Genomic DNA, 72,089 nt, shown 5'->3' on the forward strand with positions numbered 1-72,089 from the left:
CGTATGCTCTTACTTTGTTCATTAAACCACTGTGGGGAACTGTATCGAACGCCTTGCGCAAGTCAAGAAACAAGGCATCTACCTGGGAACCCGTGTCTATGGCCCTCTGAGTTTCGTGGACGAATAGTGCGAGCTGGGTTTCACACGATCGTCTTTTTCGAAACCCATGCTGATTTCTACAGAGTAGATTTCTAGTCTTCAGAAAAGTCATTATACTCGAACATAATACATGTTCCAAAATTTTATAACTGATCGACGTTAGAGATATGAGTGTATAGTTCTGCACATCTGTTCGACGTCCCTTCTTGAAAACGGGGATGTCCTGTGCACTTTTTCAATCGTTTGGAATGCTACGCTCTTCTAGAGACCTACGGTACTTCGCTGTAAGAAGGGGGGCAAGTTCCCTCGCGTACTCTGTGTAAAATCGAACTGGTATCCCATCAGGTACAGCGGCCTTCCCTCTTTCGAGCGATGGCGGTGTGTACAAAGGGCAGGGACGTAATCAACGCGAGCTTATGACTCGTGCTTACTGGGAATTCTTCGTTGATGGGGAACAATTGCAAGCGCCAATCCCTAGCACGAAGGAGGTTCAGCGGGTTACCCCGACCTTTCGGCATAGGAAGACACGCTGATTACGATGTGAGAAAGTTCTCTAAGATTGCGGAAAAAACAGATGTAAGCTAACAACCAGTATGTGTCTTGCCAGCCTGCTATGCCTTACGTCAGTTATATTTTTCGTTTAATAACAGTGATTTGTTCTTCTTCCATGGTATCAGGCCTCCATTGTCGTTCCGTGATGTCTTGTAGCAGCCGCAACGGTTTCAGTATGTGGTCAACCAATTACCGCTTACAAACTACATCCAGAATCGAATTTCCTTCTCAACATAAAATTAAGAAAAAATGGTTCAAATGGCTCTGAGCACTATGGGACTTAACTTCTGAGGTCATCAGTCCCCTAGAACTTAGAACTACTTAAACCTAACTAACCTAAGGACATCACACACAACATGCATGCTCGAGGCAGGATTCGAGCCTGCGACCGTAGAGTCGCGTGGTTCCACACTGTAGCGCCTAGAACCGCTCGGCCACCTGGGCCGGCTTAAATTTAAGGCATTGAAAGAAAACATGCAGAAAAATAGGAGGAATAGTAAGTTAGTTTTTAACAGCGGCAAAGAGCGGTATTTTTCTCTGGGACTAATTTTAGCTATTAAAGTGAAAGTTTTCTTGCCCTTCATTCTGAAACGAATACTTCGTGATTTGTTCTCACCTGTAATTTCCTTCCGAGGTGGTCTCATTATTCTCTTGAAAAACTTAGGCTCCCTAATATTTCTTTTATTTTTATTTAATTTGGTCATAGAAGAGAAGAAATTAACAAGCAACACAGTCCTTTACGTGGAGACAACGCTTGTACTCTCTGTAATTTGTAACCTACCGGTAGGATCTGTAGCGTTGTTTTAGTTACTTTTCATACCTCACTGGTCGTTTCTTTCCCTTTGCCGTGTTATTCCGCCTAGAAGAAGAGTCAGGGTATTACAACTTCTGATTTGAAATGTCATTTCATTGATGTTCAAGTTACTCGAACCTCATGTTTTTGTTTACATTCGGCAATGAAAAGTGCTAGAACACCCAGTTCTTAATCCGAATACTCAATAGGAGCACTAAGGACTACTTGCAATTTAAAATGAACCCTGTGACGTTATCGCGTCTCATAAAATACATTCTGACTGGCCCCTACAACTGGATATAAGGTGGACAGGCCAGTAGAAACTGGGGAGTGTATCATCAGTGAAGTACCGTACAATTACAAGTAGTTGAACGATGACCTCGGTCAGATTCACTAAAATACCAGCCTAGATTCGAATACTTTCTTCTACGCCTGGGGGACACAACAAATTCGTCCAAGTTCAGTCTACCTCGGCAGCTCCCAGAAGGCGAACCGCTGTGTCAGTGACCAGCAGATTGCCAGCTAGAGTAAGATAATGAGCGAGTTACGGCAAACATGGAAGCTATCGCAATACGTGGGAACGAAGAAGCACCCAGATCTGCGAGCGAAGCATAATGACATTATGGAGGCCTTTGTGCTAGGGATTGGGGCTTGCAATTGTTCCCCATGAAGGAGGAATTCCCAGTAAGCGCGAGTCATAAGCTCGTGTTGATTACGTCCCTGCCCTTTGTACACACCGCCATCGCTCAAAAGAGGGAAGGCCGCTGGACCTGATGGGATACCAGTTCGATTTTACACAGAGTACCTTCATACTAGTGACGAAGCAGAGTTTTGTAGGAAAGGTTAGGTATAACACCACTTTAAGTGTTCAAGTGTCAGTGGGAGAGCTGACTGCGAGGTAAAAGTGGAACACATCCTGTCATAGTCGCCGTCGTATGTCTCACTCTTACATGATGAGTGTTGATTGCTCACTGTCCAGTGCGTAGTCTCAGCCTTTGTGTCAGTTGCATCTATCCATTGGGAGGATAGGCTATGGAGGTGGACCATCACTATCTGCGATCGCCTGTGGACCCACGAGTCTGGCTGGAAGGACGCTGCTGCCGCCAGCTGCACTATCAACATCCGAGGCCACACGGATGGGGCGCGGAGGCCGCCATCAACCTACAGGCCTGCTAAAGACTTGACCTACATGACCTGGACGCTGTCTGCCACCGCCTTCTAGAGAGAGGACCACTGGATTTCCATTCCTGTGGCAGACACCGATGCTGTCGGCTCCTGTCTCTTGGACATGGGCTGAAAGCCGCTCCCTGCTAGCCAGCGAGTGCTTCAGGTGGACCTGGGTTGAGACTCCTGAGTGCAAATCTCCCAAGTCCACGAGAACACCTAGGAGATTGATGAGCAAAGCTGGAGGCTTCCGGGTTCCGCAGTTGACAACCGCCCGTGACTTAGCAACCGCTACCTGACGCTTCGCTGAGCTTGTCGCGAGTCAAGTGTATACCGGCTTTGTTCCGCTGAAGAGGCGCTGTTCCGCCGGCCCGGTTGTGGCACGGTGCTTCGGAAGACAATCCTGTATTATTGACTAATAAATATTTTATTATCAGTGATGTTCTCTTAGCGCTCTCGAGCATTAGTGATCCCGCACAACTACATCCCACCCGGCTTTCCTGATGACTGTTGGGGGGACTTGGCCACTATATTACATCTACGTTCATACTCCGTGTACGCTGCAATTTTTAAACAGGCCTTCGTAAGGCAATTGATGTCTATCTTCAAGTGTCTGCCATTCAAAGTTTTCAACATTTTCATAGCGCTCTGCTGCGTACATACACTACAGGCCATTACAATTGCTACACCACGAAGATGACGTGCTACAGACACGAAATTTAACCGACAGGAAGAAGATGCTGTGATATGCAAATGATTAACTTTTCAGGGCATTCACACAAGGTTGGCGCCGGTGGCGACACCTACAACGTGCTGACATGAGGAAAGTTTCCAACCGATTTCTCATACACAAACAGCAGTTGAGCGGCGTTGCCTGGTGAAACGTTGTTGTGATGCCTCGTGTAAGCAGGAGAAAAGCGTACCGTTACGTTTCCTACTGTAAAGGTCGGATTGTAGCCTATCGCGATTGCGGTTTATCATATCGCGACATTGCTCCTCGCGTTGGTCGAGATCAAATGACTGTTAGCAGAATACGGAATCGGTGGGTTCAGGAGGGTAATACGGAACGCCGTGCTGGATCCCAACGGCCTCGTATCACTAGCAGTCTAGATGACAGGCATCTTATCCGCCTGGCTGTAACGGATCATGCAGCCACGTTTCAATCCCTGAATCAACAGATGGGGACGTTTGCAAGACAACAACCATATGCACGAACAGTTCGACGACGTTTGCAGCAGCATGGACTATGAGCTCGGAGACCATGGCTGTGGTTACCCTTGACGCTGCATCACAGACAGGAGCGCCTGCGATGGTGTACTCAACGACGAACCTGAGTGCACGAATGGCAAAACGTCCTTTTCTCGGATGACTCCAGGTTCTGTTTACAGCATCATTATGGTCGCATCCGTGTTTCGCGACATCGCGGTGAAGGCACATTTGAAGCATGTATTCGTCATCGCCATACTGGTTTATCACCCTGCGTGATGGTATGGGGTGCCACTGTTTACACGTCTCGGTCACCTCTCGTTCGCATTGACGGCACTTTGAACTGTGGACGTTACATTTCAGATATGTTACGATCCCTGCGAAACCCTACATTTCAGCAGGATAATGCGCGACCGCATGTCCTGTACGGGCCTTTCTGGATACAGAAAATGTTCAACTGCTGTCATGGCCAGCACATTCTCCAGATCTATCACGAATTGAAAACGTCTGGTCAATTGCGGCCGAGCAACTGGCTCATTACAATACGCCAGTCACAACTCTTGATGAACTGTGGTATCGTGTTGAAGCTGCATGGGCAGCTGTACCTGTACACGACATCCAAGCTCTGTTTGACTCACTGTCCAAGTGTATCAAGGCCGTTATTACGACCAGAGGTGGTTGTTCTGGGTACTGATTTTTCAGGAGCTATACACCCAAACTGCGTGAAAATGTAATCAAATGTCAGTTCTAGTATAATATATTTGTCCAACGAATTCCCCTTTATCTGCATTTCTTCTTCGTGTAGGAAATCTAATGGCCAGTAGTGTACTTTAAGGGTATTCCACGTACATACATGAACCAATTATAGCAGGAAACCTAAACGTTGTACTCTAATAAAATTTAACGAGATCAGTGGTATGGTATTTTTTTCCGTAATTATTGTAACATGAAAAATATTTTGCTCATCACAGTTTCGTATTAAATGTTCTTCACCGAGTTTCATTGCTTCTATTGCATGGTTACCTTTGAATGACCTACTGTCCCTTCTTCCTGAAATATCACTTAATTATCGCTATTTTCTTCTTAACATTTATACTAATTTTAGTTCTGCTACGTACTTTTACGTTGACCTCTTCTCAACTTGTGAGCGTAAACTATAGTTTTTGGAACAATAAATAATTATTACACAAATTGTGGATTTATCGAATTCGGTTTACTCAGAGTATATGGCATTACTAAGTCTCCTCTCTGTGTAGCTTCTCCAACACTGGCGAGAAAAATGTTCATGATTGACTGAAAGCTTTAATTGTGTGCCGTTGTAAGGAAACTTCCTCTCAGTTCCGACAATTCGCCTAGGAGGACGTCACAAAGAGCTTACTCATTTATTAAGCTGCAGGTCGTTAGAAGTTCCGACAACCACACGCAAAAAGTCTTCGCGCTTACTTATCACTGTCAGGCGCAAAATTTGTCACCCACAGTGTGCCTCCTTGCATAATGAAATTAAAGTTCAACTTAGAATTCCTTGCAACTGTCGGTGGACAATGCGGAGAAGGAACACTTTATCATTCAGGAAAGGCACAAAATTCTTCTTGGGAAATTCGCAGTCGGTCTGAAGTATTTTCAAATGCTTGCTAATGATGCAGATGCAACATTAGTTGTGATTACAAGATTTTTCAACACCAAACTTTCAGATAGCGGCAGCGTTTCTGTGAACCGTTGAAAGAGAAGCAAAAAATCTTAAAAAAAGAGGAACTTCCATGTTAATTTATGCTAACGCTGCTGAACCAAGTGTCTCCAAGGGAGTAACAATTTTTAAGAAGGTGATAATCGATCGAGACTGACCTTGCATCAGAAACAGAAGCAGTAATAGCTTAGGTTCTTACCTCATGTTTTGTAAAAAACATTGCTCCCTCTGCACGGTTTGGAAAAGAAAACTATGTCTTCGATATGACAGTAGTCACGAATGGTCGCATGTAAAACTTTGTGCAGAAATGTTTAATTTGTCATGTTCTGCTAACTAATCTAACATCATTCACGAATTAATGAACAACAAATTGTCTTTTGAATATTTAGTAGTAATACTATGATTTTCAGAAACTGAAAATTCATACAGCTTCTTCAAGCATCTGATACGTTTTCAACGTATTTAACTGGAAAATAGCTCACCTCTTTTTCCGTTTAATCCATTTTCTACAGAATGACATATTTTATTCATGACGACAAAAACATGTTCTTGTACATGAACTGTATTCAAACAAAATATGCCTCTGTCTACGCACGCTGCTAGTTTTTGTTTAAAGGTTACTTCTTGCAAAGACAAAAACTTGCGCAGAGCGATATATTGTTCCCGTTGCCTTAACAAGCAGCAATGTACTTCAATCTACAGTAACAGATGAATATTTTAAGTAAAGATATTACAGAAAAAATAAGGTCCAAATGTTGCTTTGATAGGCTCAAGAGGAATATTTTTAATCGTGTAGACCTACTTGAAGCAATAATCCACTGTGGTGTCAGGTTCTAGAAGAGACCTACAGCGCTTCCTTGCCTGTCATAAAAGGCAACTAATAGGTCTCTTTTTTATTGGGTCAAGCTTTTTACCTTGGTCTTGTGGCTGTTTTTCGGACTTCCGAAGATTCTCGCTCTTTTCACTTTTTTAACGCTTTTGCCCCCTCGCCTTTCTTTTGCTTTTTAAATCTTGGTCACCTTTTTGAGTCTGACCTCCGATTTCTAAATTTTACCGAAGGGCGAGCCGTTTGAGGAAGGACGCCCTACCGTGGTGCGTTAACTCTCCATTGTACGCTGTTATATTTTGCACTTACCAACCAAGTGGAGCCGGCCGCTGTGGCCGACCGGCTCCAGACGCTTCAGTCAAGAACCGCGCGACCGCTACGGATGCAGGTTCGAATCCTGCCTCAGGCATGGATGGTGTGATGTCCGTAGGTTAGTTAGGTTTAAGTAGTTCTAAATTCTAGGGGACTGATGGCCATAGATGTTAAGTCCCATAGTGCTCAGAGCCATTTGAACCAATCAAGTGGATCTACCTCTGCACCCGAAATCCAATGCTGTAGCCAGTCTGTCGTGGTGGGATTGTCATGTACGCTCTCGGTGGTAGACCCCTGACAACGCAGGGATCACACTGCCGACGTCTAAGCTGTAACCTCCCCGTGTCAGCCAAGAAACAGGCGCCTGTACCGGGATTCTGGGTAAAGGCTACTGTACCAAGTGCCTTTTCCTTGGCGGGGTGGTGCCTACAGGGAAAACCTCTGATCAGAGTGAGTAGCGTCGGGGCCGATGATCTGCAATGAAACTGACCAAACCTCATGGTGGCTGTGCCGACAAGGCAATTTCATTAGTCAGGAATAGTGATTTTAATGCAAAAGTTCACAGTCTTACGGCATTTCCGTCATTGAAAATGCCTCAAGACGAGAGCCAGGTTCATATGACTCTGAGCACTATGGGAATTAACATCTGAGGTCATCAGTCCCCTAGAACGTAGAACTACTTAAACCTAACTAACCTAAGTACATCACACACATCCATGTCCGCTGCAGGATTCGAACCTGCGACCGTAGCAGTCGCGCGGTTCCTGAACGCAGCGCCTAGAACAGCTCGGCCACCGCAGCTGGCAGAGAGCCAAGAAAGGAGAAACGGAAGTGGACATTTCGCTGAGATCTTGGTTTGTTACCACACTGACAGCAGCTCTTTGGCTACAAAGATGCCAATGCTTTTCTCTGAAAGTAATGAAGATCCGTTTGCGGAGGATGAGGCAATAGAGAAGATGAGAAGTAGATCTTTTCTGATCAAAATATAGTACAGCCAACCAGGAGCTATACCAGTTACGATTTGTCCTCACAACAAGCTCAATAGAATTCAAGGTGTTATCTTCCATCAGCATCTAAAGCTACAAACTAATTAAGAGCTACGTGCTAGTGTGGCGCAATGTGGAGTCCATTGTGTTCACCGCATCCAGAATGGCCCAAGACTAATAGAATGGACACTGGAGCTTTAATCCTAGCCTCCCAAAGATAACATTTTAGCGGAGAAGTTTAAGATCATGGTATATAGATGTGTGTGAGGCCTTACATTCCTCCTCCAATGAGATGTTTTAAGTGTCAAAGGATCTGACACATGCCTTCCCGCTGTTCTAATGAGGCTATTTTTAAGAGTTGTGGACAGGTGTGCTATGAAGGCATCTCTTGTTATCAGCCCCATCAGTCTGCAACTGTTCAGAATCTTTCTCATTCACCACAATAATCAGTATTCAAGAAGAAGAAGACGAAGAAGAAGAAGAAAATTAAAGAATATAAGGCTCTAGGACCACATGTCTTACCAAGAAGCAAGGAAAAAGTTTGAAAGACCTCATATGACTAATATGGTGTCCAATTTGGCAACTGTTGTCACAGTCCACATCTCACATGATGACAAGGTCTCTCAGACCACCTCCCAGCTGTGGTCACATTCCAGAGCCTGCCCTATGTTTGGGGAAGGATACGGTGGCTCCCACACCCACTTTACCTATAGCACTGGTGGTTCCCACACCATCGGTGCAGCCAGAGATTCCTATCATCCTCTGGTGTCAGAGACGAGGACACCTATCAGTGTGCCCCGTCTCAAGACAGTGACCAGCAGTCACAGGCTGTGGGCTGAAGAAATCTACGATACTCTTCATTACTGGAAGGTAAAATGCAGAAATGATCCAGAAATCGAAATCTCAGAAGGCTAAGAAGGTTAAGCAGAATGATAAACTACTTTCGGGGGCTTCAGATGTTCCACTCCCTAGCCCTGCAGTGGTCAATCCTGTGTACACAGACGATGGATCACGCAATAAGTAGAAGACAACCTGATGGTGAAGGAATCACGTCTGTTTTTTCCGTTTGCGAATTTCTCAGACCTGACTCCAACGCTCATTCAATGGAACTGTAACGGCTACTATCGCCATTTGACTGAAATCTGTCATTTAATGGCTACCTACTCTGTAATTGGCACAGTGCTTCAGGAAATACAGTTCACGGCAACACTCCTCTCTGCTCTGAAAAACTACAAACTCTACTGTGCCAATCAGTTAATTTCGAGAGAGCGTCCAGTGGGGCCAGTACCCTCATACGCACCGATATTTTCAGTGAGCAGGTGTCCCTTACCAGTGCACTTGAGGCCGTGGCCATTAGTGCCTACATGTCAGTTCGGATAGTGTTTACTCACACCCAGATGAACATTTTCGCTATCACGGTCTGTTCGAGTTAGTGGCACAGCTTCCTTCCACCTTCGTCTTATTGGAGGACTTTGATGCCCATAATCGTCTGTGGAGCGACGACACTATGTCTCACAAAGACCGAGTACTACAAAACCTCCTTTCAGAATTGGATGTCTGCCTGCTCAACACTGGAGATGCAACCCATGTTAGTGTGACCCACAGAATGTTTTCAGCTATTGATCTCGCAGTCTGCAGCCTGAGTACATTTGCCTATCTTTCTCTTCATTTCAGTTCAGAAACATCTGGAACATGCTCCACGTTGATTGCTTAGGAAAGCTGACTGGCAGGCTTTTTCCTCTACAGCCACTTTTTAAGCCAGTCATGTGACGGATATCGACAAATTGGTATGAGATACTATTATGCATGCTGCAACAGCAACGATATCTTACTCCTCTGGCTCAACCCGTAGACTGCTGGTGCAATGGGGATCTGAAGATCTATACACAGCCAAGAAGGAACACGTAGGGAGCTTCAACGGTACAAGCGCCATCCCTCTGGGATAATTTATAGCATTCAAAAGACTGCAGGCGAAAGTGCAATTTTTAATAAAGAAAAGAAAGCACGAGTGTTGGGAACAACATGGCTCAACTACATGTTCCTGCACCCCCTCGTCCCAAGTATGGAGTAAACTCCACCGCATTTGCGACCGTCCACCACCGACGGAGGTTCCTGATCTTCCCCAAGGTCGGCTTCAACTAGTTTTTCCATTTGTCTGTAAAGCATTCGTGTTAGTATTTTGCAGCTGTGACTTATTAAGCTGATAGTGTGGTAATTTTCACATCTGTCAACACCTGCTTTCTCTGGGATTGAAATTATTATATTCTTCTTGAAGTCTGAGGGTATTTCGTCTGTCTCGTACATCTTGCTCACCAGAGGATAAAGTTTTGTCAGGACTGGCTCTTCCAAGTCTGTCAGTAGCTCTAATGGAATGTTGTCTACTCCCAGGGCCTTGTTTCGACTCAGGTCTTTCAGTGCTCTGTCAAACTCTTCACGCAGTATCATATCTCCCATTTAATCTTCATCTACATCCTCTACCATTTCCCTAATATTGTCCTCAAGTACATTGCCCTTGTATAAATCCTCTATATACTCCTTCCACCTTTCTGTTTTCCCTTCTTTGCTTAGAACTGGGTTTCCATCTAAGCTCTTGATATTCATACAAGTGGGATAGTGAGATAAGCCTCTACATCCTTACATTTATCCTCTATCCATCCCTGCTTAGCCATTTTGCGCTTCCTGTCGATCTCATTTTTGAGACGTTTGTATTCCTTTTTGCCTGCTTCATTTACTGTATTTTTATATTTTCTCCTTTCATCAATTAATTTCAATATTTCTTCTGTTACACAAGGATTTCCAGTAGCCCTCGACTGTTTACCTACTGTATCCTCTGCTGCCTTCATTACTTCATCCCTCAAAGCTACCCATTCTTCTTCTACTGTATTTCTTTCCCCAATTCCTGTCAATTGTTCCCTTATGCTCTCCTTGAAACTCTGTACAACCTATGGTTCTTTCAGTTTATCCAGGTCCCATCTCCTTAAATTCCAACCTTTTTGCAGTTTCTTCAGTTTTCATCTACAGTTCATAACCAATAGATTGTGGTCAGAGTCCACATCTGCCCCTGGAAATGTCTTACAATTTAAAACCTGGTTCCTAAATCTCTGTCTTACCGTTATATAATCTATCTGATAACTTTTAGTATCTCCAGGGTTCTTCCATGTATACAGTCTTCTTTTATGATTCTTGAATCAAGTGTTAGCTATGATTAAGTTGTGCTCTGTGCAAAATTCTACCAGTCGACTTCCTCTTTCATTTCTTCCCCCCAATCCATATTCACCTACTACGTTTCATTCTCTCCCGTTACCTACTACCAAATTCCAGCCACCCATGACTATTAAATTTTCGTCTCCCTTCACTATCTGAATAATTTCTGTTATTTAATCATACATTTCATCAATTTCTTCGTCATCTGCAGAGCTACTTGGCATATGAACTTGTACTACTGTAGTAGGCGTGGGCTTCGTGTCTATCTTGGCCACAATAATGCGTTCACTATGCTGTTTATAATAGCTTACCCGAACTCCTATTTTTTTATTCATTATTAAAGCTACTCCTGCATTACCCCTATTTGATTTTGTGTTTATAACCCTGTAGTCACCTGTCCAGAAGTCTTGTTCCTCCTGCCACCGAACTACACTAATTCCCACTATATCTAACTTTAACCTATCCATTTCCCCTTTTAAATTTTCTAACCTACCTGCCCGATTAAGGGATCTGTAGAACGCCAGTTTTCTTTCTCCTGATAACGACGTCCTCCTGAGTAGTCCCCGCCCGGAGATACGAATGGGGGACTATTTTACCTCCGGAATATTTTACCCAAGAGGACGCCATCATCATTTAACCATAGAGTAACGCTGCATGCCTTCGGGAAAAATTACGGCCGTAGTTTCCCCTTGCTTTCAGCCGTTCGCAGTACCAGCACAGCAAGGCCGTTTTGGTTATGTTACAAGGCCAGATCAGTTAATCAGATGTCATGTAATTACTGTAAATGATACGCCTACGCTGCAAACTCGAGTGAGGTAAACTTATCATCAATTAACAGAGTTGGAAGGGGCTTTTTTGAGAGTCTCGATTTGGACGACAGGGTGAATCGTACAGTATCCATATTTGTGGGACATTCCGATGTGACAGTGACTCAACGTTGGACAGTGTAGAAGTGTGAGGCCAGACATACTCATTATCATGGATCTGGTTGACCACGTCTAACCACCACAAGAGAGGATCACCGAATTGTGCACCAGGCACACCGTAATCCCTTCACATTGGCGCCTGCCACCAGGGAAGAAGTAATGGACTCCCAGTAACATTCTGTCTCATCGCTCATCATATTCGGAGGCTGGCAGCAGTTGGATCTGGGAATTACCGTCCTATACGTAGGCTGCCGTTACCACAACACAAACAGCTGCGTTTTGGGTGGTGCCGTGACAAGGAAGCGATGAATCACAGTTCTGCACTAGCCTGGATGACCATCATTGGCGAATATGGCAGAGGCAAGCGGAGAAATACCATTTTTCCAATGTTTCGGAGAGACACTGCGGTGTTACTTTGCTGTCTTGTTGTGGGGCGCCTTTGGGTACGACTTCAGGTAACGGGTGGTGGTGATTAAAGGAACGTTGCTGGTATCCTGCATTCTCGTGTGTTCCCTCTCATGAGACAGAATCGTGATGTCAGTTTGCAACGGGACAGTGCTCGCCCAAACATGGAACTTGCGTCTATGAACTGCGGTTGTGCTATAGAGGTACTCGTATACCTGTGACCAGCAAGATCTCCAGATCTGTTCCCGATAGAGCACGTGTGGAACCAGCTCACACGTCAACTTTGTCCATGTGTCAGTATTTATAGCATCACGGACAAGTTACAACTCTTGTGGGCCAGCTTGCCTCAGACAATACAAAGCTTAATAATATCATTCCCAGCATCCAGACCAGAGGTGGTGCAACGTCATACCGATAAGTCAGCTCGTGCTGCCAAATTCTTCGAGAATTTGATTCAATTTTGTAATCGCGTCTATAACGCCTCGTACCTTAATGGACGTGTGAAGTTTCATTTGATTCCCTGTAATAATTCCTGTCGAATTTTTGTCATACCGCGTTCTTAATTTTCACTGTCTGTGCACCAATGTGGCATCGTTGTGTACATAAAACTGGCACCTATGTGAACATGCCTGACTCGAGGACATTATCGCGTTAATACGAATAAATCTACATTGACGCACTCCATAGTGGGCTACCACTTGAGAAAGGTACAATAGCCGTAATCTCTACTGCGAATAAATAAAGTTAATAACAGTCGTAAGTAAACAGAAAATGACAATAGTTACTGATACTGTATACTGATAATGTTGTCAGCATGTTATCGACCCTCTTTGGTTTCGAGCGTAGTCCTTGGCTTCAGGAACAGCCAGCAACAGATGCCAGGCGCTGCCTGCAGGGGGGCTATGGGTTAATCCTGTTTCCGCTCCTCTGAGGCGTGTAGTCTACTGAGAGCCTGCTTAAGCTTAAATACGCTGACGCCAGGCGCTGTGTTTCGCCATTATGACCGTCGACATCCCTTTACTGGTTGGCAGAATATTACGACGTCCGCTGTGCCTAGCTTTTCCTAGGAGCCACTTAATGCCATTCCCTGTGTGTATGGAAATGCTTTGCAAGCTCAGTACATTTGGGATTATCATTGATATTCACAAAGATTAAGGGAGAATATGAGAAGGGGTTCATTTTATGTCAGGTGCTCCAAAGTATCCGAGCTCTCCACACACTTATAACTTCACCAAATGGGAATAAATGTCGTCAGAGTCAATTTGAGGGTGATTTCTAAAGTTATTTGGATATGAGCGTCTATTTTTCGTCCGAGAAGATGAGCTAGAGAGATTTCGCTGACGCTTCCCTTATGTAACTGAAATGAGTGAAGACTTCTTAGGAAACACAGTTTATCAATGTGCAGTGTTAATTGAAAATATGACGCAGACTGGGACTCCAACTCTGAATTCTAGCGTTTCCCAAGCAGTCGTCTCAACCATTAGGATATCTAAGCACTTGTCCAGTCATGAACCAAACTGTCATCATCACTTACGTTAGTACCTATGAAACATTAATGTTTATTTTCTCGTGGGCTTTAGGACAAGTATTGAACTGTGGATACCTTGTTCATCATGCTGGTGGTTGGGTGCGAATCCGTTGTCTTCCAGGGGAACAGGTTTTTCACACCTGTACTGCGGGACGGAGACAGCTGGAGGCGATTCTATTATGCTCTGGGGAACATTCGCTTTGGCATCCATGGGTCCAGTGGAGCTCGTGCAAGGCACCATGATAGCACAAAGCATGGTACACTAGTTGCATATCACGTTCACCCCCTCATGACGATCATGTTATCTGACGGAAGTACCATTTTTCCACAAGATAATGCACAATGGCACATCGCCAGGAGAGTGATCGAGTGGATCAGGGAACACAGTGGCGAGTTCCAAATGATGTGCTGGCTCCTAACTAGCCAGCCAGATCTGAACCTGATCGAACACATGTGAGATGTGATCGACCATGGTGGCAGAGCTCAGGGCCCCTCCCCCTCGGAATTTACGGATATTAAATGAATTGTGTGTGCGGCTATGGTGGCAGTTCTATCCAGCGACCTACTAAGAGCCGATTGCTTCCATGTCGTGACATGTCACTGCTGTTCTCTTTGCCAAAAGTGGACATTCCGGCTATTACGTAGGTGGTCAGAATGTTCTGGCCGGTCAGTGTGTGTGTGTGTGTGTGTGTGTGTGTGTGTGTGTGTGTGTGTGTGTGTGTGTGTCTATATATTATATATATGGTGTTAGGGATATAGGTACAAATATTGTGTCAAAATGTGCGCCTCTTTAGACTGTTAGTTCTTTTTCTCCGTGTGTAACAGTCTTTCTGCAAGTACTTCATGTAAATTATACCAGTAACTTTTGTCCAGTCTTCTGTCACGTTATCAAATTTTTTGTCCAGTCTCTTCTTATCTTCTTCACATTCTTTATTGTGCTCTGATAATACTATCAGATTATTTTGCAAAATAGAAGGGTACAGAGGTTGAGTAGATTTATCAAATTCGCAACTTCATTCACATTTATGGAAAAAACTACCTGATACAGATCAGGCTTCACATGGAATGGTACAAGCCTTCGCAATGTAACGTGTGGCACTTTCAAGTTTGTGGAATATCGGACTGACGGCTAATGCGTCGTGTACTGGAAATGGGGCTCATTTGTACCTTTGCAATAATGCGTCCCTTTCCTCAGCTGACTGGACGGCCTCAAATGTAGTTTGGAAAAAATTGGGAAATGTCCTGATGCAGGCGGTTCGTCGATCAGGAAAACGTCTCTGGTGTTCTTTACAGCCGTATGGGCACTGCTGTTACATACAGCACCCATACCCAGACAACATGTCTGCGTATTCTGCATGGTTAATGTATGCTGCATGATAATATTCACTGGCACTATGGACTTGCACACAGCCTCACCGTTGCCCACTGGTCCAGCCCACTATTGCACTCTGGGTACGCTTGCAGCTGTTACCTCAGTGAGACGTCACAGTGATGCCATCTGTTCGAGAACCCCGACGCCTCTGGTAGGGTGGATCAGTCTTACGTCCCGCCACAACACCTACACAGCATTTCTGTAAGTAATATTCAGACTTGTCTTCATATGCAGTCATGGACGTGTTTACACTTCAACCCTTTTCAGTTCTGTACCGATCGAAAATCGGACACATGTTCATAGAATTTTTTCGATTTATTTCCGTTTGTAGAATCACATCACAAATTATGTGACACTCCTCCCGAATTGCCCTGTATAGACAAAAGAAAGTTGTGTTTGATGTAGGCATTAGAATAGACAAAATGACTTCTCTAAATTCTGTTTTATATGAAGATGAGTCACACTATTAAAATACCTGAGGACTATGATTTGACCGTATCCAAAAAGAATACAAAAATTATGTCTCTTATGTTACTCCATAAGAAAAAAAGTAGTGGTAAACAATGCAGTGTTAGAACAGGACTGCTGTTTTAATCATCAGGGAGTGGATAGTGCATTCGCGTATGATAAAGGCATAAGCAAGAAAACAGCAAAATCTGGAAACATATGTGGAACAGTAAAAAGGGACGCGAATAAAGTCTTACACAGTAGTGACCATCCGCACACTTCCCTAAGGGCGCGAGTGGTGAGGCGCTTATAAACGACTTGCTTCACCCACTGTCCCTGCTGTCGAGACATCTTCGCGGGTACCGGGCGCGGTTGGGCCACCCTCTCCCCAAGGGAAGTGGCGGGTTCATTGGCGTTCGCGGCGCACGAGGCGGAGGGTCAATGTGGAGGCTGGCCATGTGGCATCGCCCGCTCTGCCTGTGAGTGGACATGTGGCTGCTCCTTCAGCAAGGTCCGAGCAGGCACACGGGGGGAGGGGTTTATTAGTTATTGGGAGCTCCAACGTTAGGCGGGTGATGGAGCCCCTTAGGGAAATAGCGGAAAGGTCGGGGAAGAAGGCCAGTGTTCACTCTGTCTGCTTGCCGGGGGGTCTCATTCGAGATGTGGAGGAGGCCCTACCGGCGGCGATAGAGAGCACTGGGTGCACCCGACTGCAAATTGTTGCTCATGTCGGCACCAATGACTCCTGCCGTCTGGGTTCAGAGGTCATCCTCAGTTCGTACAGGCGGTTGGCGGAGTTGGTGAAGGCGGAAAGCCTCGCTCGCGGGGTGGAATCAGAGCTAACTATTTGTAGTATCGTTCCCAGAACCGATCGCGGTCCTCTGGTTTGGAGCCGAGTGGAAGGCTTAAACCAGAGGCTCAGACGATTCTGCGGAGAGCTGGGGTGCAAATTTCTCGACCTCCGCTATCGGGTGGAGAAATGTAGGGTCCCCCTGAATAGGTCAGGCGTGCACTACACGCCGGAAGCGGCTACGAGGGTAGCGGAGTACGTGTGGAGTGCACATGGGGTTTTTTAGGTTAGAGAATTCCCTCCCTAGGCCCGACAAGACGCCTCCTGAGACGCGGCAAGGCAGGAGTAGGCAAAATGCAACAAGGAATAACAATATTAATGTGCTTATAGTAAACTGCAGGAGCGTCTATAGAAAGGTCCCAGAACTGCTCTCATTAATAAACGGTCACAACGCCCACATAGTACTAGGAACAGAAAGTTGGCTGAAACCAGACGTAAACAGTAATGAAATCCTAAACTCGGATTGGAATGTATACCGCAGAGATAGGCTGGACAGTGAAGGAGGAGGCGTGTTTATAGCGATAAGAAGTGCAATAGTATCGAAGGAAATTGACGGAGATTCGAATTGTGAAATGATTTGGGTGAAGGTCACGGTTAAAGCAGGCTCAGACATGGTAATTGGATGTCTCTATAGGCCCCCGGGCTCAGCAGCTGTTGTGGCTCAGCACCTGAAGAATAATTTGGAAAATATTTCGAGTAGATTTCCCCACCATGTTATAGTTCTGGGTGGAGATTTTAATTTGCCGGATATAGACTGGGAGACTCAAACGTGCATAACGGGTGGCAGGGACAAAGAATCCAGTGAAATATTTTTAAGTGCTTTATCTGAAAACTACCTTGAGCAGTTAAACAGAAAACCGACTCGTGGCGATAACATATTAGACCTTCTGGTGACAAACAGACCCGAACTATTTGAATCAGTTAATGCAGAACAGGGAATCAGCGATTATAAAGCGGTTACTGCATCGATGATTTCAGCCGTAAATAGAAATATTAAAAAAGGTAGGAAGATTTTTCTGTTTAGCAAAAGTGACAAAAAGCAGATTTCAGAGTACTTGGTGGCTCAAAACAAAAGTTTTGTCTCAAGTACAGACAATGTTGAGGATCAGTGGACAAAGTTCAAAACCATGGTACAATATACGTTAGATGAGTATGTGCCAAGCAAGATCGTAAGAGATGGGAAAGAGCCACCGTGGTACAACAACCGAGTTAGAAAACTGCTGCGGAAGCAAAGGGAACTTCACAGCAAACATAAACATAGCCAAAGCCTTGCAGACAAACAAAAATTACTTGAAGCGAAATGCAGTGTGAGGAGGGCTATGCGAGAGGCTTTCAATGAATTCGAAAGTAAAGTTCTATGTACTGACTTGGCAGAAAATCCTAAGAAATTTTGGTCCTATGTCAAAGCGGTAGGTGGATCAAAACAAAATGTCCAGACACTCTGTGACCAAAATGGTACTGAAACAGAGGATAACAGACTAAAGGCCGAATTACTAAATGTGTTCTTCCAAAGCTGTTTCACAGAGGAAGACTGCACTGTGCTTCCTTCTCTAGATTGTCGCACAGTTGACAAAATGGTAGATATCGAAGTAGACGACAGAGGGATAGAGAAACAATTAAAATCGCTCAAAAGAGGAAAGGCCGCTGGTCCTGATGGAATACCAGTTCGATTTTACACAGAGTACGCGAAGGAACTTGCCCCCCTTCTTGCAGCGGTGTACCGTAGGTCTCTAGAAGAGCGAAGCGTTCCAAAGGATTGGAAAAGGGCACAGGTCATCCCCGTTTTCAAGAAGGGACGTCGAACAGATGTGCAGAACTATAGACCTATATCTCTAACGTCGATCAGTTGTAGAATTTTGGAACACGTATTATGTTCGAATATAATGTCTTTTCTGGAGACTAGAAATCTACTCTGTAGGAATCAGCATGGGTTTCGAAAAAGACGTCGTGTGAAACCCAGCTCGCGCTATTCGTCCACGAGACTCAGAGGGCCTTAGACACGGGTTCACAGGTAGATGCCGTGTTTCTTGACTTCCGCAAGGCGTTTGACACAGTTCCCCACAGTCGTTTAATGAACAAAGTAAGAGCATATGGACTATCAGATCAATTGTGTGATTGGATTGAGGAGTTCCTAGATAACAGAACGCAGCATGTCGTTCTCAATGGAGAGAAGTCTTCCGAAGTAAGAGTGATTTCAGGTGTGCCGCAGGGGAGTGTCATAGGACCGTTGCTATTCACAATATACATAAATTACCTGGTGGATGACATCGGAAGTTCACTGAGGCTTTTTGCAGATGATGCTGTGGTGTATCGAGAGGTTGCAACAATGGAAAATTGTACTGAAATGCAGGAGGATCTGCAGCGAATTGACGCATGGTGCACGGAATGGCAATTGAATCTCAATGTAGACAAGTGTAATGTGATGTGAATACATAGAAAGGTAGATCCCTTATCATTTAGCTACAAAATAGCAGGTCAGCAACTGGAAGAAGCTAATTCCATAAATTATCTGGGAGTACTCATTAAGAGTGATTTAAAATGGAATGATCATATAAAGTTGATCGTCGGTAAAGCAGATGCCAGACTGAGATTCATTGGAAGAATCCTAAGGAAATGCAATCCGACAACAAAGGAAGTAGGTTACAGTACGCTTGTTCGCCCAATGCTTGAATACTGCTTAGCAGTGTGGGATCCGCACCAGGTAGGGTTGATAGAAGAGATAGAGAAGATCCAACGGAGAGCAGCGCGCTTCGTTACAGGATCATTTAGTAATTGCGAAAGCGTTACGGAGATGATAGATAAACTCCAGTGGAAGACTCTGCAGGAGAGACGCTCAGTAGCTCGGTACGGGCTTTTGTTAAGGTTTCGAGAACATACCTTCACCGAAGAGTCAAGCAGTATATTGCTCCCTCCTACGTATATCTCGCGAAGAGACCATGAGGATAAAATCAGAGAGATTAGAGCCCACACAGAAGCATACCGACAGTCCTTCTTTCCACGTACAATACGAGACTGGAATAGAAGGGAGAACCGATAGAGGTACTCAGGGTACCCTCCGCCACACACCGTCAGGTGGCTTGCGGAGTATGGATGTAGATGTAGATGTAGATAAGAAAGTATGATACAGGCAGCTGATACGAGATTCCTGAGAGCTGTAAAGGACTGCACTAGAGCGGCCAGATTAAAAAACAGTGACATTAGAAAGAAATAACACCTATTTAACGTAGGAAACAAAACTGATCACAGCATGAGAATATGACGTGATTATCACCACAGAATAACCAGTGTCAGAAATTATATTTTTCTAGGCAGTTAAGTAGGGCGTCCGCTACGAAGAGAAAACATCAAAAGCGACATTGGCATCGTGTACCTCTCCTCAACCTTCCAAAATTCGTTCTCCTGTATGCCTTGCTGGACTGAAAGAAAGGAAAATGATATATCAGGTAGACGACTTCCGCACAGCCTAAGAGAATAAGAGGCAGGCACTGGCAGCAATAAAGCTGTAAACCGAGCGAGGTGGCACCGTGGTTAGACACTGGACTCGCACTCGGGAGGACGACGGTTCAATCCCGCGTCCGGCCATCCTGATTTAGGTTTTCCTTGATTTCCCTAAATCATTCCAGGCAAATGCCGGGATGGTTCCTCTGAAAGGGCACGGCCGACTTCCTTCCCCATCCCCCCCTAATCCGATGAGACCGATGACCACGCTGTCTGGTCTCCTTCCCCAAACAACCAACCAACCAACCAATAAAGCTGTAGCCGGCCGCGGTGGTCTCGCGGTTCTAGGCGCGCAGTCCGGAACCGTGCGACTGCTACGGTAGCAGGTTCGAATCCTGCCTCGGGCAGGATGTCATTAGGTTAGTTAGGTTTAAGTAGTTCTAAGTTCTAGGGGACTGATGACCACAGCAGTTGAGTCCCATAGTACTCAGAGCCATTTGAACCAATAAAGCTGTAAAGTCAAGTCATGGGTCGTGCCTGGGCAGCTCAGCTGGTAACAGCAGCGCACACAAAAGGCAACGTTCCGGGCAAGGCTACTGATCCTGCACTCGATATGCTCAGCAGCGCACGTCCAACTTCAGACTGAAAGATTCTTACTGGGCCGGTCCGTGAGAGACGATTACAAAACAGGGCTGGATTAGAGGAGACCTTACAGTATATCGCAGTAGTTGTGCAATATTATTTGTTCATCGGTGCACGAGGACGTCATTGTGATGGGTAGAGTACAAACTGTTACAAGACTTACAGTAATGTCCGACCGTTGTTTCTGGCTATTGGTTTTTTTTTCTGCTAATGACTAGTGTGTAAATGTGGTACAGTGGGCCTAAGTGTTTGGATAAAACTAATCAGAGGACCTTATTTTCAAAACAAATGAGGCGCATCGTGAGAGAGGCCTCAGCTAATATTGGAGCTCATGGTCCTACTATGGATGCAGAGGCCGTGCGGACCTCCGCTCATTAGGAGGGGCTAATTGGAAGCCATTGTTGACGAGACTCCCTTGACATGGGCGGCCGGTTCAATGAGGCAATTACGCTTCGCCTGTGAAACCGGCCGCACGTCGAAAACATGCTTCCGGTATTTGAGAATGTGTAGGTGTGGTCTCAGAAAAACCCGCGTAGGTCGAAAATGACATACGCTGCGTCCCCATACGAGGTTCCTTCATTATTACCTGTGAATATGTTGCCGCTGCAACAAGTCGTAGCCATTACACACACACACACACACACACACACACACACACACACGACTTGTGCGCGCGAGCTCAAGTTTGTGTGTGTGTGTGTGTGTGTGTGTGTGTGTGTGTGTGTGTGTGTGTGTGTGTGTGTGTGAGTTTGTGTTTGTGTTTGTGTGTGTGCGCCATGCTATACGCGTCTCACTGACGTTCTTAACATACCTAAGGATTGTAGGGAATGGGAAAGCCGGCCAAATTGGCAAAGTACGTAACAGGAATGGAATACAAGAGCGGTGTATTCCAATTTATTCAAATGGATGATATAATTGCCGTAGTCAGAGACTACTTAGGGCATTTTCGCCTGGTGTTCGCTCTCATGTAGAAATTGCTTTTTTGGGTTATTTATTCGTTTGGAATCGTTGATTCTGGCCTAATAACACACTGATCTGCACAGCTATGAATTCTTTTATGTTAAACACACTTTATGACTACTACTGTGTTTTTTTATCCTTCTCGCTCAACAAGAAGCGTGTGTTTTGTGCAGTGTTACCAACTTTACTACTAGTTCCTCTTTGATCCAAAACGTTTCTTTTTTCTCTCTCAGGGATTCGCCATTTGTGTGTTACTTCATTTAATTACGTTACTATGAATTTAATATGTAAGAGAAATGGCTCAATGATGGAGTTGAAAATCTAAATGGTGATGTTTTATTTAAATAAAACGAAAGTCTTGTTGAAACATGTATCTTCTTGTAGCTGCGAAGACTGTTTTAAAATGCCCTCATCAACTTTAAAGCAATTACGGGAAGTATGGCCACACAAATGAAGAATTTAAATCCACCCATATGTATCAAATGTCCAATGGCATGCTGAAAAGTGAGGTATGAAATGTAATGCGTGTGGCATATGGTAAAAGGGACAGTTGGTAAGAACCATTGCCAGATTGAAATTCAACCACGTCTGCTATCGACAACCACTACTATCGTCAGACTTCATATCATTCCCACGTGGCGACTCTGCAGAAATCTATGACGTCAGCTACGTATTAAGGCTCCTATATAGGAGCTCTGTATGTATACTTTAGCTAACTTAGATAAAGAATGGTTGCAGACAGGGTACGGACTGAGTTGATCTACATGAACCAAGAACTTCTCCTGCACGTATTAAGAATCGTCACAACAGTGAGTATAGACATTTATAAATTGCTTCTAGAGTTCGTATTGAAAATTGAGATTAAATTGTAACCGTTCAGTTTGGGCTTGAACACGTCTCTCTCTCTCTCTCTCTCTCTCTCTCTCTCTCTCTCTCTCTCTCTCTCTGTGTGTGTGTGTGTGTGTGTGTGTGTGTGTGTGTGTGTGTGTGTGTGAAGAGCCCACTGTATGTCACTATATGTTATTTACTATACCAATGATATTTGTATTTTAACTTCTTCAGAAATCGTAGGAAAAATGGAGAGGGTAGCAGCGCTGTAACTTTGTCATGGCAGTGGTCCAAAGTTTTTAATTTGAAATAAAACTTTTGTAAACTGAGTAACGCTGAATCGTAAAATAACATTAATTTGAAATACCGGGTTACTGTACGAAACGGGAAAATCGGCAGCGCTATTTTAATAACAACACAGACAGTTAAGGACGAGCAACACACAAGCCGAAGAAAAAGACGGTGTTGCATTCCTGAGACAACTCGGGAACTATTCTCCTTTACTACGTACAGGCAGAGATCCTATCGTTGTTTGGGAGCTAGGTCAAAGCTGTAAGCCAGGTTTGTTATTTGCAACCGAAAACTGTTTATCGTTGTTCGGAACTTCTGTGACTGTGACGAAAGACTGATATCGACATCGAATGATGTTGTTTCTGATGAATGGAGTCGACTGGCAGATAAACATAGTATAGGACGAGTATTTACGAGCAGACTGGACGATAAATATTGGACATTGGATTAATTCATTACAGAAATTTTAACTATTATCATGTAGCTGTCTCTGATAAATGTTCTATTTAGTCTACTGTCCAAATTTTCTAATTAAAATTTTAGAAAGATCATTTTTTAGTTTTGACAGCAGAAGAATCAATTGTATTCTCATTCCTGTTACAAATTAAATAAAAATATTGGACTACGAAAAGGGTTTCTCGTTCGAAATAATTAGAGAATTTCCCTCAAAGCTTATTACCTGTCTGCTATTTCTGTGAAATTTAAACAGAGCAAGGAAATTAAAGTAGTAGTAATAAATTAGAAACTTAACAATACATTCTCAGTTTATAGTAAAAAATAGAAAGTATGTCATCAGTTTCCTGTGTGTGCATAAAATGCCTTTATCTGCTTGTAGCCCTTGGAATCGGACAACTTAACACGGAAAGTAGAATTGTCCAACTCTTCAACCTCAGTTTTCACCCTTCAGAAAAATTCAAAAATTCAGTTTGCCATCTGCCTTCAGTTCATCCCAGTTCTACGAGGAGGAAGAGAAAACAGCATTTCGAAAACTCGAAAAGATACCAAATCAAGGGCTAAAGAAATACACTGGATGCTCAAGCGAAACCTTCAAATGCAGAAGAGGGTTCATCTTATTCATCACCTGAAGCTGAATCGGAGGAAGAAAACGTACGTTGTGGTTTCCGCAACTTAAAATAGGCATTCGTTTTGGGACACATATTTGTTCTTCAGCCACTGTAGTTTCACTAAGGTGGTGGCGCTCTAATTAGCCTTCAAAATAGCGTGTGTAACGGAGTTGCGATCCAAGCAGAGAGCTGTCATTGGGTTTCTTTCGGCAGATAACCAGAGCATCACAGATTCTAATAGGCTCTTGTAGAATCTGTACGAAGACTGAGCAGTGAACAAAAGCACGGTGAGTCGGCGGGCGAGGCGTCTGTCATCATCGCAACAAGGTCGAACAAACCTGTCCGATAACCGCGTGCTTGCCGCCCGCACGAAATAGTGGCTCCTGCAGTGTCGGAGAGTGCGGAAACGCTCATTCGAGGTGATCGACGGTTAGCAAACACCCCATTGCACAACTGGACGTCTCTGATGGTAGTGCTGACACACTCGTTCACCTGTTGGGGTCTCGTAGGCGTGTGGCTGCGGGGTTCCTCACCGCCTAACAGAAAATCATAAAGAGCAACGAAGGACCATCTTTGCTGAATTGTTTGTGGGTTACGGGGCTAATAGTGACAATTTTTATCGAACACCGTCAGAGACGATGAAATATGGGTTCATCATGTCGAACAGGGAACAAAATGGCAATACATGGAGTGACGTTAGACCACTTCTCGTCCGAATAAGAAGTTCTATGCCGAACCCTCAGCCGGTAAAGTCATGGCGACGGTCTTTTGGGACTGTGAAGGAGTTTTTCTGTATGATGTCCTCCATCAAGAATCAACGATCATCTCTCAGGAATATTGTCATATCTTCAGGAAATTGAAAAAAACGACTTCAGCGTGATCGTTGACACGATAGTGCAAACAAACTTCTCCTACTCCACGGCAACGCAAGTCCTCACACAAGTCCGCACACCCGAGAGGAACTCATAGGCCTGCCGGAGTGGCCGTGCGGTTCTAGGCGCTACAGTCTGGAGCCGAGCGACCGCTACGGTCGCAGGTTCGAATCCTGACTCGGGCATGGTTGTGTGTGATGTCCTTAGGTTAGTTAGGTTTAATTAGGTCTAAGTTCTAGGCAACTGATGACCTCAGAAGTTAAGTCCCATAGTGCTCAGAGCCATTTGAACCATTTTTGAGGAACTCATAAAACTTCATTGGTCTGTTCTTCCTCACTCACCCTACAGTCCAGACTTCGGGCCTTCCGACTTTCATCTGTTTGGCCCAATGAAAAATGCATTCCGTGGTAAGCAGTGCGTGGATGATTGGGATGCTACTGATACAGCGATACGTTGGCTCAGACCAGTGGAGTGGTACAATGTGGGCATACAGGTCCTCCCAGTAGGGCCGTCGCATTGAACGGAGATTATTTTCAGAAAAGAGGTTTTGTACCCAAATGCCGGGGGGGGGGGGGGGGGTGGGGGGTGTTCGGAGGGGAATAATAGAAAACTAACGTGATTTCACAAAAAATATGTTGAATTACTTGTTGAACGCCCCTCCAACATCACCTATGCACTGCCTCATTGAGCTGTTGATGCCCCCTTAACCTCGAATCAATTTAAAAGAGGCAGAATCGTGACTAGCCGAGCCACGCTACGCGCTTCGAGTCAGCCGCTGTCCAGTAGTGTCCATGTTGTTGGGCCCATAGTTTACTGTGCCGCTGTGTGATATGGCCATTTCAAAGGTATTCTACTCCGAATGTCCACTGTATTCAGTACCCTTCTCCATGTTTTCCCGGCAGCTGGCTGAGATGGACGTGCACACATTGGACAGTAACATTTTCTGTTGGGTTTGGAACAGATTGTCATTGACAATGGTTGACATTTGTCTCCAGCCCTTGTAATAGGGCTGCGTCTGAACACGACTCGAACTGTTTACTCCAAAGTTGAGAAAATTTCGGTTTCTGTTCGATCTTTCGATTAGTCCGCGACCTAGAGACTGTTGCTGGTCCTATATCGACGACAAGTCTTAGCGTTCTTAATGCAGTATGTATTTTAATAGTAAAAATAATTGTAAACCATGTACTAAAATTTCTTCTATGGTGCTGGTCATATGTAACAACGGTGATTAATAAATAAGAGATTTCAATCATGATTATGTCCAGTTCTCCAGCTTCCGCTCGCTCAAATGTGTGTGAATTCCTATGGGACCAAACTGCATAGGTCATCGGTCCCCAGACTTACACATTACTTAAACTAACTTCTTCTAAGAACAACACACACACCCATGTACGACTGAGGACTCGAACATCCGGCGGGAGTGGCCGCGCAGCCCGTGACAGGACGCCTCAAACCGCGCAGCCACTACGGCGGCTGACGATCTAGCGATGTATGATGGTACCATTTCCAAAACTGTTTTTGTCGTCCTAGTTTATTCTCGCTATAGCAACTGCAGACAGTTCACCACCATATAGGGGAAAGTGCTATGTTATCGGGTTCCGTTTTTAAATTTAGGGTTAATAGTAAATTAACAGTCTTTAAATTATGGATTTATTTATTTAGTGTATCGCGCTACACACATGGTTTACACTTATTACATTATGAAATTATATAATATAATACACTATAAAATACATAAGTGAAGGATACATATTCACATGAAATATAATACATAAACACAACAAAAAGTAACATCACAGCAAATATTTTGTGTTGCACAAGTGTTCAAATTCTGACGTCCAAATTGGCGATCCATTCGAGACAGGGCGGTGTGGCGTTGAAGAAGTCAGCCCGACTACCCTGGTAGGCTCTTACTTCACAGCCCTGGGCGAATGCTGTATTGTTTGATTAGGTACCCCACAGTCACAACTAGGGCTGGGAAGCTTTTCCCACTTCTGTAGATTGTGTGCACATAGTCCATGTCCTGTTCGGATTCTGTTTATGGAAAATATGATATACTCTTACTAGGGAATATTAAAATAATACTCTTGCAAAAAAATCTTAACAATAGGACGAAGAATTAATACGTGTAATTTTAATATCCAGAAAATATGTTTTTTTTTAATTTTTTGAGGTTCCCTAGTTATAGGTTGCAAATAAATACTACAATTTAATAAACAAATGACATAGCGTTTATTAGCTCCAAATGTTTCTTTCAAAAGGGAAGAGTGCTGCATAATTGTCAGTAACTCTATAGACGTTTCAGCGACAAAAAGAAAAATGTTCAGTGTTTCTGCTTTTTGATGCAGATGTCACATTTAAAATCTTAAATGTATCATCGTCGGTACCTGATCAGAGTTCAAAACACCAGTGAACGTAACCCATGTACTTAATCCACAAATGGCCGCAGGCAATGCACTCCCCAACCTCTTCATATTCAACTGAGGAGTTTTGCAACATGTTTTCGTCAAGCCTGAACCAAAGTCTTCCTCAGATGGTCTTGCCGTTTTGTGGCTCTCTGTTCCTTTCTTACAAACAACTTCATTTGGTAGCCTCAGATGTTGAAGGTCCATCACATGCTCACGTGAAACTCCTGGAGTAGTGTTTGTCGAAGGTGGTGTCTTTCTTGTAGCCTAGGTGCTTGCTTTCTTTTACCCTTTAACCAGGCATTGTTCCAAAGTCTTTTTAAAAGGAGATGACGCCAACACATCCACTATACCTGTTCTTGGATTGGGTGTGATAGCGGAAGCAGATGAGATGAGCTGATTTCAAAAGTAGAAACCGCTGTTTCTTTCATTGCAGTAGCTGCAGTCGACAAAATGGACCTACTGTGGTTTCTGAGGACTTATCAGCATATAGTGGAGATTGCTAAGAAGCAAAAGCCGTAGATGAAAAAACAAGAGCGTCACAAGGCTAGATACCACATTTTTAAACCAATTTTTTGAAACCATTTGCAGCCCTTCTATTGTTGCGGCTCCCCAATACTCCCAGTCGATCAATGGCCCAACGTCTTTGTCTCTAAAACGCAGAAAAAGTGGCACCTGTTACAAAATTCAGAACACCTGTTTGTGTAAATTCACCCTACATTTCGGATACCAGAAATGGTATATCATTTTAATACTCGGCACTAGGGACAAGCTACCCCTTAACTGAGCGGTGGACGACACTTTTATCAGTTAGGTACGAAAGAGCATGCTTCAAACTACTGTCTCATATGAAATACTTTGAAGTACATTTTACTTGGCTTGAGGAAGGAGTTCCATATGAATGCTGTCTAAAATTTTCATCTTGACCACAAAGCAAGAACAGGTGTGGAGGATAAAATGTTAACAGCACAGGCACAAAACTCACAATGGCGTATCAGAATGACATTCGCTACTCATTGTTGGAGCGATCTACGGAGTGCAGCATCGAGCAAGCGAGTTATCGAGCTGCCCGAAATTAGGCACCCAACCGGAATATGGTCACTTTGTTTTATAGTTCGTTTGTTACGTACTTAATCTTTGATTGCTTCTCTTCCTTGTTTCCTTTGACTGTTGCGAACTTGTTTGAAACTGATATGTAACGTTTTTATGAGCTGTTATAACGTTATTTGTACAGAGATAGAAATGTTGTTTTGCAGCCCACTTCTCTCATAAACAAATAGAGTATAGCACTGTGTTCAGTCAAGTAAGCTTTCCTGAGGGCAATATTTTCGCCTTTGCCTCTTACCTTCACTTAAAAATCGACGTAAATGTTTGTGTATGCATATGTTATAATGGGAGTGGAAGTTTCGGGGAAAGCATATCATCAATGGTGATAGTGCACATTCATGGTCTATTCAGTGAAAGTGCATTACTGATTCAAGTTCTGTCAAATTACATACATTGATTGGCTCAAATGGTTCAAATGGCTCTGAGCACTATGGGACTTAACATCTTAGGTCCTCAGTCCCCTAGAACTTAGAACTACTTAAACCTAGCTAACCTAAGGACATCACACACATCCATGTCCGAGGCAGGATTCGAACCTGCGACCGTAGCAGTACCGCGGTTCCGGACTGCAGCGCCTAGAACCGCACGACCACCGCGGCCGGCGTGTCCCCTAGAACTTAGAACTACTTAAACCTAACTAACCTAGGGACAGCACACAACACCCAGTCATCACGAGGCAGAGAAAATCCCCAACCCCGCCGGGAAGCTAACCCGGGAACCCGGGCGTGGGTAGCGAGAACGCTACCGCACAAGCACGAGATGCGGGTCATACATTGACAAGGGATAGTGCACTATCACTAGTCAATGTATACATTCACTGCCAAGAGGTAAGGAATATGCGCCTTATCTGTAATAACAAAACAGTCGTACTACAAAATGTAAAATTCATTTATTGCAGCAAGGACATGCCCTATAGAACTTTGAGTTACACAACACATTTTTATTTTTGCAAATACATCTCAGTCTCTCACACTTTTGTTGACAATTGCATTTGAAAAATCCCTGGCCGCTTTTCATCGAATAAGAGGTCGCAACTGTAGTCAGGGCATCAGTTATCTCCGCTGGAACTTCGTGCTCTGAGATTATTCTTAGAGGTCAAGTACTGAACTGGGACCTTCAACAAAATGTTGTACTTGTAGCCGCAGTGGCATATCGTATCGTCCCATCCATAATTATTTAAATACAAACAATTTACCACGGTGCATATAGTTGGCTCAGCACACCATCTCTCGCCCGACTCGGTCGAAGCCGTCGGCCGTCGTCGCGGGGATGACACACAAGATCGACCTAGCATCTCCTCTTGCTCTACCCAAGTCGGCAACTGGACTTCTCACAGTACACCCCCTTTTCCACTGTTGGAAAGCAGCGATCTGAACACTGCTACGTTCCTTGCGCTTGTTCTTCTAAGCATTTGTACGCTTGAGTACTGTGTTTTTTTAATAGCATAAGCTGACTCGTCTAAATAAGTCAGGCAGTAGTCATTATTGTCAGGAATACTTTCTTTCTCTCTGCTCTCAACCTCTGTTCCTGTTGGTATGTTATCCTCTCGCAATGGAGATTTACTGTGATAATTATCCTGCAACGTTTCGCTCCCTGTCTCACTGCTGACACTCACTTGATTAATTACATTTTCAAGGTCATCCATCAGGAGTTAAACTTGTTGAAGACAAACCATGTTCAGGAGGGCAGCCAAACATCGCTTCGTGCGGAGATGTTTTAATTCCAAAGCGCTGTTCTTAATTAGCTGCACAAATCTAAATGCACTGCTCCACTTCGCGGTGTTCTGCTCCTGTTTTCATGTAGTTTGCATGTTTTCTATATCTTGATTTGCTCTCTCTGCGCTGCCTTTGCTCTTAGTGTGTCTACGTGTACTGTGGACGACCTTCAAATTGGGACATCGTTTAGTAAAGCTACTCATTATTTTGCTAACGAACTCGCTATCATTGTCAGACTGCAATACTGCGGGAGCAACTAATAACGTAAAAATGTCAATGTTGTCGCATACCTATTCAGCTCTTTCTAACTTCAGTGGCCTGAGAACAACGAATTTAGTGAGGTGGTCCTGATAAACCATTACGAATTTGTAATCTCTATCTAGTTGCGATTGGAAGTCGATGAGATCAACTTGCAATCTGGAATTTAGCTCCTTGAACAGCATTGGCTTCACAACTATTACTTTTTTTCTGACCTTCTTGCCTTTGTAGACAAGGCTCACACAAACTAACATAAATTTGGACATCTCTGTATGTTATATTACAGAACTTTGAATTCAAGCATTTCATCATTCGGTCGCGTCCACCGAGGCCAGTCATTACGTGAGCATCATGCATAATGTCATACAATTCTTCATCATAAGCATAGTATTTAATCTCACCTTCTTCAGTTACAGGTTGTATTAATTTGGTTACTCCATTCACTTCCAAAACTCCATATCTCTTCAAAAACTTCTAGTCGTTGCCGTCTCTCTTTCGTACAGATTTTAGTGATTTAGCTTAGCTGATAAGTGACTTGTACTTTTCTCTGTCCATGAAGACAGAATTCTAATTGAGATTTCCCCTTTCAATTCAAAGATGTTCGTATAACTTCACTGATTCAACCATAGCTGCACCGATGTGAACCGTAACTGCACTACTGTCACCCACAGCTGCACAACTGTAAATCGTAATTTCACTGCTGTATAACATAACAATAACGAACTGACGACAATGACATTCATACTGATGCGTGGTAGCATTGTTGAACGCACCGTTAATAACCCGAGAGCAACGATGGTACACATTCACTATTGGATAATATACAACCGTACACTTTCCCTAGCCGAGTACAGTGATGGTTCACCTTCACTAGTGGATATGTTTTTTTCAGGTTGTGGTAAACTCTCACTGACCTTTTTAGTTATGGTGTACATCCACTAGGGAAGGTTCAGCTTCCCTAATCTTCCACTATAACACATACATAGCGGTACTGTATTAGAACTGTCACTGCAGATTTTTCAAGTATAACAGAAGTTTCTGCAGTGGTAAGATTTAATGTTATTTCCTTCTGAGTTCCACAAAACAGCCAATTTTTAAGCAGAGCCATAACTTGTTGTTGTGGCTAGTTCGCAGCTTCTCGTGTGTCCCTTCCACTCGCGCCTCGCGACTCAGGTATCGAGTGATTGTTCGGACAGGCTCGATTCTGTATCGAACACTTCGGCGTATAGGATATCTCGGACCACTTCGAATTCGTTCATCATTTGCCAGCCCTACCTTGGAGTTTAGGCGCTTCTTGTGGCCACGGTTGCAAGTGGTACATAATTAATGACAGGTACGTCGGAGAATCTATATTGATACATCAACAAATGGAGACACTTCATTCACGGTGTCATCGTCGGCACGTCCGAGCAAGAGAGCTCATTTCTGCCATTCTGTATGGCTCCACATCAGTCCATCTTACTGTGCTGTTCCGTACAACCGTCTTGCAGACACGTAACAATTAATTGCAATGAATATTAACTTCCGGTATCTTGTTAGTCGGAATGGTTGCACTATGTCATATACTCGTATTATAAATAATTTCTCTCAAACTTCACAGATTCCTCAAGTTCGGAATGGTCGAAGAGGCTGATGCTTATGTCTCTGTGAAGGAAGGCAGGAAGAAAAGAGAAAGCGAAAGATAGATAGGTACATATATACAAATACATACATGCTCATATGTACTGAAGAGCCAAAGAATCTGCTACACCTGCCTAATATCGGGAGCACGCAGAAGTGTCGCAACACGACATGGAATGGACTCGACTAATGTCTGAAGTAGTGCTGGAAGCAATTGTCCAAAACTCCGTAAGAAAACGAGGAGGTGGAGACCTCTTCTGAATAGCACGTTGCAAGGCATCCCAGATATGCTCAATAATGTTCATGTCTGGGGTGTCTGGTGACCAGCTCAAGTGTTTGAATTCAGAAGAGTATTCCTGGAGCCACTCTGTAGCAATTCTGGACGTGTGGGGTGTCACATTTTTCTGCTGGAATTGCCCAAGTCCATCTGAACGCAAAATGGACATCAATGGATGCAAGTAATCAGACAGGATGCCTACGTATGTCTGATTTGTCATAGTCGTATCTAGACGTGTCAGGGATCCCACATCACTAAAACTGCACACGCCCCACACCATTACAGAGCCTCTACCAGCTTGAACAGTCCCCTGCTGACATGCAGGGTCCATGGGTACATGAGGTTGTCTCCATACCCGTACTCGTCCATCCACTCGATACAATTTGAAACGAGACTCGACCGACCAGGCAACCTGAATCCAGTCATCAACAGTCAATTGTCGGAGTTGACGGGCTCATGCGAGGCGTAAAGCTTTGTGTCATGCAGTCATCAAGGGAATACGAGTGGGCCTTCTGCTCCGAAAGCCCGTATCGGTGATGTTCCGTTGAATAGTTTGCACGATCGCACTTGTTAATGCCCCAGCACTGAAATCCTCAGCAATTTGCGGAAGGGTCGCACTTCTGTACACTGTGGCCGAGCAGTTCTAGGACTTCAGTCCGGAACCGCGCGGCTGCTACGGTCGCAGGTTCGAATCCTGCCTCGGGCATGGATGTGTGTGATGTCCTTAGGTTAGTTAGGTTTAAGTAGTTCCTAGGTCTAGGGGACGGGTGACCTCAAATGTTGAGTCCCATAGCGCTTAGAGCCAGTTGAACCAATTTGAACACTTCTGTAACGTTGGACGATTCTCTTCAGTCGTCGTTGGTCCCGTTCTTGCGGGATCATTTTCCGGTCGCAGCTATGTCGGATTTCTGATATTGACAGTACACTCGTGAAGTGTTCGTACGGGAAAACCCCCCACTTCTTCACTACCTCGGAAATGCTGTTCCTCATCGCTTATTCTTAGACTATAACACAACATTCAAACTCATTTAAATCTTCATAACCTGTCACTGTAGCAGTAGTAACCGATCTAACAAGTGCGCCAGACACTTGTTGTCTTATACAGGCGTTGCGGACCGCAGCGCCGTATTCTTCCTGTTTTCATATCTCTGTATTTGGATACGCATGCGTATAGCACTTTCTTTGGCGCTTCACTGTATATGAGGTCTCATGTTCCATCGACGACGACACTACAAAGGGGACTCTGATGTGGGTAGGGGAAGGACGGATGCCGTGTCTATGGAACCATGTAAGCATTCACCCAAAAAGACTGAAGGATACGGCTGGACGTAGATTTGAACAGCCGTCCTCCGGAACATGATCCCATTGTCAACGACTGCGGCACCTCGCTCAGTCTGTATGAACTGAGACGGCAGATGTGCTGTAGTGGAAATAAACATCTTCCACAGTAACGATAAACAAAAAAGATAGAGTGGAGCCTTTTTCTTCGTTGTGAGACTAGGAGTGGAAGGGTTGCCAGACCTCTCTTCGTGACCGTTTTTTACCCCTAGGAAAGATCTTCAATACTCACTTTCACAGCAGGATGAATGGACCTGGGATCTTCCTGAACGAAATGGAACGAGCAAAAATGATCGTCCGTATCTCTGATTGAATCCGAGACTTCCAGCTCCAGAGCCTAGTGGTCTGCTTGCCCTTTTCATTGAAAAATTCCAGCTTTTTTTTTTTTTTTTTACTTGGATGATAGAGAAAATGCTCATACCGGCAGGAAACAACGGACACAGTGAGCTTCACGTTGGGTGGAGGTAAGGCGGGCAAGTGTCGAATCCCGAAGCCGAGACACAATGCCTCCCCCCCTCCCCCATCCTCCTGACCCCACCTGTCATTGTGCTGGTTCGTCAAATGGTACTTGCGTTTTCAATCTCTTAGTTGTTATTTATTAATTGTTATTTATTTGGAATCTTTACAACTAATTACAAGAAAAGGATACAAAATTGGAGTTATTAGTACATCATTTCCAGTCGTTGCCTGCAACAATTTGTTTATTTTGTTTTTACTAATTAAGACAGAAAAGCAAGACAAACATGGACTTAGAAACGCGATAAACTGCGTTACAACACCCCTGGAAAGGGGCTATGGCGAGATTACCATAAGGACTGGGTAACTCAACCGATACTTTGACGAAAAAATACAAGGTTCACCATACAGGCAAATACGTCGCGAAACCGTGGCGGCCTAAAATATACTGATGTAAGGCGAGTGGGTCCCTGTCGATCCTCCATCTACAATGTAATGAACATAGTGCTCTAACAACCATGAAATGATATTTTGCTTTGCTCTCGTAAAGTAGGATGAGTCTGGACGCAGTAGGATATCAGCCGAAAAGACTGTCTCAGTGGATCGAGTTAGTGATGCTAATTATTTTTTAAGCCAATGACAGTGCGCTTCGTGACTTCATGACCATGACAAGTAAATCTACATTGTAGAGTGTCTGCGGTGGGACAAAAAATGTGTGCCACCACTACGGCACATAGACGCATTAAATGTCGTAATTCTCATCCGCTTGTGCTTCGCTAAGAATAAAATTATAAAACTTAATAACATTCACCGAACAATTATCAAATCTGGTGCATGACTACATTACATAACATATGGGAACAAAATGTAAGTGCAGTGTCTGATCACGCTTTGGCCAACTTAACCGGAAGATATCACCTCTGCGTTTCCTGCAGCGAGCCGCACGTGGGGCCATGCCATTATGAGCGATAAATTCTCTACCGTGGCCTGGCTGCCGTGAAATATGGAGGCAAGTAACACTGCTCGTATATTTTATTTGATCTGCCGCAACCATTCGCCATGGCGTGCTGCATGAAACTTTACTGCTGAACAGGTCACACACAGAAGCGCCAGGAATATTAGCTGCAAGAGCTATTAAATCAGCATAGAGAAAATTCATCATAGTTGAATTTATGTTGTCAATGGCTGTTATTTATCATTAAATTAGCAACATCCTTTTTTTCCAGAACACAGTTGGGCTTCAAACACTCTTTATGGCACGTTTTCCAGCATACTGTTTCCTATTTTTCATTAAAGTGTTAGTTAAATGCGTTTGATACTTGACATTGCTGTCGGTTCGAATCTTAGTGATGGAAGATGCTCCCAATTACGCAGCCAGACGTTTTGCCGATATCGCTGTTGAACAACGTCATAATCATTGTCATGTGACCTCCATAATCCATATGACTTCGGGGTGCAGATGACATTTAGCACACCTCTATAATATAAAATTCTACGTTCTGAAAACTTCCATCAGGACCAAATCTTCAGGTCCATTCCGATGCATGTAACACTGTCCCTTTATCCACGGCTACATAGAGAAACCATCGAAATATATAAACATGGGGAGAATTTTAACAGAAAAGAAGAAGCTATGAAACTCGACGAGATATGGACAGTGGCGCTACAGTGGCTTCGACGTACTATGTTCGATAGTTATAGTTTATCCTTGTCAAGATTTATCTCTGCTATCACGTGAAATCCAGACCATGCCCACTTTCCACGGCACTTAGGCCGTTCTTCGACGTCCGACTCGTCAGTTGGCAAGACTCAACACAACCAGGAGCACCTCCGAAGATGTCCAACGTAGCTTTGGACGAAACTTCAGGGATAGAAGAGTTCCATGGACCACGCCCATATAACCTAGAAGAATTCTCGACAGCTGAAACATCCGGTCGTGAAAGCCTTTGTTGTATGATTAGAGGCCAGTACACTGATTAACAATCGCTGTACCATCTCAGTGGAGTTAAGATCTTACCGGTGAGAGTCTGGCTGTCGGATTTATAACACTTTGTGTCTGTTTAATATTGAAAAACGTATGTATAGCTTGGCGACGTTTTTGTTGATATGCTTGAATATTTGTAAATGGAGATTCAAACCACAGTTAATGTGATAGTCTGTATGAAACGATTCTAATAACTGATACGTATTTAATTCGGCCATGCAGTTTATTAATTAACACTAATGGCGATATTAATATTATTGAACATTTATTAATGCTTTTTGTAAAGGTGAAGTTGCATAAAGCTTTTCGATTAAAATAAAACTCACTCTATAACGTTCAATTCATAAACAGCGCAGAAATGTTAGTGGTATATGTTTTGTGATCGCCGTACTATCTGCGAATGTCCTGGATTAAAGCGCTAGTCTATTCGCATGCTCCGATTAATTAGGTATTGGGAGACAGTTGGTGAGAGACCGCTCACTGGATACAAATGAAGTATGAGAGTCTTTCTCTTTCTAGCTTTAATTTCATAGTGATCAATAACATCGCCAGCAAAACACTTCACGCTATACAAGCTAGATGAAAAGTCACGGTTTAATACTCTACACACTATGGGATCATTAGAGGCGACTGTCCAAGTACTCATCTATGTAGTAATGATATTTTGCCCTTGCGCACTGTACTGATGGAATATGTTGGACGCAAACTCGCACACAGTCCGAACGAGCAGACGCTGGTCTCGTAAACGGGAAGACGGTCGCCCTTGTCGTCGGCCAGATATTCTGATCCAATTTTTCCGCGATTATCTGTAATTTACAGGCACAGGCCAATACGCTTCCTTTGAAAGGGCACGGATAAATCCCTTCCGTTCACTTTTCTGAGGTCATCACTCCTATGCATATTTTGATGTGGCCCCTTACGAATTCCTCTGCTGCACTCTTCTTGAGCTCGAAGCAGCACTTGCACACAGCGTCAGTAATTATTTGTTATTCGTATTCCAATCTCGATCTTACTTCACGGTTTATGCTCTCTACAGTTCCCTATAATAACATGGAAGATATTTCCTGATTCGTAGCACATATCCTATATCCTATTCCTTACTCTTCCATATATTCCTTTCTCCACCAATATATCCATATGCTCCTTTTTTCGCCGATTCTGCGGAGAGCCTCCATATTCCTAGGATTATCATTCCACCTAATTTTCGATATCCTTCTGAAGCATCATTTCTCAAAGAGTTCGATTCTCTTATTTAACAGTTTTCCCAAACTCCATGGCTCATTTTCATACAAAGCAGTGCTCCAGACACACATTTTCAGAAATCACTTCTTTCATCTAGGAATGCCTTCTTTTCCTGTGCTTTTTGAGTCGTCCTTGCTTCGTCCATCATGTGTTATTTTGCTTTCGAGGTAGCAGGAGTCCTATACTTCGTAGTCACCAATTTTGACTATAAGAGTTTCGTTTTTTCATTTCTGCTACTCTTCATTACTTTCGTCTTTCTTCGGTTTACTCTCCATTCATATTCTGTATTCATTACACTGTTCATTTCATTCAACAGTTCCTGTAATTTTTCCTCACTTTCACTGAGGATTGCAATGTCAACAGCACATTTTATTATTGATACCCTTTCGCTCTGAATTTTAATCCCACCTTTGAATCTTTCTTTTATTTCCGCCATTATTGTTCGATGTGTACATTGAACAGAAGAGGCGAAATATTGCATCCTATCTTACTCCCTCTTTAATCCTAACACTTCATTCTTGGTCTTCCAATCTTATCGTTCACTCTTGGTTCTTATACATATTATATACTACACGTCATTCTCTATAGTATATTTCAAATGTTCTCAGAAATTAGAAGATCTTGCACGATTTTTCAGTGTCAAAAGCTTATTTTAAGTTGACAAATCATACAATGCTGTCCCGATTTTTCTTAAGTCTTGTTCCAATATCAGGTAAACTGATCGTAATGTAGTAGACCCTCAATTTTGTTTTCCGTTCTTCTGTATATTATTCTTGTCAGTATATTGAGCGCATGTGCTATTAAGCTGATTGTGCGACAGTTCAGGCACTCATCTACTCTTGCTATCCGCAGAGTTGAGTGGATGATATTTTTTCGACGATATGTCTCCAGTCTCACAGCTTCTAGCCACCAACTTCAATAATAGTTTGATTGTCACTTTCTCTGATGATATGACAAATTCTGAAGGAACGTTATCAACTTCTTCCACCTAATTTGATCTCAAGTCTTCGAAGCTTTGTTACATTTTGAAGCTATTACTGGATCCTCTCTGTCTTCCTCATAGACCCATAGTTGTTCTCCTGTCTCATCAGCAGGCAAATCTTCCCCACTGTACAGGCTTTAAATGTACACCTATCCGCGCTCTGTTCTAAGTCTAATAGTGGAATTCCCATTGCACTCTTAATGTTATTACCTTTTTGATTTCACCAACGGCTGTTTTGACTTCTCTACATGCTGAATAAACATTCATTTCTGTTTCGACTTGTTCGCATTTTTCCTGCACTCATTTCGTTTCGGTTTCCACTCGTATCCTTCACTAATCTGAGCTTGCGCTCCGTCTCTAGCGAGCCTGAAATTGGAGAAACGTTGCACCATAATATTCTTTCCTTGCTTCCTTCGAACCTGGGACCTCGCACTGAGCGGACAGTAATCTTACCGACTGAGCTATACAGACTTTCTGTCATTATAGCTTCAGTTCAGCCAGCAAATCTCTCCTGTTGCCTGAACTATACGAAAGCTGTCCTGTAGCCCTTGCTGGACATCCGCTCCGGGAAGAAAGGATGTCATGGAGGAATTTCCACACAGGTGACATTACAAGGATGAGTCTTTTACTCAGCAACAGTGTCTGCGCTGTTTTGTAACGTCCAAGCATATGAAAACTGTGTTCAGGACACAAAACGAAACCTTATTCTTGTCTTGTAGGTCTGATTCATGCCCATGGTAAGTTAATGAATAAATCAGTTTCAACATGGTGATATAGTTAATGCGGATTTGGCACTTCCCGAACACTCATCTGACGAAAGCATTACTAACGTTAGGAATATAGTGGTTTAAGACCCTCGTATTAAGATGGGGTGGGAGACATCTCACTTGATCACTCCTGTATGGAGTTCATCATAGAAAAAAGCTTGTGCATACTGCACTTGAAACCACAGATCAATAATATTCGCATAAGGACATTTGAAAACCGCGTTTGGTAAAGCTCAAGTTTAACCCGAAGTGCTTATGATCCTCTTATGTGACTCTAGACCAAACATGAATCAAGCTTTGCTTCCCAGAGACAAAATTGTAGTAAAAAAGACACAAGATTACTATTCCGCCTACAAATAGGTCACTAGAAACTGGACCCAAACTCTCAGTGAGGGAAGGACATCGGGAGCGTCCCATAATTTTCCTTGAACGAAATAGGGAAACGCTGTGTGGGTAGACGTGAACTGAATGAAGTGAAAACAATTTTTTTTTTGTCAGGATAAAACCTGGCAATCCTACGTTGTTTTTCTTCTTTTATTTTACACACTGGAAAACATCCTAACTGATTATTTGGGAATGGGAAGAGGCCATACATTCGTCACGCACGAGAAAGGTCTTTGACAACTCCACTGCGAAACTAACATTTTGCTCATTTTCCATTTACTCCATTTCAGTATGGATTATAGGGCACGCTTTAAAGCACAGTAGTTACAGTGTTACTAAAAGATGCGAGTAGGACAGCTAAGCAGCATGACTCCATTCATTTAGCCGGCCGCGGTGGTCTCGCGGTTCTAGGCGCGCAGTCCGGAACCGTGCGACTGCTACGGTCGCAGGTTCGAATCCTGCCTCGGGCATGGATGTGTGTGATGTCCTTAGGTTAGTTAGGTTTAAGTAGTTCTAAGTTCTAGGGGACTAATGACCACAGCAGTTGAGTCCCATAGTGCTCAGAGCCATTTTTGAACCATTCATTTACTCATAAGAGAAGCGTGTGGTGTTCACTGACATATGGTTAACTGAAGCTGAAGATGGTGTAAGGGATAGCAATAGGCGTGAGAACCAGTGTTAACTGCATTACTGCGGCAAAGGGCGAATGAAGTAGTCATCAAACCGCCAGTACTTATTCTTAATTAATAATGTAATCCCATAACTATCACACAGTCCTCAGGGAACCCCTGCTTAAGTATTACATAAACTCAAGTACAGGGTGGGGCAAATAAAAGTGGTCTGGTTGTGTGAATATGATTGGATGTGAATGTGTGCGTATAACTACACCCCGTGGCGCACACGCCACATGTACGTCAGCCACGTGATCCACAGTGGTTCAGAGTTTAGTGCGGGCTGTGTCATTGTGAGTGAAGCAACGCATAGGGGACGATGGTACTTACTGTGGAGCAGCGGTTGGTCGTTGTGGAAAGTTGCTTGCTGATAAGTTTAGCGATGTCAAAGTGCCAACAAATAGTGTCATGCAGCGCTTAGATAGGATCTTGTATGAAAAAGTCAAAAAATATTCTGGAACGTGCCCGCACACCAGAAAACGTGTCTGCATTTCACCAGAAAATGCTAGAGAGTCCCACCAAATAAACCAAAGGCCGGCGCAAGAGACCAGCGTATCACCTCCATCACGCGGACGAATATTCCACCTGGACGCCTTCTCTGGGACACTTTCATTTGCCTTCCCCTGTATACCATTATTAATGAAAACCATTGACGTTTGTAATGTTAAGCCTTACCAGTGAACATAGACAAAGATGTACGAACTGTTGCACAAAGTTTTTATGACAGATTTTAACTCATAGTGCTTTCGAAAGACGTGTAGGATTAAACAATATATCAATTGGTTCTTCTAGGAACGTATGCTCTCGCAATTTTTCCGCACTTCAAGACCTGGCCCTTGGCCTATTATGGGGCTGTACTCTCCCCTGAACTTCCCAGACTTCTTTGGTCTACTGGGTTATGGGTTCTGACTTCCTAAGTTAAACCGTCGCAGATCATTCTGTAGAGATGTTCACACCATTTTCTCCTGGTTTCTTCAGTTTTGTTTCTTAAGTTAAATGTCTATAATTGCATCCTAATGTCACTGTTTCTGATCCGTCCACTCAGGCACAGCGTAAAAAAAAAACACCGTCTGAACAGACCTTGAAAGCCAAAGACACCGACCGGCCGCCATGTCATGTTCAGCCCTTAGGCGTGACCGGATGTTAATACAGTGGTGCATGTGGTCAGCATATACGTCTCTCGGCCATTGTCGGTTGAAACGTCCCCTTAGAAAAATTTATGAATGATTGTGCTGGCAAGCCCCTTATGATTTTCAAACAGCTGAGCAAAACTGAACGTACTCAGACATTTCTCTCTTTACTTATTCTGTTCATCACTAAACTGACGCACAGTATTTTTAGCGCAACGCTATCTGACTTTTAATAATCCCTTCAAAAGAATGGCCCTGACCAACAATAACCTATACCTTTCATTAGTCACTTACCTCACAAAAATCTTCGATACTCGAACTACTGCAATACAGCGAGCGCCAATACTGCCAGCTAAATAAAAGATTCCAACTACTGAAGTCACTAACTATTGATAGGCATTGTTAGCAAATGAAAGATTTTGATAAAGAACAAACAATGTATTTACCTTAATAGTGTTCAAAAGTCATAATATATATATCATTCCATGACATCCAGTCTTACAAATTTACTCTCTCTGATGGACACACGTCCGGATCATCCGCTCTCAAAACTTCGCCATCTCACTCCCCACATCCATCACTGCTGGCGGCTCACCTCCAACTGTGCAACGCTACGTGGTGTTAACAGCCAACTACCCAACACCACAATAGCAAATTTCAACAATGCAAACAAGCCACAGACTGCACACAGCACAGTCAGTGATTTTCATATAGAGCGCTACATGGCGTTACCAACATAAAAACCTAAACAGCCTACTTATATAGCCCCCATGTTCCCCACAAAAAAGTTTACAAATTGTTGTGGGGAGTGGCCAATACAGATTTGAAATTTTTTTAATAATTACAATTAGAAAAAAATCAAATGCACACACTTACTGATATACTGTTGGTCAAAAGCAAAGATTTCCTCATAGTCCATAAAGACAGTCCTGATCATTCATCAAAGTAAAATTGCAGTGTTTTTCTCAAAGTCTGAGCAGTAAAAGAAAATCCAGTAGTGGATTTCCATGCAGTCTTGAAGAAGTAGTGTTGTCCTTCCAACGAAAAGACAGTGGTTACTCTTGACATGCAGACATGTGATGGGCCACAACAGAGCAAACCCACTGCAGAGTCAGTCGAAGTTGAAGAATATTGGTAGGTAGGTCATCACAGAGCAAACCCACTGTAGTCCTGGTAGAGATTATGGTATTGGTGGGCCACCAGAGGTGCAGACCCACTACAGTCCTTGTAGAGACGGCCAGCAGCCAACTGTTGCGACTGTGCAGGTGCACAATAACCATCGAAGAGTCTTGCGGACAATATAGCAAGTCCATAAACCACCACTTGTGCACTCACAAATATTTTTTTTTTGAAATGTCCTTAGAATCAGCAATGCTGTTAACCAGTCCCTAGCTGAACTATTAACACACGTTCAAACAATAACAGTCCCAACTTCTCATCTATTGTGCATGTACTATGACCAACAGAAATGTGTGCAATGAAATGAATGCTTACAAGTTACTTAATTTGATGAACTGGTGTCCATTACAATTTTATAACATGAGAATACAATCACAAAGGTACAGAAAACATCATTAAAAACATAGTAATACAGATAAAATTTGTAGTAATACAGGGTTTGCAAAAGAATAGAAATAAATATGTACATCAGTGTTACAGGAATTATGACATAAGTACATACATAAAAGATCAGAATAACTTCCGTAACATCAATTGCACACACGAGCATTAAAACAAAACAGAATAAATAATGTCTAAACATCTTTACAAAGTAAATAACATATTATTAGAAAAATTCTGCAACATAACTCTTATCAGATAAACACATAAAGACAGAAAAAACACAAAAACACAAGGGCACACAAACACAAATCGGAATAACAAAAAAGGACAGGGTTCGTTTTCAGTGTAACAACACAAAATTTCATGAATCACTTACCCCACAAAAATATTCGTTACTCGAACGACTGGAATACAGCGAGCGCCAGTACTGCCAGCTAAATAAAAGATTCTAACAACTGAAGTCTCTAACTACTGATAGGCATAGTTAGCAAATGAAAGATTTTGGTAAAGAACAAACAATGTATTTACCTTAATAGTGTTCAAAAGTCATTATATATATATATCAGATCATGACATCCAGTCTTACAAATTTACTGGCTCTGTCCAAAACTCTGCCATCTCACTCCCCACATCCAACACTGCTGGCGGCTCACCTCAAACTGTACGACGCTACGTGCTGTTAACAGCCAACTGCCCAACACTACAATAGCAAATTCCAACAATGCAAACCAGCCACAGACTGCACACAGCACAGTCAGTGATTTTCATATAGAGCGCTACATGGCGTTACCAACATAAAAACCTAAACAGCCTACTTCCACAGGTTTCGAGATCGGTACCACAACTTCTCAGTCATTAGGTGCTCAATTGGCCTCACAAGGGCTAAGTGCACCCCACTTGCCAACAGCATTCAGCAGACCCAGACGGTGACCCATCCAATTGACAGCCAAGCCTGACAGTGTTTAACTTCGCTGATCTGATGGGAACTGGTGTAGCAACTTCTTAATTTAATATTTTATTTGAATTTGAATAACTGGGAAGGTGATACTTTTGCATTATTTAATTCTGAAACTGCTGAGTGAAACTGACATACTGTTACTTTGCTTGACTTTATCATTACATTCCTGATCTACAGAATTGTTCCTGACAAATACAACTGAAATGCAATCTGACTGCTCAAATAGTTAACACAATAGAACGGCCCTGAATTAGAAGAAATCCTGACAATAACCCACACATTTCCTAAGTCACTTATTTCACAGTAAATCTTCATGGCACGAACTAAAGCGATACAGCAAGCACCAATACAGCCAGCTAAATAAAAGTTTCTAACTACTGTAGGCTCTAACTACTAAAGGGCATGTGGTTAGTAAAGGAAAGATTTTGCTGCAGAGCAAGCATTGTATTTAGCCAATTTTACTTTAATAATGTGACATCCTGTTCAAAAAATTACATAATCGTCCATGACATTCAGTTTCAAAAAATATATATGTTCGTCAATAATTTTAAGTGTCTGTGATGGGCACGTGCAGACCGTCCGCTAGCGCTAACACTTCAGACCTCTAACCTCCATATCTGCTAACTATAAACTTCCAACCCCCATCACTGCTGGCTATTAACTTCCAACTGCCATCACTGCTGACTATTAACCTCAATCTGCGAGTCCGACCAGTCACAGAGTCTCTTACAGAGGGCTCACAGGACTGTCAGAGTTATTAATGTAGTCTATTGCGCTGCCAACATACAAACACATAAACAGGCTACTTACAGTTTTACCACTGCGGCAGGGCCGGTGGCTAAGTAATGTCTATCACATTTTCCAGTTACTGTTCAGCAATCGTGTAATCAAACAGTAACAGGTTTTGTGCCGTTCTGTATGCAATACATTAGGGAAATGTAAGTATTGTTGATTTGCTGTAAGCTGTGACGCAGAGTGAAGTTGGCAGCGATGGACATCGTTCTGCCTAAAAGCGGCAGCATTCAGGGTAACGGGACGGGAAAAGTAGGTCATAGAGATACTGACACATCGTATCGCTGAAACAGATAATCACCATTTTCGAATGTAAGGGATGCTCAGTAAAGGGACAGCACAGTCTGAAGTCACCCCTTTTCAGGGCCTTCATCAGAGTAAAAGCACATAGATCGTTGTGAGAGACGGTCTGTGAGTGAGCCGCTATCGACGTGGTTTACCAGTCCCTGTGCCGATACGCTAACGCTATGGGCAATCTCTTCTTCTCATGCTTGTATATTAAAATATCTGCCCTCAGTTATTTCCTGTTTTTAAGTGACAATAGTACCTATGATATAAAATGACTTTTCTTGACTACTCTTCCAATTCCACCCTAATGAAGACACATTGAAGCTGTCGAATCGATACATATTCTTCAACGTGTTGAAATGTTTTCAATCAGCTCTTTTTATCAAGGTCCCCTAGAACGGTTACGCTGAAACCGAGTGAAGAGCTTTCTTCAAAGTTCTGAGTCCCAAAGCATTTGGTAATTTACACTCGTTACCCAGTTTGATTATTTAGTTCATATCTCGTTAGTTGCCAATAGTACTATTGCTAAGACAATTTTTTCTTTTTCTTCATTAAAATCCAATGTATTTTGTAAGCGGCTGGTGATAATTTTAGAGAATAGGTTGTAATCTGTTGTGCAGAGGAAGCCGACAACTCTACGCTTTTTGTGCATGTTCCCTCTCTCATTTCTTATGAACTAGAATAACCACAGCAGTGTTAGTTTTTGGAATTTGTATTCCACTAGAGGCGTTTCGTAAAAAATTTAACAACATCATTTTCTGGTGCCTTGTATACAGATTTAACAGTTTGCTTTCAACGTCAGTATCTCTAGGCGACTTCTTATCTTCGTATCTCGAAGGGCTCTTGCGTTACTGCAAGAAAATCATTACTTTCGTTAATAATCGTCTGTATTTATGATTCTAAACAGACTTACAAAGAAACCTAGGAGGTTTTGTATAATTTCTTCTATGTCATTAGTATCTGCCTTTGCATCGGAGGTGGCAAACGCAAGCCTATTGGGCGGCCCTTATCTCGGAGGTAAGCTGGTTCGAATCCACACGCTGGATGACATTTTCATTTCCATTATTTGGTTGACAAGGGGAGCGGAGGTAATGGCACAAAGTTCCTCATCACCAGTCTTTGCGCCAGTGTCCTGGATAAAATTACAAACCTCTCCACAGTGCCCCATGAAGTGGTGTAATGTGACACTGTTTATGGTGATCCGTCCGTCGGATGGCGAAGCTAAACTCGGCGGCCCCCTTCTTGCTCTCCCTTCTTTCATCGTCTCCAACATAACATCACAAAACACTAAATATACACTCATAACGGTCACCTACACTAACACACAGGGTGTCTCAAACTGTTTGAGTCCACAACCGATTACACTGAGATAGGGAAAAATGAAAGGAAATGCATTTGTATTGTTACGGACATATACAGCGTCAGTTTTTCACTGAAGCTAATCACATTATATCGAAGATATTTCTGTTTATTTTCGTTTAATTGAGAGTGTTCTATCGCTCCGCTGTTGAAGTTTGCTTCAACTTGTAGTTTTCTTAGTTACTTTGTTCCATTTGAGATTTCTTTTGTTTTGCGTCGGCGGTCCTAGAGGAAGTTTTCACAGCAGTAAATTGGAATAATGATAGAGAATATAGGTCAATGGAACGTTTCTCACGAAAATGAATGGGAACTTCTACAACAAATGGAAAAATTCTATGCAGGTTGTTTGGTATCAAGCCGGAAAATCACTCACAATAAGACTCAAATTATCTGTTAGCAACACATCTAAAAGAAAACTGTAAAACTGGACTTTGAGGTCAGATTATTTCATGTTACTTGAGTCAGCAATGGAAATGATGAGTACAGTGAAAAATGAATTTGATACGAATTATTACTTGAAGTGCTATGTAATTTCACACAGATGTTTAAGAATCATTTCTTGTCATGCATCTAAAATATGAATACGTGACAGACGCTAGGCCTCTGTTCTCTTAAAAGGAACAATTATGCATCGACGTACTCAATAGAGAGCTGTCACCTGAGAGTTGCACGATAGGTCGAAATCGGTCTCGTGAATGTAGTTGTTCGTAACAGTCAAGGCGGCAAACACTGTTATTCCCAGAAACTAAACCATAGAAGGATTTTATGAATTCCTGTATGTGTGGAAGGCAGTGGAAGACGATGAAACTGAGTGGGCGCAAATGAAATAAACAGTGTGCTAAAAACGGACTGCAGTGCTTTCGGTATTCTAAATGGTTGAAATGGCTGTAAGCACTATGGGACTTAACGTGTGACGCCATAAGTCCACTAGAACGTAGAACTAATTAAACCTAACTAACCTAAGGACATCACACACATCCATGCCCGAGGCATCATTCGAACCTGCGACAGTAGCAGCAGCGCGGTTCCTGACTGAAGCGGCTAGAACTGTTCGGCCACAGAGGCCGGCTCAGTATTCTAAATAAGAGTTTTGGATGTCTCTGAAATGGAAAGATTACAGTTAGCACTAGTTACTATTTCTGGCAATGAGACATGAACTTTGAATGCTAAAGCTATTCAAAAGTGACCGCTCCTTGGTGAGTAATTGAAAGAAAGCTATCTGGGAACTTATAGCAGAACGAATGTTCGAACATACGGAATTGGTTCCCAGATATGAGGGTCTGTCGAATACTTCTTCAGCAACAGAAACCAGTTCGCTATCCTGGACGATAAGTATTCATCAGAGACAGGATTGTCGGTCGGGGTGTCGCAGGGAAATGTTCTCTATACGCATAAATGATCTGATGGATAGGGTGAACAGCAATTTGCGACGTGTGATGATGACGGTACAGTGTGCGGGCAAGTGTCGTCGTTGAGTGACTGTACGAGAACACAAGATGACTTGGTCAGATTTCTGTTCCGTGTGATGGATGGCAGCTTCCTCTAACAAGGGGGCCCTCCATACTGTATGTCACGGATTTTGATGCGCTTCAAATATGTTGTAGAGGCACTTACCCTGAGTACCTGGCTATCCGGTCTTCTACCGACGCGTCTTGGTTTTTGAGAAAATCTATTTTGAAGTTCGGTGCGCTCTTTGTATACACGTAATAATACATGTATTCCGAGCAAGTCAGCGTAGCGCACAGGTAAAGGTTCGCCGCCATCGCTCTGGAGGTACGGTGTTTCAATCCAGCTCGTGTACTTTTTTTTTCTTTCAAAATCCACCAAATTTTTCAATTTTATTTCAGTGAATATCAACAAACAGTATAAGTGTGCGAAATTATAACGATATAATCCGTTATTAATTTTTCTGTCATACAATATTACAAAATCTTATTTTTCATCGTCCACATTGCTTGATGTGCTACAACAATATTGTAGGTGATATCATAGAAACAACCGAAGCTCAAATTTTCGCAGCACCACGCGTATTTTATGAAAGCAACCGTCTTTCAGGCCCACGGTTTCTTCATTAGCGATACCGTGATACACAATTCTTTTCCACTCAAAAATATTTCTCTTTCATCCGCTAATTTCGATCGAATCATGCTATCTAATTATGCTTTCAAAATTAGGTGCGCTGAATTGATAGGGTATTAGCGAATGTAATTTTAAATTTTATCGAATCTTCCCTACAAGGGATCTCTCTATTGTCTTTCGTCGAGACGGGAACATTTTGAATAATTTTCGTGAAGATTTTGTCCTGTCCGTAATAATAAACATCGCAGGGCTAGCAATAAGGAGTGCACTTTCGTGGGACCACTTTTAGGGTGTAGGTGCTAGCTTTCCTTTCATCAGTGAATATCGTAAAAAGTTGAATCGGTTTGTCCTCCCCACGAATCGATAATGTAGAAAAAAATTGTCTGTCTCATGCACGGATAAATTACAGAACGTAAAAATTTTTCGTACACCAGTTCCGTGAACTTCCCAGATATCATGCATGACATGACTACATTTCTGTAATTCCCAGATGATTCGTGTAATCGTTTTTGAATGTTAGGAACAAATTTTCGGGACTGTTATTGTATACTTAAAAAAACATACGGGAGCAGGATTCGAACAGGGTACCTCCAGGGGGGTAGCCGTGAACCCTTAAGCTGCGCTACGCTGACTTCCTCAGAATACATGTAATGTTACGGTCACACAAAGCGCGCAATGAACTTCAAAATAGATTTTCTCAAAAACCAATGCCCGTCGCTAAAAAACCGAATAGCCAGGTGCTCAGGAAACTTGCCTCTACAACATATTTGAAACGGATCAAAAATCCGTGATATACAGTATGAAATGTCCCCTTGTAAGTGTAAACAAATGCAAGTGAATGCAGAAGAGTCGTAAAACTAATCTATCCGTGCGCGACAGTGCCCGATATCGATGTGTTCCAAAAAGCAGCGTGCGAAAACTGCGTTTTTAAGGGGGTCGTACTTAGGGCTCTGTTGATCACAATTATAAGGCGTCAAATATTTTCGATAGCCCTTGATATAACAACCATTTATGTAGCTATCGGAGGAAAGGGCATACTATAGCTATTCTACAGCAGACGGTCAAAGTTTAAAGACTACACGCTTCCTCCAGTCCAGGCAAATTTAACAAATTGGTTGCTCCTTTTGTATTAGGTGTGGTATAGGGTGAATTTCAGGCGGTGTATATAATCACCGTTTGCTCATGGGCGGTTCCTGAGAAGCCCCCGAAAAACCGTGATTTTTGGGTACGAAAAGTATTGATTTTGAGGTGGGGAAGATAGCCACTTCCATAATTTCTATTCACGGCAGATCGTCGAAATTCTTGTCACGCGTTCTTAAGATGATCTCTGGGAATCCTGAAACTGTTTTAGATATTACTACCCATTACCGAAATCCAGAGGTTCAAATTTACTGTACTTATGCACCCATAATATGCACTTAATATCCGGTCTGAGGCACAAATGTATTTTTACATGACGCAGTGAACACATGGCAAGGATTGTATGGTCTTTCATGGTTACAGAATTATGTTTTTAATCAGCATTTTTTTCACTGATAAAGCTTTATGACGTGCTGTCTACTTGGCGTCTGACGCGTATACAAGCACGCATAAAGTGGTACCTCAGTGACAAAAAATTGGGCTAAAAAGTGTATTAACGTGCCTGAGAAAAACTTAAAATGACTTCCAAAATTGTGTAAAGCTGTCACGACAGCAAATACAGGAAAATATTTTATGATAGAAATCATAAGCCGAACCTTTTTGATGAACTGCGATCCAGAAAAAATGTAAGGCAATTGATTTCATGTTAGCATTATATTATACGTACTTATTTGTTGCTTACATGTGTCAAAGTATATAAATGTATCGAAGTTTATAAATAGATTGTCAAAACATTATTGACGAATAGAATTCGTTTTATATAAGGAGCATGTTTTGCTGCAGTAAGAAAAAAGCAAATATGTTCCTCTTTAAAAGATCTGACAGAAAAGTGGGGAATCAGTTGCCATATTCCTCAGACCGCCACCCTAAACCAAAACTTTTGGCGTGTGGATGTATTCGAGCTTTTCTATGCTTTTCTATGAGAGAAACAGTGCCAGTAGAAGAGAAAGAAAGACGTTGATGGTGGGAGACAGAAAGTGGCAGTGAAAGAGAAAGAGTGATGGATGAAGACAATAGCACTGCAAGCGAGAGAAGGAGAGAATATGTTGATGGTCATTGGGAGTTAGTGGCAGTAAGAGAGACATAGCGATGGTTCAAATGCCTCTGAGCACTATGGGACTCAACTGCTGTGGTCATCAGTCCCCTAGAACTTAGAACTACTTAAACCTAACTAACCTTAGGACATCACACACATCCATGCCCGAGGCAGGATTCGAACCTGCGACCGTAGCAGTCGCACGGTTCCGGACTGCGCGCCTAGAACCGCGAGACCACTGCGGCCGGCAGACATAGCGGTTGATGGAGACAGAAGTAGTTGGAGGACAAAAAGGGTAGTCAGTGGAATTTAACACGTAGGCACAGGGGAGGGTGCATATTGTACCGAAATTGTTAACATACGGTCACAGGGAAAAAATAATTTGCATACTCCAGAATTTCTGAGATGCCGATGTATGGTGGAGATGGTGGCAGCGGGAAAGAAAGCCGAAATGAGGCAATATAATTGCAGGAGCAGATAATGGCATTGATATATACTGTAAATGAATTGGAGACAAAGGAGACAGTGCGAGAGAGACGTAATTATATAGATAGTAGCAGTGGGAGGGAGATGCTGAGTGTGAAGGATTAACTACTGTTCTGTGTTAAAAGAGGGCAAGTTAAAATTTGTATTGAGCAAGGCGGACTGATGAATGAGGCAGCTAGTTCCCCACTTTCCTGTCAATCTTTTAAAGAGGAACATAATCTCCTTTTTGTGCACCGACAGGGTCATTTTTTTGCTGTTCCTGTAATGTTCGAAAGGAGTACTAGCGGTGTGCTGCTTGACACACTCGCGCCGAATAAATACCCAGGCGTAACGTTACAAAGCGGTATGAAGTGGAACGACAAGGTTATGTTGGTAGTAGGGAAGACGGATGGTCGACATTGGGTTGTTGGGAGAATTTTAGGAAAATGTAGCTCATCTATAATGGAGACCGCGCATCGAACACTAGTGCGATCCATTTCTGTGTACTGCTCCAGTGTTTAGATTATTCGACAGGTAATTTTAAATGAAGACACCGAAGCAATTCAGAGATATGCTATTAGATTTATTAGCGGTAGGTTCGATCAACACGCAAGCATTAAGGAGATGCTCCGTGAACTCGAATTTTTTAAGGGAAGACGACGTTCTGTACGTGTAACAGTACCGAAGAAATTTAGAGAACTGGAATTTGCAGCGGACTGCAGAACGATTTTATAACGCACGTTTCGTGTAACAACCGCGAGGACGAGGTGAGAGAAATTAAGACTCATACGAGGACATAATCTTGTTTATTTGTGAGTCCACAACCTCTATGTATTTCATAAAACATTGCCCGTTTTAGGCTCTACCTTAATCGTTTACATGTTTTGCTAATGCCAGTTTCGTGTAAGGCTTCATTATCAAACACCTGTAAAAACCTATCAATTGCAAAAGAGCATAATAAATGAATGTTAACTTCGACCTGAAGTTATACTGTACGTGGGTCTCCCACATATTGTACTGTATTTTCCGTCGTAGTCGATGTAGGGGACGCTGCAATCGAAGCGTGCCTCTGCATGTCGACTAAAATTAATCTCCACGTCACAACTCATGCAACGTGGCGCATATGTAAGTAATGGACAGTACCTTACGCCGCATTTACGACTTTTCCATTTATTATGCTTGCAATATCTTTAGACTGTTCAGTAGTTGAAATGTTCTTATACGTGTTGAATAATGATGCCTTAGTTAAAACTGGCCACCAACACAACAAATACGAGATAAATATACCGACTATAATGGACAACGTTTCCTTTTATGATGCAGAGAGTCGATATTCCATTCGCTCCATTTGGGAGTGGAACAAGAGAGGGAATGACTAGCCGTGGAGCGAGGAATCCTCCGCCATGCACTTTATGGTGGCTTGAAGAGTTTGTGCGCAGACTTAAAAGCAGGAAAATAATAAATGTATTATGGAACAGACTGGAATGAAAGACCGTAATAAAAAGGAAATGAAAGCTGCCGAGACATGCAGCCAAGAAACAGGGTGATAGACTAGCCAAGGAAGTACTCTGCTGGATTCCATTAGATAAGAAACGACGAAGGCGACGATCAAACTGAGGGTGGGTAGATGTTATCGAAAGACATGCAGGCAGCAGTGTACGTTCCAGGCTATTTTGAAAACGTAGAATTTCAATACGTAGTAGCGCATACTAGTATCAACAGCATCATTGCGATTACTTGTATCAAGTGTCATAACAGATATAAAAGCTATGAACAGCACTTTCAATAGCACTAGGAGGCACTCCCAGACAATACAGACACTCTTAAGACGATGATAAACTCAGACGTCCTGTATATCGATGGGGCCTACATTTTTCAAAGGCGCAGAGTTCGAACTCATAGAGCAGATGTCAGAATTTCAGGCCTGCTACAAGTTGCCAGTGGAAGCAACTATTATCACTCCAAAATCAGCAACCATTTAAGAACTACCGAAGTGGGCAGCAGGTTGCACTGAGCACTTCCATCACCCGCTCCCCATCCCCCCCCCAATACACACACACACACACACACACACACACACACACACACACACACACACACACACACACACACACACACACACATGGTCCCCTGAGGACCATATACATTATGGACGTGTTAACCCTTCTACGGCCGCCGCAGTCGACTGTTGGTGATGCGGTTGTGATCGAAAAACTATGCCAAGAAACAATCACTATTTCTGAGGGTGGTTGTAAAAAGATCAATGGAAGGAATAACACGTGAGTTCCGAAGTGGTACCAGCGTTACAGCTAGCACAATGACTGTGAGAACGGAGTAAAAATAAAAAATGGGGTAGGGTGATCGAGCAGCTCCTCAGCCACGCATTTCTGTAGTCAGTGCTAAGAGATGCTTGAGGTGGTGAAGAGAGTGACGTCACTGGACAGCGGATGGCTGCAAACGTGTGATTTGGAGTGATGAACCACACAATATTCTGTGGTAGTCAACTGCGGAGTTTTTGCTGCCACTTTGCTACAGTACTGTAGCGGTCGGCGGGCGGGTATTGAAACAAATGTGCGCATGTGACCGAAAGCTTCCAGTTTTGAATGAATTTCTGTTCATTAGGGACTGGAACGAGTAGCCAGGGTGGCAAAAGCGAGAAAAAATATGGAGGACACACGCAGTTTAACGGTCTCTCCCGACAGTACTCATACTGCTCCCAAGTTTCGATTGGTACGATATGCTGTGTAGATACAAAGAAATTCAAGAATAAGCATTATATGGCTGATTAAGAATATTGTGCCTATATACAGGTACAATCTGTTCACCTAAAAACAAGTTGAGAACTCCTGCAAACAAATCTATGCTCTGTCATTGGTTATCAGCTGCATTCCTCAAGCCTGTAATATCGAAGACCATTGGAAGTAGGCATTACTTACGTCCTCGATTTTAGTCACCAGTCTTCTGAGTGGTTTGATGCAGCCCACCAAGAATTCCTGTCGTGTGTCAACCTCTTCATCTCAGATCAGCACTTACATCTTACGTCCTCAATAATTTGTTGGATGTATTCCAATCACTGTTTCCCTCTGCAGTTTTTACCCTCTGCAGCTCCCTCTACACTATAGAAGTTGTTCCCTGATGTCTTAACACTTGTTCTATGGTCATGTCTCTTCTACTTGTCAGTATTTTCCATCTGTTCCTTTATTCACTGATTCTGCGAAGAAGATCCTCATGCCTGATCTAATCAATCTACCCAGTTTTCAACATTCTTCTGCAGCACCGCATCTCAAATGCTTCGATTGTCTTCTGGTCCTTACAGCCTATGTTTGAAATCAATACACTCCTCTTGGTCAGTAACGCCGTATTTGCCTGTACTATTCTGATTTTTACGTCTTCGTCGGTTATGGGTGGCTCGAAACAGCATATCCAGACACGCTGGGATGATGATGGCATTGAAACAGAGGATGACACGCGTAAAGCTGAAATACTAAAAACCTTTTTCCAAAGCTGTTTCACAGAGGAAGACCGCACTGCACTTCCTTCTCTAAATCCTCGCTCAAACGTAATAATGGCTGGCATCGAAATAAGTGTCCAAGGAGTAGCAAAGCAACTGGAATCACTCAACAGAGTCAAGTCCACTGGACCTGACGGGATACCAATTCGATTCTACACAGAGTACGTGAAAGAACTTGCCCCCCTTCTAACAGCCGTGTACCGCAAGTCTCTAGAGGAACGGAAGGTTCCAAATGATTGGAAAAGAGCACAGGTAGTCCCAGTCTTCCAGAAGGTCGTCGAGCAGATGCGCAGAACTATAGACCTATATCTCTGACGTCGATCTGTTGTAGAATTTTAGAACATGTGTTTTGCTTGCGTATCATGTCATTTCTGGAAACCCAAAATCTACTCTGTAGGAATCAACATGGATTACGGAAACAGCGATCGTGTGAGACCCAACTCGTTTTATTTGTTCATGAGACCCAGAAATTATTAGATACAGGCTCCCAGGTAGATGCAATTTTCCTTGACTTCCGGAAGGCGTTCGATACGGTTCCGCACTGTCGCCTGATAAACAAAGTAAGAGCCTACGGAATATCAGAACAGCTTTGTAGCTGGATTGAAGAGTTTTTAGCAAACAGAACACAGCATGTTGTTCTCAATGGAGAGACGTCTACAGACGTTAAAGTAACCTCTGGAGTGCCACATTGGAGTGTTATGGGACCATTGATTTTCTCAATACAATAAATGTCCTAGAAGATTGTGTCGGAAGTTCGATGCGGCTTTTCGCGGATGATGCTGTAGTATACAGAGATGTTGCAGCATTTGAAAATTGCAGCGAAATGCAGGAAGGTCTCCAGCGTATAGGCACTTGGTGCAGGGATTGACAACTGACCCTTGACATAGACAAATGTAATGTATTGCGAATACATAGAAACAAGGATCCTTTATTGTATGATTATATGATAGCAGGACAAACACTGGTAGCAGTTACTTCTGTAAAATATCTGGGAGTATGAGTACGAACGATTTGAAGTGGAATGACCATGTAAAATTAATTGTTGGTAAGGCGGTAGCCAGGTTGAGTTTCATTGGGAGAGTCCTAACAAAATGTAATCTATCAACAAAGGAGGTGGCTTACAAAACACTCGTTCCAAAGAAGAGCGTTTCTGAATGAGGTACCGAATATATTGCTTCCCCCTACTTATACCTCCCGAGGAGATTCGAGCGCGCACGGAGGCTTTGGGGCAGTCGCGACAGGAACAGGAAAGGGAGGTAATGATAGTGGCACGTAAAGTGTCCTCCACCACACACCGCTGGGTGGCTTGCGGAGTATAAATGTAGATGTAGATGTATGGGTTATTTTACTTCGAAGATGGCAAAATTCCTTAATTTCATCTACTTCGCCGTCAACATTTCTGCTCTTAAGTTTCTCACTATTCTCATTTCTGCTACTTGTCATTAATTTCGTCTTTTTACGGCTTACTCTCAATTCATATTCTGTACTCTTTAAGCCGTTTATTCTATTCAACAGATCCTATAATTCTTATTAACTTCCACTGACGATAACTATGTCATCAGCGAATATTGTCATTGATATCCTTTCACCCTGAATTTTAATGCCAGTCTTGAACCTTTCTTTTAAATCTGTCATTGATTTTTCGCTATATAGACGGAACAATATGAACAAAAGACTACATCTCCGTCTTACACCCTTTTTAATCCGAGTACTTCGTTCTTGATCTTGCAGTCTTATTTATACAAGGTATTTTTAGGTATCCTAACGTGAATGAATGTGTGGCACATGCTACAGCATTGAAAGTAAACATTCTTTGCTAATAACCGCGCTAAGCGTCGCACCCTTGTAGTCTTTAGGTCAAATTTATTTAGACAATCGTTTTCGAAGTGCGAGCAAGTCGTGCCCGCATGAACGATCATACGTGTGCACGTCTCGGAGTGTAGAAAAAGCTGATAATTCCCAAACCTACATACTCGGAAAAACACCTAGAAATTTAGTAATGTTTTCTTGCCACTGTGTTATATATCCACATCACACAACGTTTCGTTATTTGATACGGTACGGTGGTACAATTTCGATCTAGATACAATTATGATCAACGTAAGGTTTCGCGCTATTTGTCAGTCTCGTAGTGTTGGTAGCATTTGCCTTTGTGTGGCGTTGTAGTGTAGCTTGTTTGTAGAGCTCCTCCTGTCGTTTCGAAGGAATACACCACTTTGTGCTACGTAGATATAATTTTTTTTCCGGTTAAGAGGTAAGTGAAGCTACTTAGCGTAACGCGCTCTTACAAATTTTCTAGTTTCCACGGGCATGCAAATTCTATATTAGTGATGTTGCAAACTTGTTTTCCGTTAGGGCGTTTTCTGAGGCACCTACAGAGAAAGCCTGTGTGACATGTGCTGCCATCTCTTGGCACAATTCACTACTATTTACTCGTTGTTTCACTCACGCATATAGTACATTTTCTAGCTGTAAAATGGCACAATTTCGATACCCTAGTACAATTTCGATCAATGCAGTTTTTTAGTTTAGACCGTCACGATTGGTCACCATAGACATATTATACACAATTATTGCAAATGAATTCTGTATATTTAAACATTTTCCTACGCGATTTTTTAAAACCATCTCTTATTTTTTAGATGCCACGAAAACGAGCAGAAAAAAAACATCTATAATAATGGAGCCCAGCTGCATTACATGAGGCAATAAAGAGTGTAATGAGTGGAAATTTGAGCCTTCGAGCTGCTTCAAAATTATGACATTCCTTTCAGCACTTTACATGGTAAAGTGCAAATTAAAATGAAAATGCAAGCTGGATTAACTCCAACTAGTTCTATAGAAAACAGAATTGTTCACCCAACGATACTCAGTTCTGAAATGGAAGATGCTTTGGTCCAGAGAGATTTAGTTCTAGAACAGCGAGGACTGGGTCTCTCGCCACTACAGTTAAGGAAAGCTGCATTTCGGTCAGCTGAGAAAAATAATTTGAAACATCCATGGAACTTAGAAAGCAACGTTGCTGGAATCGATTAGTTTAGAGCATTTTTTAAAAGACACATTCACCTTAGCCTGAGAAAACCCGAGGGTCTTTCGCGAGCCAGAGCTGAAGGCTTAAATAAAGCAGAAGTAAATAAATATTTTCAGAATTTAGAAGAAATCTTAAAGGGATATGATTTGTTTGATAAACCCGACTGTTTTTATAATATGGATGAATCTGGCTTTCCTCTTAACAACAGACCCACAAAAACAGTAAGTCGTAAAGGAAAGCAAGAAGTTGTTTCACGAACAAACGTGAAAGAGGACAAAATGTGACTGATGCTGAATGCATGATTACAAGTAATTTTTAAAGGAGTGACGAAACGCCCTGAATTTTAAGATGGCTTATCTCCCGGTTCCATTACGGAGATAAGTGAATCGGGGCACATTAGTGAAGAATTGTTCATGGTCTGGTTCCGACGCTTCAAGAAATACAAAACAAAGGGTAGCCCTATTACACTTCTTATTTTTGACAACCATGGCAGCCATACCAGCTTAGATGCTGCAGAATATTATCGGAAAAATGAGATGGAACTTTTGGGACTGCCTTCTCGCAGTACACATGTACTGCAACCATTAGATAGAACTTTCTTCAAGTCCCTACAGGCTCAGTATCACAGAAATGCAACTGACTGGATTCATCGCAGTCTCAATGAAAGCATTACACAAGTGGTTCAAATGGCTCTGAGCAATATGGGACTTAACATCTGTGGTCATCAGCCCCCTACAACTTAAAAGTACTTAAACCTGACTAAGCTAAGGGCATCACACACATCCATGCCCTAGGCAGCATTCGAACCTGCGACCGTAGCGGTCTCGCGGTTCCATACTGAAGCGCCTAGAACCGCTCGGCCTGAGAAATTTGCACCTTCAACGTAATTCGGGGCTCTTGCTCCGTCATTCTACACCAGTCAAGCTACTAACAGCATTATGGGAGAAGAAGCCTTATCTTCAAAAGATGTAACTGAAGAACACGGCTAATCCGTAACGCCAGAGTCCAGTACCATTTCTCAGCACGATGCTGTCAAGGACATTTTGCGAAGTGCAGAGGAAAAATTACGTCACGGAAGAGCAAAACACAGACATCAGCTAGACTCACTTCAGATGAAAACGTGGAAAACCGCCGCAGCAAGAGAAAACCTTTTCAACAGGGCACAAGGAGAGCAATGAACAAATGCAACAAGAACAATAAACGGAGATGGAGGTCTGTGACCAATGATGAAAGAAGTGTACCAAGCCTCAAATCGCAAGCAAACAACCAGAATAATAATGCAGTTTGTTTAATGAATTATTATAGTGTAGAATCAGTGGCTAAGGGTGACTGGATTCGCTGCCAAAATTTCAGTGTTTGGTACTACGAAGTATGCGTTGGTGCCAGAGGAAAAAAAGTGCTTTTTATGTGGAAGATGCCAGTGATCAAAATTGTACCAGGAAGTGACAACAATTGAACCTAGTGTGGTACAGTTTCGATCGATTTTTCTCAATTCTGTTACCTTTTTTCGTGTTTATACCAACATTTATAACTATCTATTATTTGTGTTGCATCTTCATTAAAAAACTAAGAACAAGTGCCAAAGTTAAAATTATTTCTTTTCTGAATGAAATGAAATGTCGTGTGGCTAGGGCCTCTCGTCGGGTAGACCGTTCGCCTGGTGCCAGTCTTTCGATTTGGCGCCGCCGGTGACTTGCGCGTCGATGGGGATGGAATGATGATGATGAAGACAACAAAATACCCAGTCCCTGAGCGGAGCAAATGTCCGACCCAGCCGGGAATCGAACCCGGGCCCTTAGGATTGACAGTCCGTAGCGCTGACCACTCAGCTGCCGGGGGCGGACTCTTTTCTTAATATATATTCCAGTTACAATAACATTTGTCCGAAATGATTGCAATTGTACCACCTTACCCTATAGCACGTTCTGTTGTAGTTCTAATGGTCAGAGGGTAATTCATGATTGCAAAGTGCTGACATGAATTGTTTACAGATGAATGGAATAATCTGTAGCATCTGACGTGGGGAAGGTCAGTTTGGGTGAGGGAGGAGGAAGACAGACTAGCCGGGCAGTGTAACTCCCTGGACGTGGCGGCGCGAGCGCAGCGCCCTCGCTGGTGGCGCGGGGGCGTGGCGGCCGCTCCATTTCCTGCGGCGGACCAGTATAGGGGCCACGCCCAAGTCTCCAGCGACCAGCAGCGGCAGTGGTCGCGGTAATTCCCAGCCGCCCGCAGCTCGCAGCCGCGTCGCGATAAATTAGCCCTCGGCCGGCCATTACCGACATGAAAGGTCGCTCTTTATTACCGCGCTTCCTCGACGCCATAATTTTGTAAATGGACCAACAACGGCCGCCAGTCGCCGCACTCTGGGGACCTTCCGCCGCAGACTGGCCTCCAGGCGGCTCCAGGTAGGACAGCGACCGCCCGCCCGCACGCGACCGCCAGCAGCGCACATCACTCTTTTACCTGCGCACCGCTCTAAGTATTTCATGGCAAAAAGCTGTTTTTGTTGTTGTCTTCAATCCGAAGCTTAGTTTGATACAGCTCTCTGTACTACTCAGTCCTGTGCAATATCCATCTATTTGAACCCGCTTACTGTACTGAAGCTTTGGCGCAGAATTTTCAAACACCCCCACGCTCACACACACACACACACACACACACACACACACACACACACACTCTCTCTCTCTCTCTCTCTCTCTCTCTCTCTCTCTCTCTCTCTCTCTCTCTCTCTCTCTCACTTCCCACTATTGCAAAATTTTACGATTCCTTGGTGTCTCAGGATGTATTTCATCAACTGAACCGTTATTTTACGCAGGCCGGGATGGCCGACAGGTTCTAGGCGCTACAGTCTGGAACTGCGCGACCGCTACGGTCGCAGGTTCGAATCCTGCCTCGGGCATGGATGTGTGTGAGTGTGTGATGTCCTTAGGTTGGTTAGGTTTAAGGAGTTCTAAGTTCTAGGGGACTGATGACCTTAGAAGTCAAGTCCCATAGTGCTCAGAGCAATTTGAACCCTCTTTTACTTAGGTTATGCCATAAACTACTTTATTCCCCCGATTCGATTCAGGACCTTCTCATTTGCCAATCGATAATCTTCATCAATCGTCTATAGCACCACGTTTCACATGCTTCCTTTCTCTTCTGCTCTGAAATGTTTATTTTACATATTTCACTTCTTTAAAAGGCTACACTAATGACTAACACTTTCATGTAATATTTCAAAAAACTTAAATTGATATTAGATGTTACCAGATTCCTCTTTTCCATCAATGCTTTTCTTGGTATCGGCCGTTTACCTTTTATATCCTTCAGTTTTTCTGCCCGAATATCAAAACTCATACATTACTTTGACAGTCGCATTTCCTACTCTAATTCCCTCAGCGCCACCTGATTTGATTCCACCACATTCAGCCACCTTTCTTTTACTTTTGTTAATGTTCATCTTATGTCATCCTTTCAAGACAGTGTCCATTCCGTTGAACTGCACTTCGAAGACGTTTGCTATCTCGGACACAATTACAGTGTCGTTGGCAAACCGCAAAATTTTAATGTCTTCTCCTTGCACTTCAAATTCTTTTCCCGAATTCCTCCTTCATTTCTCTTACAGATTTTTCATTGTACAAGTTGAATAACGTTGGTAATAGGCTACAGCGCTTCTCTCTCCTTTCTCAACTACTGCTGCCCTCCCATAACGTTCAAGTCTTACAACTGCTGTTTGCTTTCTATACAAAGCCCCCCTTCGAACTATTTCTGGAGTAAGTCTTAAAGTAAGAACTGCCTTGCATGATCCTACAGTTCCCAGGAATCTAAATTAATCTTGCCCTATATCGCCTTCCATCAGTTTTCCATCCTTCTGTAAACAATTTCTGTCAAAATTTTGCCGGCCGCTGTGGCCGAGCGGTTCTAGGCACTTCAATTCGGAACCGCGCCGCTGCTACGGTCGCAGGTTCGAATCCTGCCTCGGGCATGGATGTGTGTGATGCCCTTAGATTAGTTAGGTTTAAGTAGTTCTAAGTCAGGGGACTGATGACCTCCCATAGTGCTCAAAGCCATTTGAACCATTTTTTGTTAATATTTTGCATCCATGACTTACTAAACTGTTAGTTCACTGGTATTCAGGCCTGCCAGTACCTGCCTTCCGTGGAACTTCTTCTCTAAAGTCTGAGAGTGTTTCGCCTGTTTCATATACCTTGCACGCTAGGTGAAATAATTTTGTCATGGCTGCCTTTACCAAGGATATCAACAATTCTGAGAGAATGTCGTCTATACCGGAAACCTTGTTTACACTTCTATGTTTCAGTGCCATATGCTTTTCGCGGCATCATATTTCTCATCTTCACCTAATTCTTCTTTTCTTAATGTAATATTGCTCTGCAATATTATTTCCCTTATACAGGCCCTCTGTTATTTGTTCTATCTCTCAGCTTTGCCTTCTTTGCTTAGTACTAGGTTACCACCTGAACGCTTGATATTGATACAGCTGCTTCCCTTCGCTCCAAATATTTCTTTAATTATCACTATAGGCGGCAACTATTTCACCCCATGTTATGCATCCTCCCATATACTTAAATTTGTTCTCTCGCCATTCCCACTTAGCCATTTCCCACTTTCTGTCAATCTCATTTTTGGACTTCTGTATTCCTTTTCGCCTGCTTCATTTGTTGCATTTTTAATTTTCTCCTTTCAGAACTGAATTCCATGCGTCTTGTGTTATTCAGGGACTTCTACAAGGCCTTGTCGTTCTACGAGGGATATTTACTACATCATGGTCTCTACAGTAGTTGGGGATCCGTACCAGACAGGGTTGATAGAAGAGATAGAGAAGATCCAACGGAAAGCAGCGCGTCTCTTTACAGGATCATTTAGTAATCGCGAAAGCGTTACGGAGATGATAGATAAACTGCAGTGGAAGACTGTGCAGGAGAGACGCTCAGTAGCTCGGTACAGGCTTTTGTTAAAGTTTCGAGAACATACCTTCACCGAGGAGTCAAGCAGTATATTGCTCCCTCCTACGTATATCTCGCGAAGAGACCATGAGGATAAAGTCAGAGAGATGAGGGCCCACACAGAATCATACCGACAATCCTTCTTTCCACGAACAATACGAGACTGGAATAGAAGGGAGAACCGATAGAGGTACCCAGGGTACCCTCCGCCACACACCGTCAGGTGGCTTGCGGAGTAGGGATGTAGATAGATGTAGATGTAGATGTAGTTGGAGGGGCAACAGTTTGTGTGATTGATTGGTCACGCCTTATAACATTAACTAATATTAGACGCATTTAAGCCTTGGAGAGCGGAATGTTAGATCCCTTAATCGAGTAAGTGCGTTAGAGAATTTAAAAAGGGAAATGGTTAGTTTGAAGTTAAATATGGCGGGAATTAGTGAAGTTCGCTGGCAGGAAGGAAAGGGCTTCTGGCCAGACCGGTACAGGATTGTGAACACACAATCAAGTAGGTGCAATGCAAGAGTAGGGATAGTAATGATTAAGAAAATAGTAGTAAGGCTATGTTCCTATAAACTACACACTGAATGTGTATCTTACAGATTGTTAGTCGTGGTCCATAAATCTTATCGTTTCCCAATGTTTCGTTCAAAGCTGTGATGGACATCGCCATAGGTGCTCCATGTTCCGATGAGCCTTGCTGACCCAAGTGTTAACAGCATAAGAGTGAGCGCATTATCGTAGCCAAGACACACACGAAGTCAAAACCCACCACAGTAGTAAGAGTTTGTATGCCATCTACAGCTGCAGATGATTAAGCGAGTGAAAGAATGTGTGACAAGATACAGAAAATTCTTCAGATGATTAAGAAAGACGAAAATTTAGTTGTGTTAGGTGTTTGGAATTCGGTAGTAGGAAAAGGAAGAGAAGGGAAGATAGTAACAGACTGGAAGAAAGGGATGAAATAGGGAGTTGCCTGGTAGAATTTTGCATGGAGTATAACGTGGTCATCGATAACACTTGATATAACAATCATGAAAGCAATTTTAACACGTGGGAGAGACATCGGGACACTGGAAGGTTTCAGATTTATTGTGTAAGGGTAAGACAGAGATTTCGAAATCAGATTTTAAACTGAAAGACATTTCGAGAAGCAAATACGCACTCTGACCATAATGTATTGTTATGAAATGCAAATTAAAAGTGAATAAGTTCTTAAAAGATAAGAAGGGTGGATCCTGGTTAAGTTGACATTTTGAGATTTTTGAGAGTTTTTAGAGTTTTAGAGGCAGCATTAGGTCATTAACCTATATCCTGTTATTGCAGATCTGCGCTTACCCTTTTAGATGGCATCAATAACAACGTCAGGTCACCAGTTACATCCACGTTTCTTCCTCTAATACAGCACATTTGTGCACCCACATTCTTAGTAAAGGTGATTAGATGCACAGCAAACAGACACGACGTACTACGCGAACAGTACAACTGCGTTACAGTGGAAGTTGCGTGACTTTGGGCAGGTACTTACTCATTCCATTCGTTCCCAGCCTCAGTCAGGAAACAATACATTGCGCCACAGAAACATAGTATTATAAGTTGTCATTTTGAATGCTTGATTCCCCAACATCTGTCCTCCAATGGGGCAGTCCGTGTGCTAGAATGAAATTGCATACTTATGCTCAAAACCCCGCGAAAAGTGCCAACTATGCTTGTTAACGAATAGCTATAACTGATAAAGAGGAAAGTAAAATATAATACTGACAAAAACTGTCCAGTAAACAAAGGTCTGCAAATGAGATGTTTGTGAGATAACTGCGAATGTGCTTACGAGTCACCACATACTTCACACAACGCGACGAAATTTAAGAGTTACACCCTAACTAGGCTTAAAAGTCGTATTTTACACGTATGAATATACTTGACACGGTTGTGTACATTTAAAATTACAGTAAGATTTAAAAAGTCGCAACTGTGACTATTAAATACTCAACTGTTACTTCCGAACAACTGCTGAATCTTTCTATGGAAACTGTGTCTGCCCCTATCTCCGAGCAATATTCTTGTTAATTTTTTGTGTTCTCCCATTTTATATACATGGTAGAAATTTTATGACCTCATTTTCTCTTATTACATTTTAGTTGGATTTTATAGTCATTCACAGCTTGCTTACATGCCGTACCATTTTATTCCCTAGCTGGCTGCACAATCTCTTACGAGGAACTTTCGTTTGGAGGGGAATGTGTAGCTGCTAAGAGTGAATTGTAATTGTAAACTAGGGAACAGATCTGGATGACATGCGAAAGAGGTCAATGACTAATAGTGTTCTTCCTGTTACCTTGTTGGTCTAGCGATTGTTCCTGAGCATAGGTTATTTAACTCAGTTCCTTCCTGTGATATTTCTTACTGCCAACAAATGCTCTTGTTTCGTTTGCTACTCAAAAATTCGGGATCGAATTTGACTATGAAACGTGTTAACAACGAACCTTACAAATCCTATTTTTTAGTTAACTTAATAATTATAATTACACTGCACGCACCTGTAGCCTACGTTCATTATGATATAGTTTTAGAGTGATTAGTTCTGTTTGTACGAAAGATGATAATACAGAATCCTGGTGTTTACGGAAGCAAAGATTCATCAGGGTAATAAACTGGTCATGTAGTTCCTTACAAGTATTAGACATAGCTGAAGTACTACTTTGTTTTCTATTCTAGATTCAACGTTGGCTTCATTAGTATACAAACAGTAGAGCTGCAACAGCAGTATGTGTGCTGTAGATATGAGGCATACTCACTGTTTTCTTTATTTCGTTTCTTTTTTGTTAAATATTTGTTTCTTTATAGGTTACAGTGCTACATCGTCGTCAGCAACAACTCGCTCGATTCCGAGTGCGTATAGCTTCTTCCTGCATCTTATAAGCATTTCAATTAAACTTATGGATGTGTTTCAGGCGGTTAAACAGATCACTCCTGGAATAAAGCATGCATCCTCATATATTGTGCTGAAAGTTTGGAGGAGGGCGGGGTTGTAACTGACAGAGTTTTCTTTGCTTATCGGTTGGTTTCTTAGTGTCTGAGGCGTTCTCCTTCAAATCAGTTGATAGCAGCGGATGTAGTGATCCTCCACTGTGAGCGGTCCAATGCACATTCTTCTCATGTTCGTACGCTTGTGCCAGTCGTCTTCACGATGTGTTTCATCTGGGCCTTAAGGCGCTTGAGAGGGGTTCTATGGGGTCCACTGCCAGAGCAGAGTTCACCGTAAAAGATTTGGCGCGGAAACCTTGTATCACTCATGCCATTAACATGGCCTAACTACCTCGGTCGATGGTCGATGGTGGTTGCCTCAATGCTGTTTAGATACGCTTTCTCAGGAACAGCTGGGTGTGTCATATGGTCCTCCTACTTAGTGTTAAAGATGTATCTAATTTTTTGTTGGTGTCAGCGTTCCAGTTTCACAACAGCTACACTAACAACCTTGAATGTAATATTGCTAGGCTAGGAAAGTGAGTTGTCGTTTTCAGTCCAAAGACTCGTTAATACAGTTCCCCGTGCCAGTTACTCCTTTGTAAGTCTCATTGTATCTACGTATTTGCTGAAATCTAAATCTACTTAATGCCGTTTCCTATGTCTCCTTGTATAATTTATATCCCTCACGCTTCCTTCCACTAATAAATTAGCTATTCCTTGATGAATTAGGGCCCATCCTATCAAATTGTTCCTTCTTTTAGCCAGTCTGCGCTATAAAGCTCTTTCCTCCCGATTTAGTCTAGTGTAGCTCCTTTACTTACACGTCTTACCCGTATAATCTCCAGTTACGTCACTTCTGTAACACCAATTTTCCAATGCCTCTGTTTCCTTCCTGTCGCATTGTTTATGGTCCTTGCTTCACTTTCATATACGGCTACACTCTAGGCAATTACATTCATTAAATAGTTCCTAAGAAATAAATTTGTATTGTGTGTTAACTTACTCACTCTAGGCAATTACTTTCATTAAATAGTTCCTAAGAAATAAATTTGTATTGTGTGTTAACTCACTTCCCTTTTTCAGTAGAAAATCGGGTAATAAACCGAAATCTTAGTCATAACACGTGTAAGGTGAATGAATAATCGGCTATAGACAAGTAAGAACCAGTGGACTTTCTATTTGCATTGCCTGTAAATTTATTTTTCTTGTCTCTGTGGAAAAATACGCCTACATTTTCATATTATCATCTAGAGGTTTCAGTTGAGGTGGCTACGTTATAAATTGCAACCTCGGTAGGCTCTATTCACGAGATACAGCGTCACAGTGTTGCTAGCGTGAAGAGGGGAGCGGTGTCATTTTGTATACGAGTTTCTCAAGTAATAATAGCACTTTTGCCACCTTCCCGCCCCATGCCAGTTGAGAGCACACCGTAAGAGCTTTCTTTGTGTCCAGCGACGTAACTTGGCGCCCTCGAGACAAAATCTCTCTCTCTCTCTCTCTCTCTCTCTCTCTCTCTCCCCCTCTTTCTTTCCCCTCTCCCTCTTTCTTTCCCCTCTCCCTCTCTCTCTCTCTCTCTCTCTGTCTGTCTCCCGCAATCTCACTGCGGCGCAATATTCAGAACTGTGAATAATTCACGAGAAGCAGCAGGGTCTAGCTGCCTTTGAATGTGGATACTACGTATAGCATGGTGCCTAAAATTTCCAACTGGCAACCTGTGTCTGGATGAAATTCCGGCTCCCATCTTGCAAAATGTCCGAGTGGACGCCTGCAAAAGCCCGTATCAGTTACTCATTGCACAAATAAACCTACAATCTAATGAACTAGCCGCTGCTCCACACTTAGAAACAATGCTGTACCATTAATTCTCGTGAGTAGTCTACCCAGTCACAATATACTCGTCTCTATCTCAACTTGAAATCAGCAAATATCTGTAAAACGCTTTATTCAAGACGCTTGTATTGTACGTCAGTGTTTCTTGTTGTTTCACACAGAGCGAAGAGTCATTTTGAAAACCGTTAAAATGCATCTACGCTGTCATTCTGCGTTCGCGTGTTTATATAAAGTAGGCAAGAAAATTTATAGGCTGGTGAATGTACTGAGTCCGTCAACCAACACGTAATTACCCATAGCCGCTATAGTGTTTTCAGGGGTGCGACTGGAAATTGTGATACACTGCGCTTACATGGCCCCGCGGACCTTGATTACTGCAAACATTTTTGCCAACAACGCTAATCTTTGGTCATATAAATATTTCAATATCGATTTTAGAAATACGTGTTTGGCTGCCAGATTCCAGCTTCCTGAATTGTTTTCGCTCCATGTCAACACTTTGCCGAATTTGAATTTTATTTTAGATTGATTAGTTTTTGGGGCATGCCCATTCAGTTATCTCAAAAGTATGTCAGTTATGACGATACGAACGTAAGAACAACCCAATGCCCAGTCCTCGAGTGGAGAAAATCTCAAACCCGCCTGGGAATCGAAACCGCGCTTCGCTTTGCAGTCCGCCGCACTCACTGCACGGCTACCGAGGTAGACGAATTTGAGTTGCGATTGCACAGCGCTTCATCCAAGGGACATTGCGCTCTCGCTGTACAGCAATGTCTACAGGACTGTCTGCTCGGCAGGCGTAACTGACGTAACGATAACATACCTGTAGTTCCGATCGACGTGTACAACCATTTATGGAAACTAGGCTACTTCCCAGACGACTGGCGCACTTATGTAATTGTTTCCATACTCAGTTCCGGAAGAGACCCTGATCTGCCCATTAGTACCGTCTCATTGCTTTTCCTTCTTGCGTGCTTAAAGCATTAGAAAATATTTTGAGAACGAAAACATGGTACGCTGTATTCGTCTTATCTGTGCTATCAGTCGACTTCAACCTTGATTATTTTCAAGCACGTATCTTAACCTACCAGCTTCATTTTACATTGTAATACATTGCTGGTACCTATCGACAGAAATACGTCTTACTTCTGTGCGTATATGCTACATACCAGCGTTCTATTACAATGCAAAATGGAACTGGAACCTTACGATGCGCGCTTTAAAATGTCGCTAGGTTGAAATCGGCCAATCGTACAGTAATAAAATGAATACAGCCTTCTTGGGCTGTTTTCATTCTCAAAAACGTTGAGACTGTGGACTCCTACAAAAATAAAATTCTAAAATTAGAAAACATTGAAACACCTATTGGAATCGTGGATTGAGAGCAACTGTCCGGGTCTCAGTACAGATTCCGAAAAGTGGCATCAGAGACACTTTTAGTCTATTAACTACGAACATAGAACGTACTTATGCTTCTAATGGGTACTTCACAGCACTGTTTTTCGATATTTCCAATGTCTAGTTTGCTGGCTGTGATTTCCTCTGATGTTTTATGATTATAACTAATTGTGAATTTGTGTGTTTTGATTGTCTGTGTTATTTCTGCAGCTTCTAATTCTCTTATCAAGTTTTCATTAACGTTTGGTGCGCTCTCTTTCTTGTTCCTGTATAATGTGTTATGATTCCGTTATGAGGTTTTCTATTGTTTTGTGTGACATGTTTGTGTAAATGTTGTGTTTTCGTCCTTTTCCTAGTAGGCTCTTTTCATGTATGGTAAGATTTATGTCAGTTAGGTTAACGACTCTGTCATGGAACTTACAAAATAAATAGAAGTAGAAAAGGGTTATACTACCCAAATAGTAGGCAAGTTAAATAAAAAAATATGCAAACAGTACGGAAATGAACATTCCACACACACACAAATCCTCACCCAGCACAGAGCAACACAAAACACAAACAATGACCACACACAAGACACAACAGAGGAACATCACACACACAAAACGAAATGGCTCATACTCACCTACAATAACAAGACTGTTCACAGAATAGGCCACACACACTACCGGCCATTAAAATTGCTACACCACGAAGATGACGTGCTACAGACGCGAAATTTAACCGACAGGACGAAGATGCTGTGATATGCAAATGATTAGCTTTTCAGAGCATTCGCACAAGGTTGGCGCCGGTGGTGACACCTACAACGTGCTGACATGAGTAAAGTTTCCAACCGATTTCTCATACACAAACAGCAGTTGACTGGCCTTTCCTGATGAAACGTTGTTGTGATGCCTCGTGTAAGGAAGAGAAATGCGTACCATCACTTTTCCGACTTTGATAAAGGTCGGATTGAAGCCTATCACGATTGCGGTTTGTCGTACCGCGACATTGCTGCTCGCGTTGGTCGAGATCCAATGACTGTTAGCAGAATATGGAATCGGTGGGTTCAGGAGGGTAATACTGAACGCCGTGCTGGATCCAAATGGCCTCGTATCACTAGCAGTCGAGATGACAGGCCTCTTATCCGCATGGATGTAACGGATCGTGCAGCCACTTCTCGATCCCTGAGTCAACAGATCGGGATGTTTGTAAGACAACAACCATCTGCATGAACAGTTCGAAGACGTTTGCAGCAGCATGGACTGTCAACTCGGAGACAATGGCTATGGGTACCCTTCACGCTGCATCACGGACAGGAGCGCCTGCGATGGTGTACACAACGACGAACCTGGGTGCACGAATGGCAGAACGTCATTTTTTCGGATGAATCCAGGTTCTGTTTACAGCATCATGATGGTCGCATCCGTGTTTGGCGACATCGCGGTGAAGGCACATTGAAAGCGTGTATTCCTCATCTCCATACTGGCGTATCACCCGACGTGATGGTATGGGGTGCCATTGGTTACACCTCTCGTCACCTCTTGTTCGCATTGACGTCACTTTGAACAATGAACGTTACATTTCAGATGTGTTACGACCTGTGGCTAGCCCTTCATTCGATCGCTGCGAAACCCTACATTTCAGCAGGATAATGCGCGACCGCATGTTGCAGGTCCTGTACGGGCCTTTCTGGATACAGAAAATGTTCGAATGCTGCCCTGGCCAGCACATTCTCCAGATCTCTCACGAACTGAAAACGTCATGTCAATGGTGGCCGAGAAACTGGCTCCTCACAATACGCCGGTCACTACTCTTAATGAACTGTAGTATCGTGTTGAAGCTGCATGGGCAGCTGTACCTGTATACACCATCCAAGCTTCGTTTGACTCAATGCCCAGGCGTATGAAGGCCGTTATTACGGCGAGAGGTTGTTCTGGGTAGTGATTCCTCAGGATCTATGCACCCAAATCACGTGAAAATGTAATCATATGTCAGTTCTAGTATAATACATTTGTCCAATGAATACCCATTTGTCATCTGCATTTCTTCTTAGTGTAGCAATTTTAATGGCCAGTAGTGTATTAAATAAATGAGGACTCCAAAAAGGATACAGGACAGAGAACACAACATAGAAAAAGATCAGGACACAAGAAACACCCATGGATAAATTTAACAGATCAGGAATATATGAACTCAAATGAAACACTTTCCAGTCAGTGTACATAGGACAAAAAAGGAGAAACTTCAAAATCAGATATTCAGAACATCTCAGAACTTTAAAAGGCAACAGCTCAAATAGGACATTTGCCGACCACCTTTTAGCAAACAACCACCACCCAACCACAACAGAAACAGATCTAAGAATATTAAAACCTAGCCACAGCCTATACAGCAAACTAACCATTGAGGAAAACTTCCATATACAGAAGGTAATAGCAGAAGGAAAACAGGTCTTAAACGAATACACTACACTCTGCAAGGACACACTATTCAACACATTAAGTATCTCTACAAATAAAAACAGCACAAACAGATAAAGTCTACACACATACAACCGAAAAATAGATACACTAAAATCTGCAATGACGCGCCATTTACGTACAAAAGGAATACCATATAAAAGACATCACACACAGCTAAGAAGCGCACAGTAAACACGCACACACACGCGCGCACACACAAAGATAAAATGCAAACAAAATTCAAATTTGGCATCGAACTCTCTGGTGAACCAATGAACAGTGACTGGGCCGGGACACACAACGAACCACAATCACACTGTGTTTCGGTGAAGTGAAAAATGTTTTAGTACAGTATTTGTGGAAAATACTTGTTATAGTTACGTGTGCACCACAACACCTCAGCATGATGCGGAGAATGGAAGTGTTTGCCACACGAAAGCGTAAGTAAAAACGAATATAGGCGCGAAAACATCGTGACAAACTAAATTACATTCTAGAAGATAGGTTAACTCAGAGCAAAAAACTTTCTCATCAACTTCGTTTGGTTGCAGATGACAAGCTACCTGTAGTAACCAACACACAAGTGATGCAGAAAATTCAGGCACACCAAAAGTAAAGGTATTTACAAAAAAGAAACGATATGATAATAAATTTACGAGTTGTATTCAGGTTCTAAGGCCTTCGATTTTTTTTTCTCCGGACTGGAAAGAGATAGAAACATGCGCATTGTTTTAAAATGAGGCCGCGTTCATTGTCAATACGTCCCAGAGATGGCAGCACCGTACGGCAGATGGAATTTTACCGCCAGCGGCGAGAATGAGAACTGTTTTAAATACTTAAAATGGCGACGTTTTCCTTACTTTAACAGCATGAAATCATTCATTTTCTGAATTTGCGTGGTGTGAAACCAATTGAAATTCATCGACAGTTGAAGGAGACATGTCGTGATAGAGTTATGGATGTGTCGAAAGTGCGTTCGTGGGTGCTACAGTTTAATGAAGGCAGAACATCGTGTGACAACAAACCGAAAAAACCTCGGGCTCGCACAAGCCGTTCTGACGACATGATCGAGAAAGTGGAGAGAATTGTTTTGGGGGATGGCAGAATGACTGTTGAACAGATCGCCTTCATGGTTGGAATTTCTCTCTGTTCTGTGCACACAATCCTGCATGATGACGTGAAAAGTGTCATCCAGGCAGATGCCACGAATGCTGACGGACGACCACATGGCTGCCCGTGTGGCATGTTGCCAAGCAACGTTGACGCGCAACGACAGCATGAATGGGACTTTATTTTCATCGGTTGTGACAATGGATGAGACGTGGATGCCATTTTTCATTCCAGAAACAAAGCGCCAGTCAACTCAATGGAAGCACACAGATTCACCGCCACCAAAGAAATTTCGGGTAACCGTCAGTGCTGAAAAAATGATGGTGTCCATGTTCTGGGACAGCGAGGGCGTAATCCTTACCCATTGCGTTCCAAAGGGCA

This window comes from Schistocerca gregaria, chromosome 3, assembly GCF_023897955.1.
Source record: "Schistocerca gregaria isolate iqSchGreg1 chromosome 3, iqSchGreg1.2, whole genome shotgun sequence".
Classification (NCBI taxonomy): Eukaryota; Metazoa; Arthropoda; class Insecta; order Orthoptera; family Acrididae; genus Schistocerca; species Schistocerca gregaria.